This window comes from Hyperoodon ampullatus (assembly GCF_949752795.1).
Source record: "Hyperoodon ampullatus genome assembly, chromosome: 2".
NCBI lineage: Eukaryota > Metazoa > Chordata > Mammalia > Artiodactyla > Ziphiidae > Hyperoodon > Hyperoodon ampullatus.
The window spans coordinates 110,085,122-110,157,210 of record NC_136915.1 but is presented as its reverse complement, the minus strand read 5'-3'; the positions used below and the strand labels follow the sequence as shown (position 1 = coordinate 110,157,210).

Sequence of the window (72,089 nt, the reverse complement as noted above, 5' to 3'; positions counted from 1 at the left end):
TACTTTGTTTATTACCCTTTGGCAACCTGCTTCTGCAGTTTTTAGGGTTTTTTTTTTTTTTTTTGTGGTACGCGGGCCTCTCACTGTTGTAGCCTCTCCCGTTGCGGAGCTCCGGACGCACAGACTCAGCAGCCATGGCTCACGGGCCTAGCCGCTCCGTGGCATGTGGGATCTTCCCGGACTGGGACACGAACCCGTGTCCCCTGCATCGGCAGGCGGACTCTCAACCACTGCGCCACCAGGGAAGCCCTAGGGTTCTTTTTTGATGTTGGATAATTCTCCCACCTCTCCCAAGTTATTGATCCCAAGTTCAACACATGATAATTAAATTAGAAAGTGCATTTTCTTCCTTCAGTTCTCTTTTTGCCCCTTTGTATCAAAAGGCAGAGATCATAGCTGCATTGTGGAGTTTTGATAGCCTGTTCCATTTTGGGAAATGAGGACCATAAATATAGGGACACAGGGTGGAAATGAACTGTGCTCAGTGAAAATAAAGTAAATGGTTTTCAGGTCAGAATTCTTTGTTGCATGGTCAAACCTTTTCTCCTTAGAGTCATTTTAGGGACTAGGGACATCAGACTGATTTCTTTGAGTTTTTTCTGCTTTGTCATTTTGCTAGTTAAGTTTCCCTATGGTTCTTGTTTGTTCTGTCCTCACATATGTCTGCAAAGAATTTTAGTAATAATTATTTAACTCTTCTAAGCTTCATTTAAGTTAATCCTTAGTGTTAATAACAATACTTGATGATCATTTTAGTTGTATTTAGAGTTTGATTTAGAGACTGTTGGTGTCCCTTCAGGGTCTTGCAGGGGACCTGGTTCCTTTGCATTTTTCTCTAATGTCTTAACACGGTGCTGGATCAAAAGAAGAGTAAGATATAGTTTATACTCCACAATCTAAGAGTTATGTTGAAGTAATAATTCTAATGTGGTGGTGGCTTTTTTCTGCATAATTGATAATTCTTCACATTCTATTATTTTTTCACTAATTCTACTTACCAGTGGCAAGTAGAAGTGAGTGGGTAGGTGGTCCTTGAAGTCTTAGGCTATATCTTTCTTGTCTACGGAATACTAAAATTTTTGAGAAACATTTAAAAAATTGCATGTGTGATTTGTAATGTAAATGTAATGTAATGTAAATGTAAAATAGCATCGGCTAAGGCACTGTTTGGGAACAGATTAGTTATTTGATTTATAATTCAGTATTCAAACCAGAGATGTGAATGAATTTTTAGGAGTGCAGTTTTCTCCTCCCTTAATTCTGGTGTTCTGTTTCCCAGGGACCTCTTTTTGTGGTATTAGATACCATTTATTGTGGGTAGAGAATGGGTAGAAGGCAAAGGAAGGAACACTTGTTTGGGTTTGTAAGGCTGACACTTAGGAAAACTTTTTTTTTCACATAATTTTTACCTCCATAAATTATAGTTTTTAAAGCATCAATTAGCAGAATTCTTACCCATTACCTTTACTTAACCTTTTTCAGATACGGGAAAATAGGAATTTATGCAGTATAAAATTACGATGCCAAGATACTTTAAAAATTATATTCTAGGGCTTCCCTGGTGGCGCAGTGGTTGGGAGTCCGCCTGCCGATGCAGGGGACACAGGTTTGTGCCCCGGTCTGGGAAGATCCCACATGCCGCGGAGCGGCTGGGCCCATGAGCCATGGCCTCTGGGCCTGCACGTCTGGAGCCTGTGCTCTGCAACGGGAGAGGCCACAACCGTGAGAGGCCCGCGTACCGCAAAAAAAAAAAAAAAAAAAATTATATTCTATTGCAAAAACCTATTTCAAAATTGTTTAAACATAGTTTACTAATTCAGCAATTGAAATACAATTAACATTTTTGAAAAAGAACCTTAATCCATATACTTTTTATGCTGTTCGAATTGTGCCACCAAACTGAATCTTTTCTGTTTTTTTAGAAATTAAGAAGTAGATACTTCTGCATTCTTGGAACTCTAGTTTTCTTGTTGTTTTGAAATAGTGGTCTCTCACTTTAGTTTTTTGCATTCCAGCCCTACTCCTCTACTCAAACAATCCACTAACAGATGAGACTATGTTGTTTCATGGATGTTTTGTGAAAGTCTTTTGTGGTTGTCTGCTATGGATGACTTTCTTCTAAGGCGGTAACAATAGGGATTTCCACAGTACCAAGTGGTGGTTGATCTTCAAAAAACTAAATTGCAACACTCAAGGAAACTAAACACTTTTTCCTTGATTTTACTTAGGTTATGACATTTTGGGCATATTTAATTTCAAAACTAGTAAAATTTGAATCCTTAATTGTAGAAACTGTCTTTGGAACCATCTTTTTTTTTTTTTCCCTTCAGGCTATTTACAATATTTATTTTAAATGTTAATTCCCTGGCGGTATAGTCCTGTATAGAGGTGCAAGGGTGACATTTCTGTCAGTGCTATCCAGTGTCTCTGTGGTTGTATAGCTGATCTTATTTAGATGTAACAGTAAAGGAATACATTTAAAGCTCTTGTGAAATGCAAGGCCTGAGCTCAGTGGAGTCTGTTTGGGCCCATGATCCACACCCAATGATAGGCCCTGCCTGTACAGCCATCTGTTTTTAAGAATGCTGCCTAATATGCCGTGATGATTTCAATAAGTAGACATCAATGAATATTGGAGTTGGATTCAAGATAACTCCTATCATTTTACATGTAAGAAAACAAACCTAGAGAGAGGAACTGGTACATTTATTAAACATCTATTAAGTTCTTACTATGTGCCAGGCTACACTTTCCTGTTTTGTTGGCTATTCTGTATGTTAGAAACCATCTCTTAGTTTCCAAATAAATTCTCTAAATTTGCATCTCTTTTCATCATTTCTTCGTTTTGTATTCGTCCCTTCACATTTTCTCTAGTTGAGTAGACAAACTAAGTTTATGACTTTAACAACTTAATTAGAATTTAAGTTCCATGAGAGTAGGACCTTTAACTCCCTTGTTCACCACAGCACCCTACTGCTCTCAGGGGTGCCTAGTATGTAGGACTACAGTTCAGTAAATGTTTGTTGAATAAATGAATGTTGTAAAACCTGGCATTGGAGGTTCATATCTTTATGCACTGTTAATATGAAAATACCTTTGAAAGGATAACACTAATTAAGCTATTAACATCATGAATTAATTTATAATAGCTAACAATAATTATATGCCAGATATTGTTCTAAATATATTACCTCACTTAATATTCATATATTTATCTCATTTAATCTTTTCCTTTAAAAAATTATTTATTTATTTAATTTTAGCTGCATCTGGTCTTAGTTGTGGTGCACAGACTCCAGAGCACACGGGCTCAGTAGTTGTGGCATGTAGACTCTCTAGTTGTGGCATGGAGGCTCAGTAGTTGTGGTGCATGGACTTAGTTGCCCTAAGGCATGTGGGATCTTAGTTGCCTGACCAGGGGTCGAACCTGGGTCCCCTGCATTGGAAGGCGGATTCTTAATCGTTGGACCACCAGGGAAGTCTCCTCTTTTAATCTTTACAAGACTCTTATGTGGTATATATTAATATTCTTGTTTTCAGATGAGGAAACTAAGGCACAGAGTGAATAATTAGTTTGTCTGAAATCACATAGCTAGTAGGGGGTAGAGACAGTTTTTTGGGGGGGGTGTGTAGAGACATTTTGATTGCTGGCAGTCCATCTACACAGTCAAAATTTTTTTTATAGGAGTTTTTTTTTCTTTTTTTAAATTAAAATATAGTTGATGTACAATATTATATGTTTCAGGTGTACAACATAGTGACTCACAATTTTAAAGGTTATATTCCATTTATAGTTATTATTAAATATTGGCTGTATGCCCTTTGTTGTATTATAGATCCTTGTAGCTTATTTATTTTATATATAGTAGTTTGTAGCTCTTAATCCCCTACACTTATCTTGTCCCTCCCCTCTTCCTTCTCCCAACTAGTTACCACTAGTTTGTTTTCTATATCTGTGAGTCTGTTTCTTGTTTCTTACATTCAGGAGTAAGTTTTATTTTTTAGATTCCACATGTAAGTGATATACCCTGTTTGTCTTTCTCTGTTTGACTTATTTCACTTAACATAATACCCTCCAAGTCCATCCATGTTTTTGCAAATGGCAAAATTTCATTCTTTTTTATGGCTGAGTAGTATTCCTTTGTTTATATGTACTACATCTTCTTTATCCATTTGTCTGTTGATGGACACTTAGGTTGCTTCCATATCTTGGCAATTGTAAATAATGCTGCTGTGAACATTGGAGTACAAGTATCTTTTCGAATTAGTGTTTTCTTTTTTTTTTTTGGATAAATTTCCCCGAGTGGGATTGCTGGGTCATATGGTACTTTAATTTTTAGTCTTTTTTGGGAAACCTCCATACTGTTTTGCACAGTGGCTACGCCATTTTACATTTCCACTAACAGTGTCTGAGGGTTCCTATTTTTCCACATCCTCACCAGCATTTATTATTTGTGGTTTTTAGACAGTCAGTATTCTTAATTACTAAGTTATAAGACTTTCTCCATTGTGACTTAAAGTCACTTCCTACAGAGATGTGGCACAATGGATACTTTTTGAGGAGGAGGAGGGTGGGGTATTGTCTTTTTTAGTAGATGAAGAAGGTGAAATACCGCATCCGACAGCCAGGATGGCACAGTTGCTTGGATGGAGAAGTGAGTGCAAGGTGCTGAAAAAGTTGCTGGAAGAGTGTTGCAGTTCCTAAAATCTTTTCTATAACTTCTTGTATTCTTTCTTCATAGTTGTTTTTCACCTCTTTAAATAACTTTTACTGGAATCCTTAACTCTTACTGGAATCCTTCTCCTAGTTCTTCATACCCCATAATTGTCCCTTTTTGATGAACTTATTGAATTTGGCTTCAGAGTCACTGCATTGCTTGTTCTTTCTCACTGACTCTTCCTTCTTTGTTCCTTAGGCCTGCTCATTTTCTTTTTCTTGTTCATTATGCTTCTCCTTTTCTAGTCTCACTGCTGGGACTGGAACTCTTAATTGATTAATTAATTAGTAAGCCAGTCAACTTCCTTCATTTCTATTTGCCCACCTACCTGCCTCAATTAAACATTTATTTGGTAACTACTGTATCTCCTTCCCTCATTTATCTTTTATATATTGAAGACTCTCTAAAATTTTTATTCCTGTCTTCTCACATAAGCTTCTTTTCCTGTATTTTCATCTATTTAAAAAAAAAACTCTATTTGAATAACTGTAACGTTATTTATATATATATATATATATATATATATATATATGGTCACCAGTATTTCCTTCAGATCTGCTGACCTTCCTAACTTTTCTGTATCTTTTTTGACTATTGCAGTTTTTCCAGTTCCCCAGGTTAAGCAATTAGATGTGTTTGGATTCTTTTATGTATTTATCTGATTTGTTATCACGTCTTGTTTTTTTTTTGCATTAAAAAAAAGCATTTTTGGGCTTCCCTGGTGACACAGTGGTTGAGAGTCCACCTGCCAGTGCAGAGGACACGGGTTTGTGCCCCTGTTCGGGAAGATCCCACGTGCCGCGGAGCAGCTGGGCCCGTGAGCCATGGCTGCTGAGCCTGCGCGTCCGGAGCCTGTGCTCTGCAGTGGGAGAGGCCACAGCAGTGAGAGGCCCGCATACCACACACACACACAAAAAAAGCATTTTTAAACATACAAGGATATTAAAACATATGAAACATTTTAACCATATAAAATATATACCCAAAATAGATGTATTTATTAATTTTTTTAAATTGATTTTTATTGGATTATAGTTGATTTACAATGTTCTGTTTCTGCTGTACAGCAAAGTGTATCAGTTATACATATATGTATATCTACTCTTTTTTAGATTCTTTTCCCATATAAGTCATTACAGAGTATTGAGTATAGTTCCCTGTGCTATACAGTAGGTTCTTAATTAGTTATCTGTTTTATATATAGTAGTGTGTATATGTCAATCCCAATCTCCCAAATTATCCCTCTCCCCCTTTCCCCCTTGGCAACCATAAGTTTGTTTTCTACATCTGTGACTCTTAAAATAGATTTATTTAAACATACATATGTTAAAAATTATTTTAATAAAAATTACCCATGCATATATTTAATGACTTAGTGTTACATGATTTGTTATAAAAACAGCAGTCCTCTACCCCCTTCTCTCAGCTCCTTCTCCCCAACGACATCCATTTTTATTTCTTTTAACCAAACTTTTAACTTTCGATTAAATAAAATGTCCCAGAAGTAAAAGGCAAGAGTTTTCGAATTGAAGGAGCCAGAACAATGAATGAAAAACTCACCCACTCAAGGCACATTATTATGAAATTTCAGCATCAGATACAGAGTATCCTATAAGCTCCAGAGAGAAGAAAATTGGTCAGTTAAAAATAAGAAGGAATCAGATTAGTTTTGCTTCTCAGTAGTCACGCTGGAAGATAGATGACAATGGAGCAATGCCTTCAAAATTCTGAGCGAAAGTAATCTCCAACTTAGAATTCCATACCTAGGCAAACTATCAATTAGTGAAGTGGAAGAAAGATATTTTCACATACCCAAGGTCTCCCTTACACTCTTTCTCAGAAACTTACTAGGGGATGAACTTTACCAATAGGTGAGAGTAAACCAAGAAAGAGGAAACATGGAATACAGGAAAGAAGCAGTACAAAAGGACACGTCCATTTTGCATACATGGCTGTCAGTTTCCCTGTTTTCAGTATTGTAACCTCACTTTCAAATTTGCCTGGTGTTCCCCAGTCCAGAGGACCTCTGGTTTACACTCTCCAGAGAATAAATCAGTTTTTTGACTGGGTGGTGGAGGGGCATTTTCCCTGCTGGAAGGGACAGGGAGAGGATCTGGGAATCCACCTGCTGCTTAAACAGATATCAAACTAATCCTTTTTATTTTAGCTTTCATTTGCCTTGCCTTCTACACCCCCACCTCATTTTTGATTAGTCTAGTTTCCTTGCTTCTATTCAAATTTTAAATCTGTCAAATTAATCTTTTAATTTATATTTTCTTCTTGTCACTCTGACTTAACAATATATTTTGTCTTTCAGTTGCTTATTGAATCAGATTTAAGATTTCATCTTGGCATTCAAGGCCTTCTTACAGCTGGCTAGAATTTGACATCTTATATTTTCTCCTGAATACAGACTCTATGCTCTTTTTAGGCCTGTTTCCCTACACCTCCTCACAGCTATGTTCATACCTCCCTTTATGATTTGCTCATGTTCTTTTGTCTATGTGTGCCTTTTTCCTCTTCTTTAGTTTTCCTGAGGTCCAGCTTGACCTACTTTTCTGAAACTTCCTGGCTGGCTGGCTGGCTGGTAGCTTTATTTCCTTTAGTTTTTCCTTCCTGTTGAGTACCTTCTCTGTGCTAGGGAGTGTGTCAGACCTTAATTTAAACCATCTCAATTATCTTTTTTTTCTCTAAATTTCTCTAACCTTTAGATCCCATAAAAACCTATTATTGAAAGTATGGAATTTATTTTTTATGGGAAAATTTTGTTTTTTCTTAGGAAAGTTACATATATTAGCTATTTAAAATTTAACTAGAAAAAGTTAATAGTAATAACATATAAAGTAAACTCAGTTTTACTAATGATAGAGAAATCCACATCAAACCAACAATGATAATCATTTTATACCTGGAAAATTAGTAAAAATTTGAAGATTGCTAAGGTCCAGTGCTGTTGGAGGTATGGATAATTTGATACCATTGGTGAGGTTCTTAACTGGTATGACCTTCTTGGAGGGTAATGGGCAGTTTTAAATATGCTCCTTTAGATCCAGTGAGTCATTTTTAGAAATTTTTTAGTTGTAGGTAATACTGGCATCTTTGCTTAAAGATATACAAGGATATTCATTGAAACATTATTTATGATAGTGATAGTTTGAATGTCATAAATGTGTACATTTGTACTATGAAATACTGTATAACTTAAAAAGAATGAGCTAACAGTATTTATGGACATGATATACCTTCCAAGATACATTGTTAATTGGAAAAACATAAAAGTTTCAGAATAAATATAATATGGTCCCTCTCCTTTGTTATATAAAAATTGCTAAAACCCTGTAATATATGGTGTATAGAAAAAGGTCTAGAAGGATTCATATCAAAATGTTAACAGCATTTTCCCATGGGGGAAGTTGGGGTATATGTGTGGAGGATTTTACTTTTGACTGTTTGCTTCTGTATTGTTTGAGTATTTTTAGAGACGTCTATATCTGATTTTCTGTATATCCATATTTTAATATATTACTTTTGTAATGTAAAAACTAGTAATGGCAAAACCAGTTAACAAATTGGTGTTTGATATATTTTTACAAAGCTACTGTTTAAGGCGTACTTTACAATGTGTCAGGCACTATTCACATGCATTATCTAATTTAATCTTCCCCAAAGGTAGGTACTGTTATTAGCTACATTTTATAGATAAACCCTGAGAGATTAAATAATTTGCCCAAGGTCATACGTAGTAAGTGGTAACCCTAGGATTGGAATCTAGATTTATCTCACTTTAGAGTTTGAGCTGTGTTCTCTCAGATTTTCAACGCATGCCACACACATAGACACATGCACATAAATTTTCTTTTTAAAAAATTGGGATCACACATTTTCTGATTGTAAAAGTAATATATGTTTAATGTAAAAGAGAAAATGAAATGGATATGTAGAAAATCAAATATAGGAGTCTCTAAATGCCATCCCATAGATAACCACTGTTAATAGTTTATTGTGTAACATTGCTCACTCCATTCTAGCCATGATGTCATCCATACCATTTCTAGAACTTAGGCATGCTCTCACCTCTGGGTCTTTGCACTCTGCCTGGAATTCATTTCTCCCAGATACCTGCATGGTTTGTTCCTTTACCTCCTTCTGACCTTTCCTTAAATGTTAACCTTTTCAGCGAGGTCTTCCCTCAGTATCTAAAATTGCTGGAACCTTTATGTATTTCTGCGTTGACTCCCCTAGTTTATTTTTCTCCACATTTATCACTATATAACATATTGTTAGGTCAAATCAAATGAAATGACTATCCATTTTTACCTATAAAACGTCAGTTTCATATTATCAACCCATTTTATATTTTAATCATTTCTCAATTTATCTTTCTCTTCTACTAACATGTAAAAAAAAGTTAGGATTTTTGTCTCTTTTATTTATTGTTCTATCTCTAGGGCCTGCAACAATGCCTGGCATATAATAGGCATGCACTAAATAGAAATGAATTCTTCCAGGCTTTTGTTATGCATATAAACTTTATAAAGGATTATATTATATATAATTTTCTGTAGCTTATTTTTCCATAATCATATATGGTGAATAACTTTCCATTTCAATGATATAGATCCACCTCAAAAATTTTTTTATATATTGAAATTTTTTTATTGTGGCAAAATACACATAAAATTTGCCTTTTTAACTTTTTTAAAATTTATTTATTTATTAACAATTTAAAAACAATTTTTATTTTATTTCTTTCTTTTTGGCTGTGTTGGGTCTTCATTGCTGCACACGGGCTTTCTCTAGTTGCAGCAAGCGGGGGCCACTCTTTGTTGTGGTGCGCGGGCCATCTATCATGGTGACCTCTCCTGTTGTGGAGCCCGGGCTCTAGGCACACGGGCTCAGTAGTTGCGGCTCATGGGCTCTCAAGCGCAGGCTCAGTAGTTGTGGCGCACGGGCTTAGTTGCTCTGTGGCATGTGGGATCCTCCTGGACCAGGGAACAAACCCTTGTCTCCTGCATTGTCAGGCAGACTCCTATCCACTGCGCCACCAGGGAAGCCCCTAAAATTTATTTTTAATTGAAGTATAGCTGAATTACAATGTTGTGTTAATTACTGATGTACAGCAAAATGACTCAGTTATACCTATATATGTACATTCTTTTTCATATTCTTTTTAACTATTTTTAAGTGTACAGGTCAGTGGCATTAGTATAGTCACATTGTTATGCAGCCATCACCACCATCCACTTCCAGAACTTTTTCATCTTGCAAAATTAAAACTCTGTACCTATTAAACAATTACTTCCTGTTCCCCAGTCCCTCCAGCCCACGCCACCATTCTACACTCTATGAATCTGACTATTCTAGGTACCTTATATAAGTGGAATCCTGTAGTATTTGTCTTTTTGTGACTGGATTATTTCACTTAGCATAATATTTTCAAGGTTCATCCATGATGTAGCATGTTGCAGAATTTCCTTCTTTTTAAAGGCTGAATAGTATTCCATTGTATGTATATGCTACGTATTTAAAAATCCATTCATCTTGATCAACACTGGGTTGCTTCTTCCTCTTGGCTATTGTGACTAATGCTGCTTTGAACATGGGTGTTGTACAAGTGTCTCTTCAAGACCCTGCTTTCAAATTTCAATTCTTTTTTTTTTTTTTTTTTTGCGGTACGCGGGCCTCTCACTGTTGTGGCCTCTCCTGTTGCGGAGCACAGGCTCCAGACGCGCAGGCTCAGCGGCCATGGCTCACGGGCCCAGCCGCTCCGCGGCATGTGGGATCTTCCCGGCCCGGGGCACGAACCCGTGTCCCCTGCATCGGCAGACGGACTCTCAACCACTGCGCCACCAGGGAAGCCCCTCAATTCTTTTTAGTATATGCCCAGAAGTGGAATTGCTGGATTATATATTCATTCTAGTTTTAATTTTTTGAGGAATTTCCATACTATTCTCAATAGTGGCTGCAGCTTTTACATTCCTACCAAAAGTGTACAAGAGTTTCAATTTCCTCACATCCTTGTTAACACATATTATTATTATTTTTCTTTTTCATGGTGTCCATCCTAATGGGTGTGAGGTGATATCTCAGTGTAGTTTTGATTTGCATTTCTCTAATGTAGTGATGTTAGGCATCTTTCCATGTGCTTTTTGGCCATTTGTATATTTTCTTTGGAGAAACATATGTTCAAGTCCTTTGTCCATTTTTTAATTAGGTTGTCTTTTTTTGTTGTTGTTGACTCATAGGAGTTCTTTATGTATTCTGGATTTTAATCTCATCACATATATGGATCACAACTGTTTTCTCCCATTCTGTGGGTTGCCTTTTTACTCTGTTGATACAGTGTTCTTTGATGCACAAAATTTCTAATTTCGATGAAGTCCAATTTATCTATTTTTTACTTTTGTTGCTTATGCTTTTGATATATCCAAGAAATTGCCACATCCAGTGCCATGAAGCTTTTTCCCTGTTTTCTTCTATGAGTTGCATAGTTTTCGCTCTTACATTTAGGTCTTTGATCCACTTTGAGTTAATTTTTGTATATGAGGTAATGTAAGGAAGGATACAACTTCATTTTTTTTAACATGCAGGTATCCAGTTTTCCCAGCACGATTTGTTGAAAAGATTATCCTTTCCCCATTGAACGGTTGTGACACTTTTGTTGAAAATCATTTGACTGTATATGTGAGGGTTTATTTCTGGGCTCTGTATTCTATTCTGTTGGTCTATGTGTCTGTCTTTATGCCAGTGTCACACTATTTTGATTATTGTAGCTTTGTGATGCATCAACATTTTAATGGTGAGTATTTGAGTACTCTCTTTATCCAGTATTAAAGGCAGTTATAATGCTTGGGCATGTAACAAAAGACATGCATAAAAGAGGTTTTGTATTTTGAGTTTAGATGCAGTTTATTATAAATATAATTTGGAGGTAGGTTTTAGGAATAATAAGCAAAATATTAAAAAACACATCCAGGGGCTTCCCTGGTGGCGCGGTGGTTGAGAGTCTGCCTGCCGATGTAGGGGACACGGGTTCGTGCCCCGGTCCGGGAAGATCCCACATGCCGCGGAGTGGCTGGGCCCGTGAGCCATGGCCGCTGAGCCTGCGCATCCGGAGCCTGTGCTCCACAACGGGAGAGGCCACAACGGTGAGAGGCCCGCATACCGCAAAAAAAAACCCACAAAAAGACACATCCAGGACTTCCCTGGTGGCACAGTGATTGGGAGTCTGCCTGCCGGTGCAGGGTACATGGGTTCGATCCCTGGGCCGGGAGGATCCCACATGCTGCCGAGCAGCTGGGCCTGTGTGCCACGACTGCTGAGCCTGCGCTCTAAAGCCTGAGAGCCACAACTACTGAGCCCCTGCACCTAGAGCCGGTGCTCTGCAGCAGGAGAGGCCACAGCAATGAGAAGCCCGTGCACCACAACGAAGAGTGGTCTCCGCTCCCCACAACTGGAGAGGGCCCGCGTGTAGCAGCAAAGACACAACGCAGCCAGAAATAAAAATGAGTAAATAAATAGGTTTATGAAAAAAAGAAAACACATCCAAAGTGGTTTATATTTTATACAAGGTAGGAATATGATGAATTATTGTTACCAACATTTCTTTTTGAACATTTCATTATCTATTCAACTTTTAATGCTTCCTTTATCATTTCTGTTTTCCTCATTCGTGTTTTATATGACTTAGTTTTATATTATTTCTCCTATTTCAGGAAAGGAAGTCACATTTAGAAGTAGCTTTTTTAAAATTTATTTATTTATTTATTTGGCTGTGCTGTGTCTTAGTTGCAGCACGCGGGATCTTCGTTGCCGTGTGCAGGATCTTTTTTGCAGCATGCAGGATCTTTAGGTGCGGCATGCGGGATCTAGTTCCCTGACCAGGGATCGAACCTGGGTCCCCTGCCTTAGGAGTGCGGAGTCTTAACCACTGGACCATGAGGGAAGTCCCGAGAAGTAGCTTTTCTATAAATTTGGGAGACTGTGCTGACTGACTAAAATATTTACTATTTTTCTGTAATTTCTGTCAAGTTATGATTTTAATAGAAGGTGCTTGAGTTCAGTGCACTAAGAATACTCCTTAACTGTGCTACACTTAACATCACACTAAGTTCCTCTTCCATTTAAAAGGAGCTAATCTTAGTAAGTTAAATCCAGAGTATGTTAAAAGAATCATACATCATTATTATATTAGATCCTCAGGCCTGTAGTGACAAATTACTGCAAACTAGAGGGCTTAAAACAACAGAAATTTATTCTCTTGCAGCTCTGGAGACTCAGTGTCCGAAATGAAGATATTGGCTGGTTAGGTTCCCTCTTTTCTAGCTTGTAGACACATCACTCCAGTCTCTGTATCCAAATGTCTGTCTCATTACTTTTATAAAAACAGCAGTCATTGGATTTAGAGCCCATCCTAATTCAATATGATCTCCGTCTTCACTAATTATATCTTCAGAGACCCTATTTCCAAGTAAGGTCACATTCTGAGTTTCTGTGGACATGCATTTTTACAATCTTCAGCCCACTACAATTTATTGAGCAAGATTTATTCCAGGAACTCAAGGATCGGTCACCCTGAGAAAACCTATATACTTGTGTCATTAACAAACTAAAGGGGGAAAAATGACTGTATCAATAAATGCTTTATAAAAACATTTGTTTCTAATTTTAAAAAATCCATTCCTGATTTAAAAAAAAAAGACTATTAAATCAGAATATGGGAATTCCTGGGTGCTCCAGTGGTTAAGACTTGGTGCTTTGCTGTCACTGCCGTGGGCCTGGGTTCAGTCCCTGGTCAGGGAACTAAGATCCCACAAGCTGCATGGCGTGGCCAAAAAAAAAAAAGTGAATAAATAAAGAGATTCTTAACCTTTTGTATCATGTGGACCCCTATGACTGGTGACATCTGTTGAACCCTTCTTCAGCCTCATTGGGTCATTGTGGGAATAAATGAGAGGCACACAAGTTGCCCAGCACAGTGCCTGGCACACAGTGAGGGCTTAGAAAAAAATTAGTTATTATTATCACTGATTATCCATGCACTCACTGTAAAGCCAAGGAGTAACACTTTTGCTTCAAGGCTTCAAAAGTTCTTATCACACTTTTTGTGTTGCATCCACTCCTAAATAAAAACCTCCTCTTGTCTGGGCCAAGTTGGAGACCCTGGTGAGGGGCAGAAAGACTTGCACATGGGAGGAAACTCTGGTGAGCTGGTGGGGCAGGTCCCTAGGCCCCCAGATCACCCTGGCGTGCAGCTTGCTCTCCCTGTTGAACCCACAGAATGTTGTTCAGAGTGTAAATAACACTACATAGTATTTTGAAAAATCAATTCTATTAAAAATATAGTTATCAAAATATAAAAAATTACAAATTTATAATACAAAAATTAATGTTTCTTCTTTATTAACAATAAATAAGATGTAGTGACACGTCTAATAATTGCCATATTCTCAAAGTAGTATTGAATGTAACAGTAATTCTAGATATCCATAATAACTGTCATGTGATATCTGATTTTATTGATGACAAAATCACAGATACTGCTAAAACTACGGTGTTTTACTGTACTTTCATGATTGAAGGAAATGCTAAATTTCAGCTAGAGATTAATGAAAGTAAAGGAAGAAAATTGTTCTTCATCCAAGTTTACCAGTGGATTTTATCCACTGACCCACAGATTAAGAACCCTTGCAATAATGCAGTAAAGGAAGGAAACTAAATACTAGTGTAAATATTGAGTAAAGAAAGGTAAAATAATCATTCCTTGCAGATAATGTGATTGTATATTAAGAAAGTCCAATAGGGACTTCCCTGGTGGCACAGTGGTGAAGAATCCACCTGCCAGTACAGGGGACACGGGTTCGAGCCCTGGTCTGGGAAGATCCCACATGCCGCGGAGCAACTAAGCCTGTGTACCACAACTACTGAGCCTGTGCTTTAGAGCCTGCGAGCCACAACTACTGAGCCCATGTGCTACAACTACTGAAGCCCGCACGCCTAGAGCCTGTGCTCTGCAACAAGAGAAGCCACCGCAATGAGAAGCCCACACACCGCAATGAAGAGTAGCTCCTGCTCGACACAACTAGAGAAAGCCCGTGTGCAACGAAGACCCAATGCAGCCAAAAATAAATAAATAAATTAATTAATTTAAAAGTCAAATAAACTAAATGCTTTTAGATAAGGTAATTTAGTGAAGTTATTTGAGTACAATATAAACACACTGAAGTCAATAGCTTTCTCTTATTCTAGCAATAACCAGTTAGAAGTTGAAATGGAAAAGATTTCATTTACAATCATATTAAGAGCTATAAAATACCTAAAAATAATATAACAAGAAAGATGTAAGACTTATGTGAAGAAAACTGTAAAATTTTATTACAGAGCATTAGGAAATGTCTGAATAATATTCCTTGATGATGAAATGCAATATCATGCTACTGGTCCCTCAAAATTATTATATAAATTTAATGTAATTGAATTAACCTCAAGCGTTTTTTTGTTGTTAGAACTTTATATAGATTTTAAATTCAAAAGGAGGATGAAGTATATGACATTAAAAGGTTTTTAAAACTTTTAAATTAAACTTTTTCTTTTGTGATGATTTTATATTCATATTCAGTTATGAGAAATAATACAGAGATCCCCTACCCTTAGCCCAGTTTCCCCCAGTGGTTGTACCTTGCAAAACTATAGTGTAATATCATGACCAGGAGACTGACATTGGTACAGTCAAGATACAGAATATTTCTATCATCGCAAGGGTCCCTTGTGGTGCCCTTTTAAAGCAACACCCACTTTCCTCATACTTACACCCTCTCCTTAATCCCCAGCAGCTACTAACCTGTTGTCTATTTCTATAATTTTGTTATTTCAAGAATGTTCTATAAATGGAGTTGTACAGTGTGTAGCCTTTTGCAGTCGGCTTTTTTCATTCACCGTTATACTCTGGAGATTCATCCAGGTTGTTGTGTGTATCAGTAGTTCACTTCTTTTTGTTGCTGAGTAGGGGTATATATATCAGTTTAACCATTTACTTGAAGGACATCTGGATTTTTTCTCCAGTTTTTGGCTATTACAAATAAAAGCACTCTAAATATTTGTGTACCAGTTTTTGTGTAAATGTTAAGTCTTCATTTTTCTGGGATATATACCCACAAGTGCAGTGCTGGATTGTATGTTAATTGCATGTTTAGTTTTTAAAGAAACTCCCGTACTGTTTCCCGAAGTGACTGCACTATATTATATTCTCACCAACAATGTGTAAGTGATCTTTTTCTGTATCCTTCCCAGCATTTGGTATTTATTATTATTATTTTTTAGCCATTATGATAGGTATGTAGTGCATCTTATTGTGGCTTTAATTTGCATTTCCCTCTTGGCTAATGCCGTTGAACATCTTTTCATATGCTTATTTACCATTTGTGTATCTTCTTTGGAAAAATGTCTGTTCAAGACTGTTTGCTTTTTTACTGTTGAGTTTTGAGAGTTCTTTTTATATTCTAGATACAAGTCCTTTGTCCTTTGTTGCAATGTTTTTCCCCACTCTGTAACTTGTCTTTTGATCCTCTCACAGTCTTTTACAGAGCAAAAGTTTTTCATTTCAGTGATGTCCAATTTACCAGTTTTTCCTTTCATGGATCATGCTTATGGTACCAAGTCTGAGAACTCTTTGACTAGCCCCTAGATCCTGCAGATTTTCTCCTATTTTTTTTAAAATTTATTTTTATTTATTTATTTTTGGCTGTGTTGGGTCTTCATTGCTGCGCGTGGGCTTTCTCTAGTTCCGGCAAGTGGGGGCTACTCTTCGTTGCCGTGCGGGGGCTTCTTATTCGGTGGCTTCTCTTGTTGCAGAGCACAGGCTCTAGGTGCACAGGCTTCAGTAGTTGTGGCACGTGGACTCAGTAGTTGTGGCTCACGGGCTCTAGAGCGCAGGCTCAGTAGTTGTGGCACACGGGCTTAATTGCTCTGCGGCATGTGGGATCTTCCCAGACCAGGGCTCGAACCCGTGTCCCCTGCACTGGCAGGTGGATTCTTAACCACTGCGCCACCAGGGAAGTCCATCTCCTGTGTTTTTTTTCTAAAAGTTACATAGTTTTACACTTTACATATAAGTCCATGATCCATTTTGATTAATTTTTGTATAAGGGGTCAAGGTTCATTTTTTGCCTATGGATGTCTAGTTGCTCTAGCACCACTTGTTGAAAAGGCTATCTTTCTTCCATTGAATTGCTTTTGCACTTTTGTCAAAATCATTTGGGCTTATTTGTGTGGGTCTGTTTCTGGGTTCCATCGATCTAAGTGTCTGTCCCTTTGCCAGGTCCACACAGTCTTAATTGCTGTAGCTATATTAGAAGTCTTTCAGGTAGACACTTTTCTCCCACTTTTTCTTTGTTTTAGCTATTATAGTTTCCTTACCTTCCTGTATAAATTTTAGAATGGTCATGTTTAATTTTTTAAAAAAATTTTTTAGTTAAAAACATTTTTTTAATACAATTAGTTTTTATTTATTTTCATTTTTGTCTGCGTTGGGTCTTCGTTGCTGTGTGCGGGCTTTCTCTAGTTGCGGCGAACAGGGGCTACTCTTCATTGCAGTGCGCAGGCTTCTCATTGCGGTGGTTTCTCTTGTTGTGGAGCACGGGTTCTAGGCATGCGGGCTTCAGTAGTTGAGGCACGTGGGCTCAGTAGTTGTGGCTTGCAGGCTTAGTTGCTCTGCACCATGTGGGATCTTCCCAGTCCAGGGATCGAACCTGTGTCCCCTGCATTGGCAGGTGGACTCTTAACCACTGTGTCACCAGGGAAGTCTCTAGAATTGTCATGTTTATATCTTCAAAAACATCTGGGTAGAATTTTGATAGGAATTGCATTAAACCTGTTTATCAGTTTGAAGAGAATTGACATCTTTTGTTGAGTCTTCCAATCCATGAACATGGTATGTCTCTCCATTTATTTAGGTCTTTGATTCTTTCAGCATACAAATCTTGTGCCTGTTTGATAGATTTACCCTTAAATATTTTTTCTTTTTTGAAGTGGTTATGACTGGTTTTATATTTTAAATTTTGATGCCCTTATGTTAATTGCTAGTATATAGAAACACAATTGATTTTTGTATATTTATTTTGTATACTGCAACTTTGTTGAATTCACTTATTTGTTCTAGGAAGGTTTTTTTGTTTGTTTTGGTAGATTCCTTAGGATTTTCTGCAAAGACAATCATGTAATCTGCAAATGGGGACAGTTTTATTTTTTCCTTTCTGATCTGTATGCCTTCTATTTCCTTTTCCTGCACTTTTGCACAGGCTAGAACTTCCCACACTATGTTTAAATAAGTGATGAGAGTGAACATTTTTTCCTAGTTCCCAAATCTTAGGGAGAAAACATTGTCTTTCACCATTAAGTATAATATTAGCAGTAGTTTTTTTTTCTTTCTTTTTGTAGATACTTTTATCAAGGTAAGGACGTTTCACTTTATTTTATTTTTTTCTATGTTTTTATCAGAATGGGTATTGAATTTTAGCAAATACTTTTTATGCATAGGCTGATATGATCATGTTATTTTTCTTCTTAGCCAATTAATATGTTGATTGATTTTAAGTATTGAACCAGTTTACTTCCCTTGAATAAAACACATATGGTCACGTTGTATAGTTCTTTTGCTATTGCCAAATTCTGTTTGCTAAAATTGCTAAATTTTATTTACTAATATTTTGTTAAGGGTTTTGCATCTATATTCATGAGGAACATTGATCTCTAGTTTTTGTTTTGTTTTTCTACTGTCTTTGTCTGGTTTTTGTATCAGGGTAATACTAGCTTCAAAAGATGAATTGGTAAGTGTCCCCTTCCTCAAATAGTTTCTGGAGGAGATTGTGTAGCATTGCTGTTAGTTCTTTAAATGTTTGGTAGCATTCTCCAGTGAAATCAGCTAGACCTAGAATTTTTTTTGTTGTTGAGAGTGCTTAAATTATGAATTCAGTTTTCTAATAGGTATGAGGCCATTCATATCAACTATTTTGTGTTTGGACAGTTGTTTTAGTTTGTATTTTTTAAGGAATTGATCCTTTTGGTCTAAGTTGTCAAATTTATGTGTGTAAGTTTTAGTATTCCTAATTATCTCTTAGATTTCTTCAGGGTCTCTAGTGATATCCCTGTTTTTTTTTTTTTTTCCTTATTTTGGTAGTTTGTGTGTTGTTTGTCTTGCTAGAGGTTTGTCAATTTTATTGATCTATTTAAAGAATTCTTTGTTTTATTTTTAAATTGTTTTTCTGTTTTAAAATTTTATTATTTTGTGTTTTCCATTATTTCCTTCCTTTTGCTTGCTTTGGGTTTGTTTGTTTGTTTGTTTATTTATTTATTTATTTATTTATCCTAGGTTCTTGAGGTGGAAGTTTAGATGATTTATTTGACTTTTCCTCTTTTCTAATATAGCATTTTAATGACTGTAGCTTTTGGGGTGTCCCACAAATTTTACCATCTTGTAATTTCATTAAAAATTTTTTTAAAAATAAATTTATTTATTTTTGGCTGTGTTGGGTCTTCATTGCTGTGCATGGGCTTTCTCTAGTTGCAGTGAGTGGGGGCTGCTCTTCGTTGTAGTGCATGAGCTTTTCATTGCAGTGGCTTCTCGTGTTGTGGAGCACGGGCTCTAGGCACACGGGCTTCACTAGTTGTGGCACGTGGGTGGGCTCAGTAGTTGTGGCTTGCGGGCTGTAGAGCGCAGGCTCAGTAGTTGTGGTGCACAGGCTTAGTTGCTCCGCAACATGTGGGATCTTCCCGGACCAGGGCTTGAACCTGTGTCCCCTGCATTGGCAGGCGGATTCTTAACCACTGCGCCACCAGGGAAGTCCCTCATTTTAATTTTAGTTCACTGTACTTTTTATTCCCTTTGAGACTTCCTCTTTGACTGATTATTTAGAAATGTGTTATTTAATGTCCGAGTGAATGGAGATTTTCCTGTTATCTTTCTGTTACTGATTTCTAAATAGTTTGATTCCACTGTGGTTGGAGAATCCAATCTATGATTATTTTATTTATTTATTTTTTTAAATTTTTGGCTGCACTGGGTCTTCCTTGCAGTGTGCGGGCTCTTCATTGTCGGCTTCTCTCTAGTTGCGGGCTCAAGAGCATGCGGGCTCAGTAGTTGTGGCACTTCTCTCCAGTTGTGGCTCGCAGTTTTGGTTGCCCCGTGGCATGTGGGATCTTAGTTCCCCAACCAGGGATCGAACCCGCATCCCCTGCATTGGAAGGCGGATTTTTAACCACTGGACCACCAGGGAATTCCCGCAGTTCTTTTATATGTGTTGAGGTTTGTTTAAAGGCCCAGGATATGGTCTATCTTGGTATATGTTTTGGGGACACTTGAAAAGAATGTATATCTGCTGTTGTTGGGTGTAGTGTTTTTATAAATGTTAATTGGACCCTGTTGATTGAGGTATCATTGAGAACTTCTATATCTTTGCTAATTTTCTTTTTTTTCTTTTAAGTTTTTTTTAATACTTATTTATTTTATTTTTGGCTGTGTTGAGTCTTAGTTGAGGTATGCGGGATCTTTGTTGGCGGCATGCAGGATCCTCCCCTGCGGTGCGGACTCCTCGTTGTGGCGCGCAAGCTTCTCTGTAGTTGTGGCACCTGTGTTGCAGAGCATGTGGGCTCTGTAGTTGTGGCGTGCGGGCTCCAGAGCGCGTGGGCTCTGTAGTTTGCAGCACACGGGCTCTCTAGTTGTGGCCTGCATGCTTAGAAGTTGCAGGGTGCAGGCTTAGTTGCCCCGCAGCATGTGGGATCTTAGTTCCCTGACCAGGGATCGAACCCACGTCCTCTGCATTGGAAGGTGGATTCTTAACCCCTGGACCACCAGGGAAGTCCCTGTTTAGCTATTCTTTTAGGATAGTTCTGCTCATGACAAATCCTCCTTAGTTTTCCATCATCAGAGAATGTGTTGATTTCCCACTCATCTCTTAAACTTTTTTTTTTATTAAAAAATTTTTTTTAAATTTTATTTATTTATTTTTGGCTGAAGCAGAAGTAGTATATGACATTTAATAAGAATATTTTGTAAAATAAATTAATGGAGAATGGAGGACTTTCCTATTAGATAATTCAAATGTACTATAAAGCTGTCGTTATCAAACGTGTTCAGTATTGACACAGGAGCTGGAAAATATATTAATACAGAATAAAAGTATAGAAAGAGATCAATTATTTGTAGACAACTAAAAGTAAAGTAAAGTAGTAAAGTAAAAGTAAAGTAGTAAAGGAGTCATTTCCAATAAGTGAGGAAAGGATGGATTATCCCATAAATGATATTAGAATAATTATCTAACCATGTTTAAGAAAATAATCAGAGTCCTGCCTTATGCCAGGTAAGCATAAGTAGTAAATTCCAGATGGATTAAAAATCTAAATGTGAAACACGAAAGTATTATAAGAAAATATAGAAATAATCTCGAGGGTGGGGAGCTTTCCTAAGTAAGACAGAAATCCCGGAATTATTTAGGAAAACACTGATAAATTTTACAGCATAAAATTGTGAAATGTTATATATTTAAAGGCTAAGGTAAGTGATGAAAAAATATTTGTAATACATAACAGGCATATATTGTCTTTTATATATTGATATCCTTTAATATCCTTTATATACTGATCTTACAAATTCATTAGAAAAAAATATGCAGTATAAAAGTATTAAAGATATGAAGAGTCAACTCATTGATTTCAGATGACGAATGTAAAAAGATACAAGAATTAAAACAAATACTGTACCATTTTTACCTGTCAGGTTTGGTGAAATTAAAAAGTATAATATCCAGTCCTGGTGAGGGAAGTAGGTACTCTCATATCCTGTTAGTGGGAGCAAAAATTGTAGCAGGCTTTCTGGAACATAATTAGCCATGACCAAATGTGCCTGTTTTTGATCAGAGAGATAGGTGTATATAATCTGAGGGAAAAAATAAGAAATAAAATGAGCTCAACTTAAAAAAAAACATATTTATATATTTATTTGGCTGCACTGGGTCTTCATTGCAGCACGTGGGATCTAGTTCCCTGACCAGGGATTGAACCCAGGCCCCCTGCACTGGGAGCACAGAGTCTTTACCACTGGACCACCAGGGAAGTCCCTACTCTATATAATTTTTTTTGAGTATTAGAATTTAGGTGATTTTTATAATTTTGTTTTTTTTTTGTATTTTCCAAAAAAAATAAATCAGAGGAGCTAAGTTATATATATTTGTTGCATTAGTGAAGTATGTAAACCAATTTGTGTGTGTGTTTTAGATTAATATTATGTCACTATTACCAGCTTTTAAAAGAAAAGGCCATAGAATATATGCTCCCTTTTCCAAACTGTATGAAGTTAGGGGAATTGAAGTGTAGGGAAATCTTTTCCCAGGGTAAGAATTCAAGAAAAGCAGTCTGGACGTGAACATTTGGGTTTTCTAGCAAACTCCTGAGATTTTATCCATAGCTTGAGCCTTTCTTCTAGCCAGTTTGATGATGATGATAAGCAAGAACAATCTTTTTAAAATCTGTATTTCTGTTTTTCTCTGACAGAAATGACATCAGATGTACCATCACTGGGTCCAGCCATTGCCTCTGGAAACCCTGGGCCTGGGATTCAAGGTGGAGGAGCCATTGTCCAGAGGGCTATTAAGCGGCGACCAGGGTGAGTTTGAGTGTAGTATGTTACAAACGTCTCTCCTTTAAACCAGCCTGATTTTGTTAGTCGCTGAACCATCTATTCCTAACCCTCTCACTTCTTCTGGCTACTTACTACACTCCGATCAGATAACTTTCTTTAGTCCCTGGATTTTTCTTTGTATGGAATTGATGTTTTTATCTTAGTTTCTTACAAGCAGTTTTGTTTTGTTTTTTTAAAACAAAAATCTCTAAGAGGTAAAGGACTCTGGCTAAGCCGAAAGATTTCACCTTTGCTGAGAAGATTTCACTGCTTTCATTAAGCTTTGTATCTGCATTCTCAAAATTTTTTTGGTAGGCTTTCTTTTTCTTGGCTGCGTTGGGTCTTTGCTGCTGCATGTGGGCTTTCTCTACTTGTGGCAGGCAGGGGCTACTCTTCATAGCGGTGCATGGGCTTCTCATTGCGGTGGCTTCTTTTGTTGCGGAGCACGGGCTGTAGGTGCGTAGGCATCAGTAGTTGCAGCACACAGGCTTAATAGTTGCAGCGCAAGGGCTCTAGGGCACGCGGGCTTCAGTAGTTGTGGTGCTCAGGCTCCGTAGTGGTGGCTTGCGGGCCCTAGAGCGCAGGCTCAGTAGTTGTGGTGCACGGGCTTAGTTGCTCCACAGCATGTGGGATCTTCCCAGACCAGGGATCGAACCTATGTCCCCTGCATTGGCAGGTGGATTCTTAACTGCTGTGCCACCAGGGAAGTCCCTGGTAAGCTTTTTACTTTTCTGAATTTAGAGAATGCTGAACTGTAGAATATGTCTCCTTTAAGTTATTGACATGTTGCCTTGTTTGGAACCTAGAGTCCATTCAGTTCCAAAATTATTTATTAGATGCCTCATTAGCGTAAGTCATTGTGCTGATTGCTACTAGGATACAAAGGTAAATAAGGCACAGTCTTCGTCTTTTAGTTGCTTATGTTCTGAAAGGGATAATCATTACACGCATAAATATAATTCAAGATAGAATATGCCAGGTTTGCTAAGAAAGGAACAAATACACTGCTGTGTGTTTCAGTGTATGGAAATACCACCATTGGTTGGTAGAAATTGGGAAAGGCTTCAGGAAAGAAGTTGCTTTAGAAAGGCCTGGAAGAATGGGTAGTATTTTACCAATTTTTTAAAGTATTAAAGTATTGAATTTTTTTTTCTTTCTTTTGCTTTTAATAATTATGTAGCTAGTGTTATAACTAGTCTTTAAGTTTCCTCTTACCAGTAGTAATGAAAGAGTGATCCCTGGGTTAAGGTGTTAACATGAGTAGCATATTAAGACTTGCTATGTCTCCAAAGCTTTATACATTTTAACTCATTTACTGAGGTATATGGTGAATAAGTAACTTACCCAAGGTTTTAAAGCTAGTAAGTGGAAGATCTGTGATGTGAACTTTGGGAGGTTAGCTTTATTGTCTACTCTCTTAAACACAGTGTTATGGTCACATATAACAGCAAACAATTAGAAGCAGTATTATCAAAATTAGGGGATTGATAAAGTTGCATTGAAAACGTACAGCTATTAGAAGTGACAAATATGTGTTGGTACAGAAAAAAGTTTACAGTATATTGAGAAAAGAGGTTACAGGGGCTTCCCTGGTAGTGCAGTGGTTAAGAATCCGCCTGCCAATGCAGGGGACATGGGTTCAAGCCGTGGTCCGGAAGATCCCACATACCACGGAGCAACTAAGCCCGAGTGCCACAACTACTGAGCCTGCACTCTAGAGCCCACAAGCCACAACAACTGAAGCCCGTGTGCCACAACTACTGCAGCCTGCGCGCTAGAGCCTGTGCTCTGCAACAAGAGAAGCCATCACAATGAGAAGCCCTCGCACCACAACGAAGAGTAGGCTTCACTCACCGCAACTAGAGAAAGGCACACAGCAACGGAAGACCCAACGCAGCCAATCAATCAATCAATCAATCAATAAATAAAATATATTTTAAAAAAAGAATAAAATAAAAAAAAGGTTACAGTGTATGTAATATACCAACTCTATCAGAAAAAACTATATAAATAACGTGTGCATAGCAAAAAACTGAAAGGATACTCATCAGATGTATGGGTGATGGGATTATGGGTGATTTATTTTTTCTTTTGTTTTTAGCTATTTCTAGATTTTATGAAGTGAGTATGTTTTATTGATAATCAGGAAAATATATTAAAAGAAATATACATTTTTTAAAAGAAAAATTGGAAAATATAGAAAGAAGACTAAAAGCAATAATTCTACTACCCAAAGTCATCTCCCATCAGTTTTTTTAGTGTAATTACTTCATTCTTTATTCTATATGTAGATTTCTTTAAATAGTTATAATCATATAATTATGTAGGTTTATATAGCCTGATCTTTTCACCTAATTGTATCCAATAACCTTTTTTCCGTATTGTTACATATGCTATAGAAACATAATTTAAAATACTTACATAGAGGGGATGTACTTAATTGCTATTTTGGGACACTTAAACTGTTTTGAAGATTTGCTGTTATATATAATGCTTAATGAATATCTTTGTACATAAATTTTTTTCTCTGAGTTATTTCTTTAGGATAGATTCTTAGAAATGGAGTTATTGGGTAAATAGGTAGACTTTGATAGGTGATCTGGGGCTACAGAGAGGAAGAGGAATGGACACTTTCAGGGTTGATGCTGTGTACTTCATATATAACCCATTTAGAGGCCCATAACATCAGGTTATCACACTAGTAGAGATGCCAGGATCATTGGGTTAAGGTGGTAGCATGAGTAATGTTTTAGTTTAATCGAGTATAGAGATTAATAGGAGATTGGCCTATCTTGTTACTTATAATCTTGCCTAATCCCTTGAAATGAAAGTCACCTCTGCTTTTACTAAACATTTAAAGCTTATTGATTGTGCTCTCCATATGACGCTTTCTCATTCTCACTTGTGTATTTTATTTGTCTAGGCAAAGAATCCCTTGAGGGCAAGTCTTTTGTTTTCACCTCATCTAGCACAGTATCCGGAATGTAGCATATATTACATGTTCATTAGGTGAATGAAGGAGAGAAACATTATTTAACAACCTTCGGGGAATTCCCTGTTGGTTCAGTGGTTAGAACTCTGCAGTTTCACTGCTGAGGGCACGGGTTCAATCCTGGGTTCAGTCCCTTGGGAACTAAGATCCCACAAGCTGTGCAGCGCAGCCAAAAAACAACCAACCAACCAACCAACCAACCAGCCAACCTCCAGAGGTCTTAAAATCAGTCCCTATGGAACATCACTGTTTTGAGAGATGTTTCAGAGAGCTTAACATAGCCTAAAGCAGACTATAGAAATGAAAAACGGACCTGAATTATTCATATTAATTATTTCTTGTGTTTTTGAGTTGATCCTGCTCCTTTTGTAGAGGTTGTACTGTGATGTAAAACTTTGGCAAAGGTGGATTGCTACCCTAGGAAAATGAAAGGTAGCAATAGGAATTCCTTTTTTTTTTTATTTTTGCGGTACGCGGGCCTCTCACTGTTGTGGCCTCTCCCGTTGCGGAGCACAGGCTCCGGACGCACAGGCTCAGCGGCCATGGCTCACGGGCCTAGCCGCTTCGCGGCATGTGGGATCTTCCCAGACCGGGGCACGAACCTGTGTCCCCTGCATCGGCAGGCGGACTCTCAACCACTGCGCCACCAGGGAAACCCCAGTATTCCTTTTTGATTGGCCAATTTCTTTGCCCAGTTTGGTACAAAGGAAGAGGTATATACCTTTACTTATTCCACTTCCTCTTTTCCTTCTTCCATCTGAGTGGGTGTTCAGATAGCTTGTGGATTTAGAATTTTAATTTTTTTAATGTTCTGCATTTTCAATAGGCTTATAATATTTTTTGTTGGCTTTCCCCAGATTGGATTTTGATGATGATGGAGAAGGGAACAGTAAATTTTTGAGGTAAGATCTTAAAAAAACTTTCTCTAGATTTCTGATATTAAAAATTATTTCATTATCTTTAAATTTCTGACTCATAATATTTTTGTCTTTAGGCCTAAGGAGAGTGCTTCATCCTAAAACTAAACTTACCTATTACATTATACCCCATAAAATTTTCAAGCATTCTGGTAATAGCTCCAGAGGAAAGAGGTCAATGAGGGGAGAGCAGAGAATTTACAAGACCCTCTGTATCAGTTATCTGTTGTTGTGTGGCTTAGAAAGAACAATGATTTATTATTTCTCACAATTCTGTGGATTGGTTAGATGGTTATTCTGCTGATCTTGCCTAGACTCACTCATAAGACTGCATTCAGCTGCCTTGTCAGCTGGGAACTGGACTCAGCTGATAAGGCTGGGTATCTCTTTCTTTGTGGTCTTTTATCCTTAAGGAGGGCAGACTGAGTGTCTTTACATGGTGATGGCTGCAATCCAAAGGGCAGGTCCCAGTCTAAATGCTTATCAAGCTATTGCTTTGGATTGACATTTGCTGTTGTCCCATTGGCTAAAGCAAGTCGTATGTCCGAGTCCTGATTCAGTATAGGATGGCGCTATACCAGGTAGTGAATACTGCAAGGTGTAATTAGTTTGGGGGTCATTAATGTACTAATCTTTCATGCCCTCTAATACTCATTGACTTCTCCTACAGAGCAGGAATTGGAATTTGTATCTTTGAGTAGTGAATCTTCTGGAGAACTGAAAATGGACTTTTCAGTATATTGATGAAGGAGTTCTTTCAGAAAGGGGAAATTTTAATTTTTGCTTAAGACCAGTTACTTGGCTTTGTTTTTTTTTGTTTGTTTGTTTTTTGCGGTACGTGGGTCTCTCACTGTTGTGGCCTCTCCCGTTGCGGAGCACAGGCTCCGGACACGCAGGCTCAGCGGCCATGGCTCACGGGCCCAGCCGCTCCGCGGCATGTGGGATCTTCCCGGACCGGGGCACGAACCCGTGTCCCCTGCATCGGCAGGTGGACTCTCAACCACTGCGCCACCAGGGAAGCCCTTGGCTTTGTTTTTAAGTAAGGAAAGCAGTAAGAGTCAAAGAATGGAAGATAACCTTGACTGCAACCTGCCTTTTTTCTTTTCAAATTTGAAAATATTACCTAGGTAGCGTCTACATTGCAGAATAACAAATATTTGAGAAATAAATAAAGGAGCCCTTTTTTTTTTTGGCGGTACGCGGGCCTCTCACTGTTGTGGCCTCTCCCATTGCGGAGCACAGGCTCTGGACGCGCAGGCTCAGCGGCCATGGCTCACGGGCCCAGCCGCTCCGCGGCATGTGGGATCCTCCCAGACCGGGGCACGAACCGGTGTCCCCTGCATCGGCAGGCGGACTCTCAACCACTGCGCCACCAGGGAAGCCCAAGGAGCCCTATTGTTTAAACAATTTATTTTATTATGTGAGCTCCCAGGCTTCATTATTTGTTTGTTTTATTAACTAAATTCTTAAATATAAACATTATATTGCAAAATTTTTAAACGGTGCAAAGTTATATGTAATGAAAGTACATCTTCCTTCACTTCAGACCTTCAGAATCCTTCCCCTTAGACAATTATAGTTTCCAGTTTATTAAGTATCCTTCCAGAAATATTCAGTGCATATGTAAGTGTATTTAAATGCACATATGTGTGCACATACACACACTCATTGTCTCCTCAGTTTTTGTTTTTACACAGAGGATGCCCATATTGTAAATTGCTTGCCATTGTTTAGTTTTATAATGCTTAGTTTAGTCAGTTACATCTATCTGTGTATCTTTTTTTATTATTGTTGTTGTTTTTGCAATGTTTAAAGTGAAAGCTTGTGTTTCTAGCTACTGCCTAGTCGCAGAACACTGCCATATATTCTTGAAAACAACAACCATGACTTGGCGACCATAAAGGGATAGTTGCAAAATATTGGAGAAAGCAATTCTCCAAGAGAGCTCTTGAGACTTAATGAGTGTCAACAAATGCGAAGAGGGGTAGAGATTTCAATTTCTGTTCAAGAATAGACTTTTTCCATATAGTTCCATTGGGAATTCCTCCAATTAGGAATGCCTAATTATAATGATAAATACTGTTAGTGGAACTGTGTTGTGCATATGAATGAGATAGAGGTAACCACTAGTCTTATTTATATCTATCAGTTAGCTCTATCCCTGAGTCATTGCTTCCATTTCCACAAAATCTGGTAGTCACAAACTATATGCAAATTTAAAAAGGTTTATTTGTCTTTTCCCCAACCATAAAAAAAGGTTTTCATAATTCATCTTACCAAGTAGGTCATTATGCCCAAGTGAGGCATCACCAATTTTTTTTATTTGACCATCAGTACTTTTTTTTTTGGCCTCGCAGCTTGTGGGATCTTAGTTCCCCAACCAGGGATCGAACCCATGTCTCCTGCAGTGGAAGCGTGGAGTCCTAACCATTGGTTTGACCGCCAGGGAATTCCCAGTACATTTTTTTTTTTTAATTGCAATTCTCCACTTTGGTCAATGAGTGAAAGTCTTATTTGCGTTGTATCTGTAAATCAATATTAAATCTCCTTGGTGGATGAAAGCTGTAATTTATTACCTCTTTTCATCACTTTGTTCAAGTGTCATTTTTTAAAAAAATTTATTTTTTTAATTTATTTATTTTTGGCTGCATTGGGTCTTCATTGCTGTGAGTGGGCTTTCTCTAGTTGCAGCGAGCGAGGGCTACTCTTCATTGTGGTGCGCATGCTTCTCATTGCAGCAGCTTCTCTTGTTGCAGAGCACAGACAACAGAGAGATATAGGCTATATATAACGCTATAGGCATGCGGGCTTCAGTAGTTGTGGCACACGGGCTCTACTAACTAACTAACTACTGATAGTTGTGGCTCGTGGGCTCTAGGGTGCAGGCTCGGTAGTTGTGGCACACAGGCTTAGTTGCTCTGCGGCATGTGAGATATTCTGGGACCAGGGCTCAAACCTGTGTCCCCTGCGTTGGCAGGTGGATTCTTAACCACTGTGCAACCAGTGAAGTCCCAAGTGTCATTTTGTTATATTCTCCAGACAACATCTATAAAATAATTTTTAAGAATATAAAGTCTTTGAAATTCTAGGTACAATATCAGAGTTGCTAGTATCTAAAATAATGCATCTCAAATTCAAACAAATGCATGTACAAATCCACCAGGGGTTCTTGATAAGATAGAGATTATAATTCATTAGGTCTGTGGTAGTATCCAAGATTCTGCATTCTAATAGATTCCTAAGTGTTGCTGCTACTTCTGGTCCACTGACCACACTTTGAGTAGCAAATATCTGGATGGTTCATTCTTGAGATTCAAAATTAATATGAAAGGACTTCCCTGGTAGTGCAGTGGTTAAGAATCCACCTGCCAATGCAGGGGACATGGGTTCGAGCCCTGGTCCGGGAAAATCCCACATGCCGCGGAGCAACTAAGCCTGTGCACTGCAGCTACTGAGCCCATGTGCCACAACTACTGAAGCCTGTGCGCTTAGAGCCCATGCTCCGCGACAAGAGAAGCCACCACAGTGAGAAGCCCACACACTGCAACGAAAAGTAGCCCCTGCTCGCCGCAACTAGAGAAAGCCTGTGCACAGCAACGAAGACCCAATGCAGCCAAAAGTAAATTAAAACAAACAAACAAACAAAATTAATATGTAAATTATAGGTCTCTTTTTTCAGCTTAGATCACTGTTTTCATTAAAAGTTTGTAGCATCTGATCTATAGTATATTTTATGTCTTAGAAACCATTTGTCCTTGAGCCCAAATTCCATGTTTGCCCATTGTTCTACTTCTGCTTTCCAGTTATTTTCAAAAATTTTGAAAATTCTTGGGGTCAAATTAGTTGAGCATTTATAGCCTGTGAAGGAACAGTATAAATTCTGGCTGTAATTTATTTATTTATTTATTTATTTATTTATTTATTTATGGCTGCTCGCGGGCTTTTCTCTAGTTGCGGTGAGCAGGGGCTACTCTTCGTTGGGCTTCTCATTGAGGTGGCTTCTCTTGTTATGGAGCATGGGCTCTAGGCATGTGGGCTTCAGTAGTTGTGGCTCACGGGCTCTAGAGCGCAGGCTCAGTAGTTGTGGCGCACAGGCTTAGTTGCTCCGTGGCATGTAGGATCTTCCCGGACCACAGCTTGAACCCATGTCGCCTGCATTGGCAGGCGGATTCTCAACCACTGTGCCACCAGGGAAGCCCTGGCTGTAATTTAATAACTGGTTTAACTGCAAATTTTGTGAGTCTTACCTATCTCCCAAAAGCTCTTTCTGCCCAAAGTTGATAGGTCTTTGCTATACTCTGTGACAGTGAGTGAGAAGAGGAAAATTTAGATCATCCAGAGAGTAGAGTAATGTTTTCAGAGTTAGGTTTTCCTCCTTCAACACATCCTCCTTTCGGTTTCTGTAGTAGCAAACAGGATTTATCAGCTTATTAAGTAGAAGTTGTTGAGATGAATGGATTGTGTTTCCTTAGTCAAAGAGATAAAGTTCTTTGTTTAAGTCATAGTTTAAGACTCTTAGAAACTTTTGCACATCAAAGGAAACAGAGTGAAAAGGTAACCCATGGAATGGAAGAAAGTATTTGCCAGTCATATATCTGTTAAGGGGTTAATTTCCATGATACTTGAAGAACTCCTGCAACTCAATAACAAAAAAACAACCTGATTAAAAAATGGGCAAAGGACTTTTAATAGACATTTCTCCAAAGAAGATACACAAATGGCCAAAAAGCATATGGAAAGATGCTCATGATCACTAATCAGAGAAATGTAAATCAAAACCACAATGAGGGGCCTTCCCTGGTGGCGCGGTGGTTGAGAGTCCGCCTGCCGATGCAGGGGACGCGGGTTCGTGCCCCGGTCCGGGAGGATCCCACGTGCCGCGGAGCGGCTGGGCCCGTGAGCCGTGGCCGCTGAGCCTGCATGTCCAGAGCCTGTGCTCTGCGACGGGAGAGGCCACAGCGGTGGGAGGCCCGCGTACCACAAAAAAAAAAAAAAAAAAAAACCACAATGAGTAGGCCATTAGGCTGGCCACCATGAAAAAACCCAGAAAATAACAAGTGTTGGTGAGGATATGGGGGAATTGGAACTCTTGTGTACTGTGGGTGGGAATCTAAAATGGTGTGGCCACTTTGGAAAACAGTATGGAGGTTCCTTGAAACATTAAAAACAGAATTATCATATGATCCAGCAGTGCCACTTCTGGTTATATATCCAAAAGAATTGAAAGCAGGATCTTGGAGAGATATTTGCACACTCATGTTCACTGCCCGATTTTTCACAGTAGCTGAGAGGTGGAAGCACCCCAAATATCCATTGACAAATGAATAGATAAAGAAGTGTGGTATATACAGCTGGTGGAATATTATTCAGCCTTAAAAAAGAAGGAAATTCTATCACATAGTACAATGTGGGTGAACCTTGAGGACATTATACTAAATGAAATGAGCCAGTCACAAAAAGATAAATACTGTACGATTTCACTTATATGAGGATCTAAAGTAGCCGAAATCAGAGAGACAGAAAGTAGAATGGTGGTTGCCAGGAGCTGGGCGTGGGATGGGGGCTGGGAGAGTGGGAGGATGGTGTTCAGTAGCTATAGAATTTCAGTTTTTCAAGGTGAAAAAGTTCTAGAGATACTTTGTACAAGTGTGAATATATTGTAGTTAGCACCACTGAATTGTACACTTAAAAATGGTTAAGATGGTAAATTTTGTGTTATATGCTTTTTGCCATAATTAATGAAAAACAAAAACAAAACAACCCTAACCTCAGTGGTGTTGACAGGGTAGTCAGCTGTGCCCTCATGAGATCATCATCTTTTTTTGGAATGTCTGATAAGTAAGAGTAAAGGACACATTAGAAACCTGACAAATAATAATCATGGATTTTTTTTTTTTTTTTTTTTTTTTTTGCGGTACGCGGACCTCTCACTGTTGTGGCCTCTCCTGTTGCACAGCGCAGGCTCCGGACGCGCAGGCTCAGCGGCCATGGCTCACGGGCCTAGCCGCTCCGCAGCATGTGGGATCCTCCCGGACCGGGGCATGAACCCGTGTCCCCTGCATCGGCAGGCAGACTCTCAACCACTGCGCCACCAGGGAAGCCCTAATCATGGATTTTTAAGTTCTGTGGGATGCTGTTATTAGCTCTATTGTTTTGTGATGCCTTTTCATTGGCTTTTTTTTTTGTTGAATATTTTTTACCCCTTTCTAGTTTTCCTTTCAGAGTGAAATAGATATAACAAGTGTAATGCCTTGGACTAAGCCCCTTTTTTTCTCCTTCAGGTGTGATGATGATCAGATGTCTAATGATAAGGAGCGGTTTGCCAGGTAATGTAGTAGAGCATCTTGGTCCTTGTCGTGGGACCAGGCGATTCAAAAATACTGAGTTTTAATTTTATCTCAGTGAGAGTTAATTTCTCTATCCAGTCTGTTTCTTCTTCTGAAAGCTGGTGAAACTTAGTATTATACTTGTTGTTTACGTTCGGGTAACAGGTCTTCAGACTTACGGCTTCAAACTAATGGTATATTTTAGCCAGTGTTTTTATGTATGTGATAGATAGCTATACAGTGTCCACAGAAACACAAACAATATGAATTTCTTTGTTGCATTTATTATTAAGTGGATCTTCAAAATCTGTATAGATAATGGTTTTATTCTTTTAAAGATAACAGCAAAGAAATGATTTATGTGAAGACTGGAGCTTTTATTGAAAAAAATATGTTTATCTGTCAAGAGGATGAAAAATACTTTGCTTTATTAAACAGATCCTTCTCAAGTCAAATATTGGTTTATTTTTAGAAAGTTGATTCTATATATTATTAAGTGGTAAATTATTTGTTTTTTAAAAATCGAGTTTGCAGCCACCTCAGAAAAGTGAATAATCCCAAATCCAGTGCTTAACTAATAAGCATTTACTATTTATTCATTGCTGATACTGCTGGTCTGGGGCCCATACATTGAGAACAGTTGATCTAGAGGGCTAAGAAATATCAGTCAGAGTAGTTTAAAACTACTCTGAAGCAGTGAGATGCCATCATAAGCTTTGAATGATATGCTGATATATAAAATGCATATGGGATTTTTCTCTAGTAGCAGTATATAGGACTGATTAAACAGAAGCACTGTAGTCAGGGAGGTAGATAGGAGGCTATTGAAATAATAAGACAGTGATAAAATTGTGAGGGCCTGGGCTAGAATGGTGGCAATGACAGTAGGAAAGGAGTGAATTTAAGAGGTTTTTGAAGAATTTGTTTATCGAAGTAGATAGTAGATACTTGTAAACATTTTAGGATGTGAACCATCTCTAAAATGAGAAGTTAATAATAGGGATTTGGGGAGTAGTTTTTCAAAAGCTGCATTGGAAAGTGAAGCCATCAAATAGTAGTGGTGGTACAGATTCACAGTCTCTTGACTGAAATTCCTAAAAGCTATGAAAACATGACCTGAACTGTTTTAGCCTTCATTTGTCTTGCTTAATGTGAATATACATACATTCATGTATTTCACTCGGAAATATTAGAGTGGGTAAGGGATTATGGATCTGTAGGGGTAGGAGTAGTAATAGGAATTTTAGATATTTAACTTTCAAACAAAAGAACTCATTTCTTTTTCTTTTTTTTTTTCTTTTTGGCCACACTGTGTGGCTTGTGGGATCTTAGTTCGCTGACCAGGGGTTGAACCTGTGCTCTCAGCAGTGAAAGTGCAGAGTCCTAACCACTGGACTTCAGGGAATTCCCAGAACTCATTTCTTTAAGATATGATTTGTTAAGCTAGTTCACCTCACATATCCTCCTTCGGAATTCAGTTAGAGGGGCCTTCAGAAGCTTAAATGAATTTTCCCAACTTTTTGAAAAAATGACTTGTAGTTTGTTAAGGAATTATAACAACCCAATGAACATGAAACTTCACTTAATATCACTGTTTTCTTTCTCTTCTGGTCAGTATGCATAAGTTTTCACATGGTTCTTATCATTACTATGTTATTTTTTGTCTCTTTTTTTTTTCCTGCTGGCCATTTTTTAGAAACTTTCCCATATATCGATAAAGTCATTATACTTGTCATTTTTAGTAGCTAGTCTTTCAGCCTGTTATGTCATACTTAGACTTTTTTTCTTACTCCATTTGTTGTTAATCTCTTTATATTTATATATATATTTAAGATGGAATTGATTACTGATAAACTGGCCTACCAACACCTTGTTTCTTCAGTTGTCACCAACCCTTATAGTATTTTAGTTATCCAGAGAAATTTAGTGATAATCTTTGTAGCCCCCTCCAGGGAAGGGGGAGTTGGTATTAGGATCTAGCAATGTTACGGCTTTATAGCAGAGAAATGGGAAAGTGACTGAATAGAAATTTACTACTTTAGGATCAAATCATTGATAGGGGATATATCAGAAACTTAGCTCTTAGTTTTATTTATGTAATTTCTCCAGTGAAGCTGTTTGGTTCTTTTGTCTGTGAGTGCATGTGTGCTGCATGTGTGTTATAGAAAGATTGTGATCACTTGTTTGACATTCTTATCATGATATACTGTTTGATTTTTTTTCATTATAGAATAGCATATGTGGATATCATTTTTTTTTCAGATTGGGAGCAGTGTGTAAGAATGGTATTCCCTGTTTGTTTCTTGTTCAAACTGTATATCCTTGGTTTCTACAGAGAATGATTGGCTTACTGTGCTCAGATTATGTTAATTATAATAAATATTGGCCTTGCTTTTATGTTGACCTTTGTCCTGTAAGTTACTTTTTCTTAATCCTAACAGATGGCTTTGTAGAGTTACAGGCAAGGTTCTTGTCCATATTTCCATTTTCCCCTCTCTTCTCTGCATCTGTTTTGTTCTATTTCTTTTCTTTCCTTCCCTTCCCTTCCCTTTTTTCTCTGTCCCTTCCCTCTCTCCTTCCCTTCCTCCCTCCCTTCCTTTCTTCCTCTTTCTTCCCTTCTTCCCTTCCTCCCTCCCTCCCTTCCTTCCTTCCTTCTTTCTTTTTATTTTACTTTTAGCTTAGTTCGTTAATTCTGTTTTTAGGTCGGATGATGAGCAGAGCTCTGCGGATAAGGAGAGACTCGCCAGGTAGGAGAACAGTGTCTTTTGGCATGATGAAGCAGATCATGCTGCTTTTTCTATCCTTTTTCTTATTCTGCTCTTTTCTTCCCCTTTCTCTTCGTGTGTTTCCTTGTCTGTGGCAAGAGAGGACGGGATTTTTAGAAGTTTGTGTGTAACAGGAACTTTGGCTTCCCCCCATCAGAAAGTGGGTGGTTGAAGGAACTTTACTTAGGAATTTAAGAAATTGCTATTAGTTTTTATAGATTTCTCTTTTTATCTTTATCTTAGCACTAAGTTTCACAGAATAAAAAGCTTTCAGAAACAGTGCAGCTGTGCCATTTGGTGCTTTGGCAGGGAAATATTCCTTTATCAGAAAACCAATAAATATATCTGTGTTTGCAATTAGTTCCCAGTCTTTAGGCCTCAGTATTTACTCCACACCACTCTAGAAGACTCACCCTTATTTTCCTATGTAGGCTCACAGCCTAGATTACTTTGTCACGGCAGTACTGGTGTTGCTTTGGTGATTGAATCTTTTGTGTTTCCCAGAAAAGCTTAGCAGCCTAGATGTGGCTATTTAAAAGATCAGCCTTATGGATTTCAGTGTCAGAAATCTGTCAGATACTAGGAAAATGGGTGCTTTATGTTTGAGCTTAGAATTTTATGTTTCTCAGGCAAAGTAACTAAATGTGAATCTATGTTGTGAGACCTTTTCAGTAAAGGAGACTCTATGGAGTTCTCTTTGGAGACTGTTGTTGATAATGTAGAAATACTGTGGAAGAAATGTTGTGCCCAAATTTTCCTGTTTTTTGGTCTCTGTGGTTTGGGATGACTCAGTAGGAGGTAGATCACTAATACCAGTACCAGTTTTTATTACTTCCCCCCTCTTACCTACCATTTCCTCTTTCAGCTGAGCCGCAAGCTCATTTTGCTGCCATTTCAACTTATGCCTCCTACGAACTCTTTCACTCTTCATAAACCTGATTGGTGTGGTATGGTGGGAAGAACATTGCATTCATTGGGAATGAGGGCAGCCCTTAGAAGAGTCGATTAACTGCTTGACCTTAGTTTGCTCTTATCATAAAGAAGATTTATGTTAGATTTGTTGTGTTCTTTTTGTTTTGGCAGAGAACTTTTGTTCCAATAGAATCCTTAAGTGGTAATAGAAGTCAATAAAAAAGACAAAAGCAAAGCTGCTCAAGTAAAAACAGAAATGTAGCATGTTGTTTGGGTCTCTCCTTGAAGCAGTCCCATAGAAGACACTGAGGAACTATTAGGCTTTTCAGAAATCCAGTTTGAAAACTACTGGATTATTATTTTTAACAATGATACTCTGATTCTGAGGAAGTCAGTATTGGAGATATGTTCCACTTACCCTGGTGAGATCCAGATTGTATGTTTTCAGGCCTTTAAACATCTTCCTGTCCACTTCACTCCTGTTCTCCAGTTCACTTTGTCCCAAATTGGGCACCCATAAGGGACCTCTAGTAGATGATATCTTACAAATCTCATGAGCTCAGTGTACTGGCACCAAACCCAGATAGAGAAGGTAGGGCTTTGTGCATTAGTGGGACAAGTAAAACTTCCAATTCTGCTGTCTAGTGTTGAGAATAAGAGAGATGCTTAGAACAAACAGCATTTTATAGACCAAGGGAATCTATACTATCAATTCTTGTATCAGCTGTTGAGCAACATACTTGTGTTGGAAAAAATTGGTCATTTTATGTTTTCAGCCTTTAAAAAGTTGAATTGGTATACATGAAATCAGCCAAGCTGCTTTCAACATTTTTTAAGACTGTCATTTCTTCTTTTTCTAACATCTTTATTGGAGTATAATTGCTTTACAATGGTGTGTTAGTTTCTGCTTTATAACAAAGTGATTCAGCTATACATATACATATATCCCCGTATCTCTTCCCTCTTGTGTCTCCATCCCTCCCACCCTCCCTATCCCACCCCTCTAGGTGGTCACAAAGCACTGAGGTGATCTCCCTGTGCTATGTGGCTGCTTCCCAAGACTGTCATTTCTTAAAACACATTTTGTTCTGAGGGGGTGGTAATTTACATAGGAAGTGAAGTTTCCAGGAGTTAGAATTACTGGTATCTGCTTGTACCCTGTCTGCCATATTAGTTTCTATTCCATACTTGCTCTGCATGAGAAGTTTGGCAAACCTTACTTTAACTTCTGAGACTTAAGCATCACTAAATCTAAATACCGTATTTCTTCAGCAGCTCACTTGGTATTCATATCTCTCTCCCGGCTCCCAAATGGCCAGATGTGACCACCTGGATGGGGCTTCTCCTCTCTCTCTCTCCATGCAGGGAAAACCATAGTGAAATTGAACGGCGCCGACGGAACAAGATGACAGCCTACATAACAGAACTGTCAGACATGGTACCCACCTGTAGTGCCCTGGCTCGAAAACCAGACAAGCTAACCATCTTACGCATGGCGGTTTCTCACATGAAGTCCTTGCGAGGAACTGGCAACACATCCACTGATGGCACCTACAAGCCGTCTTTCCTCACTGATCAGGTCTCTGGGAAGCACAGCTGAGAGAGTCTAGAATCTTTTGAAGGTTTTGATCCTTTTGGGGTAGATGACCATAATCCTGAATAGCGCATTATATTGGGAGTCAGAGCAGAGCTGAGTCTGTAGTTTCTTATTTATTTATTTATTTAATTTATTTTTCGACTGCTTTGGGTCTTTGTTGCTGCGTGCAGGCTTTTTCTAGTTGCGGTGAGCGGGGACTACTCTTAGTTGTGGTGCGCAGGCTTCTTCTCATTGCGGTGGCTTCTCTTGTTGTGGAGCACGGGCTCTAGGCGCGCGAGCTTCGGTAGTTGTGGCTTGCGGGCTCAGTAGTTGTGGTTTGTGGGCTCTAGAGAACAGGCTCAGTAGTTGTGGCACATGGGCTTAGTTGCTCCGCAGCATATGGGATCTTCCCGGACCAGGGCTCAAACCCGTGTCCCCTGCATTGGCAGGCAGATTCTTAACCACTGTGCCACTAGGGAAGTCCCTGTAGATTCTTTTTTTTTTTTTTTGTGGTACGCGGGCCTCTCACTGTTGTGGCCTCTCCCGATGCGGAGCACAGGCTCCAGACGCGCAGGCTCAGCGGCCATGGCTCACGGGCCTAGTCGCTCTGCGGCATGTGGGATTCTCCCGGACCGGGGCACGAACCTGTGTCCCCTGCATCGGCAGGTGGACTCTCAACCACTGCGCCACCAGGGAAGCCCCCTGTAGATTCTTTAAAGCACAAGAATTCCGCTCTGAAGGAAATATTCAGACCATGGGAAAGTGAGTTTTGATCCCTGACTATACCGTTTATTAGCTTTGGAGCAGTGAGAAGTAGAGAAGAATTGTGAAAGCTATTTAGCAAAACTTATAGGTACTTTAGAACTGTACTCATAAAGAACAGTGGAATCACAGGGAGAAGAAATGACTGTGTCCATGAACCAGTCCTTTTCCTTGGCTTTAGGGTTATAGAGGATGGAAGGAAACTATTTTTTATTCTTGAAGCAGCTTCCAGTTTTAGTGATACAAGGAGTCTAATAGGAAGTTGTTGTTGCTTAGAGATGTGCTCTGTTACATTTGATGCACTATGAGAAAAATAGAGAAGGCAAAAACATTTCCAGCCTTTCAGGAACTCAGTCTGAATATGAATATGTGAGTGGTAGGATACACACATAAGTGAAAAATGATAGGAAAATGGGTACGGAGAAGAAATGCCTTAAAAAAACTTATTAATAATTTATATAGGATTAATGTGTGTGTGTGTGTATATATATGTGTGTGTGTATATATATATATATATATATATATATATACACACACATACTAGAGGGATAGCTAAAGTGAATAGAATGGCCAGGCCTGAGTGAGAACAGTCAGCAAAAACTTCAAAGAGTAAGGAAGCCATGTTGTGTTTTATTAAAAATAACACCTGGTTATTGCAGAAAAATTTGTAAAATATAGCAAATATAGGGAAGAAAAAATTGACCTGTGATGCCATGCTTTTATTCAGAGTATTAGAAGGAAAGAAAGAATATAATTTGGAAGAAAGCAATAAGAATTTTCCAAATAGGATGGTCTATATGAAAGTACATATAGCACAGATTTTATATATATGTACAGTGAAATAGCTAATTTGTTCTAACAGGACACATACAGATATTGATTCAACAAACTCCAGTAATGCACATTTTGTAAGCTAACCAGGTGCTTTGTGCTATTAGAAATGTAAAGAATGGTAAGAGATAGTCACTGGTAGAAACAGACATGTAAGTAAATCAATCATAATATAAACACAGAATCAGTTCTGTATCAGAAGGAGGTGCAGTAATAAGTCCTGTAGAAGTGCAAATATGGAAAGCAAAGAATAGGGGAATAGTGTTGTAAATATTGGAAATAACTTGATCAAAAGCATAGTGAGAATAATCAGGTTATTTAAGGAAAATCAGGTAGTTTAGCATGCCTTGGGAGATGGTAATAGGAAAGTAGGCTGGGACCTGATGATGGAATATTTAGGTGTTATGTTAAATAATTTAGATTTTAATTTTTAGGCAATGGGGAGCTATAAAAAATGTGGTAGCATTTTAAGGATGGATTGGAGACAGTGAAAGCAGGAAGACCATTTGTCTTGGCATGAGATGACTAGGACAGTGACGTTGTATTTGAAAATAAAATTGATAAAACTGAGTTATCCCTGGAGTGTGAGAAAAAGGAGTTAGAGTTTTGAGGCCTGTATCCTGAGAGGAAGGGGTTACTGTTAATCAAGAAAGGGAATGCTAGAAGAGCACAGAGGATTATTTTTGAAGGGGGAAATGACAGGTTTTGAAATGTTGAAATTGAATTGCTGGTAAAATGTCTATTTGGAGATGCTTAATAGATTTTAGGCAAGTCTAGGCATATAGATTTGGGTATCATTTCTTAGTGGAGGAGTGGATATGATTTCTCAGGAAGAGAGTATGGAATAGAGAAGAGAACTTAAGATAGAACCTTGGAAATGCCTACACTTGAGACTTGAACAAAGGAAAGGGAACGTGAAGCAGAGAAGGCACATTTGGAAAGGAAGTATAAGTTGGAGTGCAGTGTCATAGAAGCTAGGGAGAAATAAAATTTAAAGGATAAAATGAACAACACTATCAGATATGCAGTGAGATTGAGTAAAATGATATGGACTCAGGAAAGGGGACTTGAGTTGGCAGTTAGAAATACATTAGTAACCTGAAAAAACATGAATGTAGTGGTTTAGAGTGAAGATTGCAGTGGGTTTGAGAAATAAGTGAAAAGTAAGAGAGTAGAGCTAGTGAGTGTAACACTACTCTTAATTTAAGCTTGGCACTGAAAGATGAATTGGGCAAAGTTGAGGGAAGTTTTGTATAGAATTGAGAAAACTTGATCATGTTTAAGATCTGAGGGGAGGGACTTCCCTCATGGTGCAGTGGTTAAGAATCCACCTGCCAGTGCAGGGGACACAGGTTTGAGCCCTCGTCCAGGAAGATCCCACATACGGCGGAGCAACTAAGCCCATGCGCCACAACTACTGAGCCTGCACTCTAGAGCCCGTGACCCACAACGACTGAAGCCTGTGCGCCAAGAGCCTGTGCTCCGCAACAAGAGAAGCCAGCGCAATGAGAAGCCCGCGCACTGCAACAAAGGGTGGCCCCCGCTCGCCACAACTAGAGAAAGCCTGCGCACAGCAACGAGGACGCAACGCAGCCAAAAATAAATACATAAATAAATTAATTAATTAAAAAAAAAAAAGATCTGAGGGGAAAGAGAGAGAAAAACGCCAGTATTTGTAGAGCAAGATCCTAAAAAGAGACCAGAGAGAGTGAGATCAAGAACTCAATTATTTATTTAAAAAATAATTTTTTAAGATTTATTTATTTATTTAATTTATTTATTTTTGGCTGTGTTGGGTCTTCATTGCTGTGCACGGGCTTTCTCTAGTTGTGGCGAGTGGGGGCCACTCTTAGTTGCGGTGCGCAGGCTTCTCATTGTGGTGGCTTTTCTTGTGGCGGAGCATGGGCTCTAGGCATGGGGGCTTCAGTAGTTGTGGCGAGCGGGCTCTAGAGCACAGGGTCAGTAGTTGTGGCGCATGGGCTTCGTGGCTCCACGGCATGTGGGAACTTCCCAGGCCAGGGCTTGAACCCGTGTCCCCTGCATTGGCAGGCGGATTCTTAACCACTGTGCCACCAGGGAAGCCCAAGAACTCAATTATTGTTAATGGTAAGCCTTTTTATTCCCTGTCTTGAGTTCTGAGGTAAAGAGGAGGAGGTGGATAGTGACATAGACACATTGAGGAAATACCTATTGGAAAAAACTCTTCTGTCCGTGAGGGTAGTTACATTTAGGTTGCAAAGCTGTGCCTGTGGATTAGACAGAAGCCAGCAATTACTTATGGAGAGATACATATGGCCTGAAGTGTCTTACTTCTTTCCATGAATAATATTTGGTTTTTTAGAAGAGTTCAGTATTAACTTGTATTTCTCTTCCTTGGGCAGGAACTGAAACATTTGATCTTGGAGGCAGCAGATGGCTTTCTGTTTATTGTCTCATGTGAGACAGGCCGGGTGGTATATGTCTCTGACTCAGTGACCCCTGTTTTGAACCAGCCGCAGTCTGAATGGTTTGGTAGCACACTCTATGATCAGGTGCACCCAGATGATGTGGACAAACTTCGTGAGCAGCTTTCCACTTCGGAAAATGCCCTGACAGGTATGAGTTAATGTGGATGGAAAATGAATGGCAAATTCTTTCTTCTTTTTTTTTCTGAGATAGAAGAGGTGTTTTAACTCTTAAATTTTTTGATTGAATCTGGCAAAACTTTTAGAATTTTCTCCTTTAATGAATATAATCTGTTCTTTTTATCCACATGCAGGTAATATATTTTGTAGCTCATCTTTAGAAAATGTTTCATTAGTGACAGTGCTCATAAAAAGTTTACTTTGATCTTAATATTAGTGTAAATACACAGTAAAGGCCAAGCCTACAATAACCCCCACCCCCACCCCTCCAGCCATTCCAGAAGAATGAAATTATCCATTTTCTGTCTCATTTGTGTGGGTAAATACCTGGTATTTTTTCTATCCAGTTGTGCTTGGCTTTGGCTTGGTATTAGGTTCTATGATAGTAGATTTTTATTTTAGAGGGGGATGATTATCAGTGTATAAGGTGTTTTTTTTTTTGTATTTATACTATCTTTCTGTCTTGTTTTTGCCCCCACCTCCACCCCCCCCCCATTTAATGTTATTCAGTCCTTTTGCCCTAGTTTGGCTGAAGGAAACAAGTCACATCTGCTCCTAAGCGATCTAGAAAAAATTTTAATGTGGAAGCAGATTAAAACTGGTAATTAAAATAAAATCCATTATGGTCATATTAATGTTGGTATTTAGCTTTCATTTATGTTTTTATGGGTTTCATTTTCCTAGTTCTTCTTTTTCCCAAAAGTTCCCACTGGCTTCTGTATAATAAAGGGAGGAACAATTTTAGCATGAGACAGATTTCTGTAGCATATAAAATTATTTGTTATTAAACCAGTGACATTCACTCCGTGTGTGTGTGTGCGTGCATACGCACATGCATGCGTGTTTATAAAAATAATCAGACTTAAGGATATAGCCTTGCTCTTGCTTGCCAACTTTACCTACTTCTACTCCTGTCTTGTCTTGCACAAAGTTATTTCCAGTGCTTTGAACGGAAGAATAAGATTCACTGATGGGAACTGAGGTGTTTTAGGCTTGAAAAAAATCCGTCTCCTACTTGGCTTATTCTCTTATAAGCAAGGAGATTGGAGAGCATGAATAGGCTACTTACTTGTCTTTGCCTCCAGTATCTCTCTCTCCCTCTTCCCCATACACAAGAATGTACTCCAGACTGTTCTTCACATCCTTCTTCAGGGCGTATCCTTGATCTGAAGACTGGAACAGTGAAAAAGGAAGGTCAGCAGTCTTCCATGAGGATGTGTATGGGCTCAAGGAGATCTTTTATTTGCCGTATGAGGTGAGTGTCAGGATGAGGATTGTGATTTGCCATAGGAAGAATTAAGAGCTGAGGGTTTGATTTCTGGTCAGAGGAGTTAAACTTCTAAATCCAAGCTCCAATTAGATTAAATTTAGCTCTCAAGACCCACGTGAGTTGTAACACAGAATAAAGTGTTAAGGAAACTAACATTTACTGAACTCCTCCTATGCCAAACATTATGATAGGTGCTTTATGTCTGTCATCTCATTTCCCACAACTGCCCAATAGGGTAGAATTCATGGTTACTATTTTGCTGATTTAAAAAAAAAAAAGACTCAAAGAAATTGACTTCCCAGGATTACATAGATAATGTTTGTTACAGGGTTTTATTTTAATCCATACTAGTCGGACGCCAATACCTATGTTTTTTCCCAGTATATCACGAGGCAACATCCATGTACTCAGACCATTTCTGCACCCCTCCTTTTTTTGTAGAAATTTAAGACTTTATTATGTCTTTCACTTAATATTTAGCATTAATAAATTATATACTATACATTTTAGGATTCTGAAGAAAGGATGGTGATACTTTTCTTCACAGCTAGAGGAAACACCTCTTAAAGTCACAAAATAAATTCAGATTGTATAATGGAAATTGACTACATTGTACGAGAGGATACTTCTTAGAAATGATGAATAGGATATTAAGAAAGGTTTCCTGGGGGAGTTTAAAAATTGAGGCTTCCCTGGTGGCGCAGTGGTTCAGAGTCCGCCCCCCGATGCAGGGGACACGGGTTCATGCCCCGAGGCCACAACAGTGAGAGACCCGCGCACCGCAAAAAAAAAAAAAAAATAGCCCATCATTAGGGGCTTCCTTGGTGGCGCAGTGGTTGAGAGTCCGCCTGCCGATGCAGGGGACACGGGTTCGTGCCCCGGTCCGGTAAGATCCCACGTGCCGCGGAGCGGCTGGGCCCGTGAGCCACGGCCGCTGAGCCTGCGCGTCCGGAGCCTGTGCTCCGCAACGGGAGAGGCCACAACAGTGAGAGGCCCACATACCGCAAAATAAATAAATAAATAAATAAATTTTTTTAAAAATTGAATATTATGTGGCTTAGTGGTTTCGAGTAGTTTCTGGACCCAGACTACTGGATTTATCACTTATCTTCTGAGACCTTGAGCAGATTAAATGACTGCTTTGTGTTTGCTTTTTTAAAAAATTTATTTATTTATTTATTTATTTTTGGCTGCGTCGGGTCTTAGTTGCAGCGCATGGGCTCTTCGTTGCAGCGCGTGGGCTTCTCTCTAGTTGCAGTGTGCAGGCTCCAGAGCACATGGGCTCAGTAGTTGTGATGTGTGGGCTCTCTGGTTGTGGTGCGTGGGCTCCAGAGCGGGTGGTCTCAGTAGTTGTGGCTCACAGGCTTAGTTGCTCCACAGCGTCTGGGATATTAGTTCCCTGACAAGGGATCGAACCTGCGTCTCCTGCATTGGAAGGCAGATTCTTAACCACTGGACCACCAGGGAGGATCCCCCTGCTTTGTGTTTTTATTTCTTCATCTAATATTGGGAGTTATATCAACCTCATAAAGTTGTTATAAGGATTAGATGAATAAATATATGTAAAGATGCTTAAAATAGTGCATGACACATGTAAAATTCTGTGTAAATTTTATTTATTATTATTAAAGAAGTGAAAGAAAGAGAGGATGGGAGAGTGTTGCAACATGTGGACATGGCTAATGCAAAGACATAGGCAGGAGCAAGATAAATAATAACGAAATATAGCAAATAGATTGTGTTGCAGCATAGTGCTGGAGTCAACAAACCACAACTCTTTGTTTGTAAATAAATCTTTATTAGAACATAGCCATGCCCATTTGTTCGCATACTGTCTGTAGCTGCTTTTGTGCTATAATAGCAGAACTGACTAGTTGCAACAGGTTGTATGGCCCACAAAGCTGAAAATATTTACTGTCTGGTCATTTACAGAAAAAGTATACTAACCCCTGATGTAGAGAATCTCTGCATTTGCAGAGCATGTAGAACAGTTTGACTTAAAACTCTGAGACAGTTACAAGTTTTAGAAATACCAAACCTGACTTCTTTATCCTTCCTTGTTAGGAGCATTGTTACCAATTTTCTGTGTCAAGTTGTATTCAGAGCCTGTCATCTGGCTGTTAACTGATGGAAGCTTCTTTGATAGTGTAGTGCAACTTTTTTTTTTAATTAATTTTTTTATTGAAGTATAGTTGAATTACAGTGTTGTGTTAATTACTGCTGTGCAGCAAAGTGACTCAGTTATACATATATATATATTTTTTCATATTCTTTTCCATTATAGTTTATCACAGGATATTGAAAATAGTTCCCTGTGCTATACAGTAGGACCTTGTTGTTTATCCATTCTACATATACCAGTTTGCATCTGCTAATCCCAGACTCCCAATCCAGTCCTCTCCTACCTCCCTCCCCCTTGGCAACCTCCAGTCTGTTCTCTATGTCCCTGATTCTGTTTCTGTTTCATAGATAGGTTCATTTGTGTCATATTTTAGATTCCACATATAGGTGATATCATATGGTATTTGTCTTTCTCTTTCTGTTTTACTTCACTTAATATAATGATCTCTAGTTGCATCCATGTTGCTGCAAATGGCATTTTGTTCTTTTTTGTGGCTGGGTAGTATTCCATTGTATATATGTACCACATCTTCTTTATCCATTCTTTCAGTGGACATTTAGGTTGTTTCCATGTCTTGGCTATTGTGAAAAGTGCTGCTGTGAACATAGGGGTGCATGTATAATACCTTTTTTTTTTTTTTTTTGGCGGTATGCGGGCCTCTCACTGCTGTGGCCTCTCCCGTTGCGGAGCACAGGCTCCGGACACGCAGGCTCAGCGGCCATGGCTCACGGGCCCAGCCGCTCCGCGGCACGTGGGATCTTACCGGACCGGGGCACGAACCTGTGTCCCCTGCATCGGCAGGTGGACTCTCAACCACTGCGCCACCAGGGAAGCCCTATAATACCTTTTTGAATTATAGTTTTGTCTGGGTATATTCCCAGGAGTGGGATTGCTAGATCATATGGTAATTCTATTCTTAGTTTTCTGAGGAACCTCCATACTGTTTCCCACAGTGGCTGCACCAACATACGTTCCCACCAACAGTGTAGGAGGGTTCCCTTTTCTCCATACCTTCTCCGCCATTTGTTATTTGTAGACATTTTAATGATGGCCACTCTGACCGGCATGAAGTGGTACTTCATTGTAGTTTTGATTTGCATTTCTCTAATAATTAGCGATGTTGAGCATCTTTTCATGTGCCTATTGGCCATCTGTATTTCTTCTTTGGAGAAATGTCTCTTTAAGTCTTCTGCCCATTTTTCCATTGGGTTGTTTGTTTTTTTGTTGAGTTGTATGAATGATAGTGCAACTTAATTGCTTTTAATCTCTCTGTTCATTGAAACAGGTGTGGCAATAGCTCTGTGGACCCAGTCTCCATGAATAGACTGAGCTTTGTAAGAAACAGATGCAGGTGAGATCCTAAGCTGTAAAAAAAAAACCCAAAGGGATGGCCAAGTACCTTTAGAGATCGTCACATTTTCAACTATTTTACTATGTACTTCCTTCAGCAGCCCTCACCCTCATCCCTCACTTCCCAGTTACTTTTTTTCTGGCAATATTTTCCTGAACTTCTAAAGCTTTTGCTCATCCTGTTTAAGAAAGTTAGGCTACCACTTTACCTATTGATACTTTCTTCCTGCTGCAGTACCTTTCAGTTGCTTTACTTTGGCAAAGGTAAAAAATATGCTGGTCACTTTTGGGTGGGAAAGGTCCAAGTACAGTCGTCCTGTTTTATAAACACCCAAGAGCCTATAAAGTTAAAGGTACTAAGCCAGCATTGCCTTTTAAATGTTACTGGGTAGGGTTTTCTCCTCACACCTGTAATTTTTCTAGGAATGGACTTGGCTCTGTGAAGGATGGGGAACCTCATTTCGTGGTGGTCCACTGCACAGGCTATATCAAGGCCTGGCCCCCAGCAGGTAGGAAAGTTGAACAGTGACTTCTTCCTGGGTGCAGCAAGTTCCTCACAGAGTCCAAGAAAGTTAGCTAATATTTATCATGTACCTGTAGTATATGAAATGTACTTTGGTTTAAACTGTAATAGGAAAGAAAAAGTGGACTCCTTCCCTTCCGTTATGGATCTTATATTCCAGTTAGGGAGATGGATTACTCAGACTTGAAAATGACTTGGTGATGGCTGTGTCACAGAATGTAGTTTTTAAATGTCCAAATAGTAATGTATACTGAATACCTGTATCTAAGTATTTGTGTGCAAAGAAGCAGTTGACATTGAATGCAGTTGATTTGGGAAAGTTTTCTAAAGTAGGAGCAAGACTTGGATGGAGAAGGGGGAAATGGCTTGATTGTAGTAACTTGTAAAGGGGATATTCTCTGCAAAGACTTTAAATCAGGATGTGAGCAGATTAATTTTACTAGAACTTGAAGTCAAAAAGGGAATGTGAGAAAAGTGGTTGGGGTACAAGGATCAACCTTTTAACCTGGCTTGTCAGAATTTCCAAATCGTAGCAATTTTATTACCTCCCTGCTGGCTAGGTGTGCCTGGGAAGTGGGGGTTGTAGGGAGCTAGAAACTAAGAGAGGCAAGGTGGTGTATTTTGGTAAAGGTTAAACTTTGGATTTGGAAAAACCTGGGTTTGATTCTGGCATTGTTATTTATTAGTGGTATAACTTAGGGTAAGTTGCTTGACTTGTATGGGAAAAACTCCCCCTCAATTTTCTCATCTATAATTTAAAGATAATGTAACCCATATAGAGTTATTGTGAGGATTAGATTTAATGTAAGGAAAGCGCCCAGCCTAGTGCCTGGCATATGGTAGGCACCCAATAAATGGTAGTTAAATGTAATTAAGAAAAATTAATTTTAAGTCATAATGAAGTTTGAACTTTTTAGTTTATATACTGTATAAACCATGCATTTGAGATATACATGATCTTTTATACTCCTGTGTAGCTCTCAAAGAAATACTATTTTTCTTGGTAAAAAGAAGAAAAATATGCAAAGAGTAGAGGGAAAATGCATCCTTCTTCCTTTTCCACATAAACATTGAAACACTAGCTTGTCTCTTTTCCAAAGGACATAAATAACTATTGGTGTTTGGTTTAATTTCATTTTTGGTTGTTTGCTTACTTTGAAAGTCACAGGTTAGGCAAGACATCCGTTCTCTGCCTGTGATATGGTCACAGAGTAAATGGCTGACTTCATATGTATTTGGTTTGGCCAGCATAGTCTTTTAGAATACTTTGAGTGGGACCTGTAGTCTGCAGTTTATTATAATTAATGTGAGTATAATATATGAATTAATATATATAAAAGTACTTAAAATAGTACCTGATATATATGGTAAGTTCTTTGGGTTGTTTACCTTTATTCTTATCTTTCAGCAGTCTATATTGTTTCATACCTAGTCTCTTCATATCTACATGTGTTTTAAATCTTTACATATCTGACTTTTGAAGGCAATTGAGTTTGAGATACCTGTTAAACCTTTTAACTTCACCTTCCTGAAGGTGTCTCCCTCCCAGATGATGACCCAGAGGCTGGCCAGGGGAGCAAGTTTTGCCTAGTGGCTATTGGCAGACTACAGGCAAGTATGAATTTTCCACATCTATATCACCCATTTTCAGTGGGAGAAAATCTCCTTCAGGATGTGTTCATGTTATTTTTTCTTTTACTCTCTGAATACGAATGAAGAATTCTGAAAAACTCCGAATATTTTGAGGAATATGGTACTCATAGTTAACATTGCTTCTCTTGGATTTAGCAGAAGCTGAAGAGAGTGAGAGAGAGAGATCTTTTCCTCTTTCATACTTTTAGCTTTGCAATGCTGAATTTTCTATTTCCAACTAATTTCTTTTGCTCCTATACAATAGAGGAGAGATCTTTTCATTTTTCATTACATGACTAACAGTAGAGAATTGGAATTATTTTGATTCTCCTTATAAAAACAGATGTTTCTTGGTTACTTGGGAGTATAATTTTCCAATCTGAATAGTGAATACCACCTAGCTAAATGAAAGTAAGTGGGTTTTAGGTTGATTGAATTATTACCTTTCTTTACAAAGTTCGTGAAGAGTACTTGTGTAGGAGTGGAGCTAGGCCTCATGCCCTATCTGTAATGATCACTTTTTCCTTTTTGGATGGGTTGTGAAAGTTTAGAAATTCCTAAAATTGGAAACCTGATGGGAAATACATCTGTAAAGAATGGTGTCATTTTATCTCATTTTTTTTTTATCTCTTTCCTTCAGGTAACTAGTTCTCCCAACTGTACAGACATGAGTAATGTTTGTCAGCCAACAGAGTTCATCTCTCGACACAATATTGAGGGAATCTTCACTTTTGTGGATCATCGCTGTGTGGCTACTGTTGGCTACCAACCACAGGTGAGGAGCTGGAGCTATTATACCACTGATATTTAGGCTTCTGTTTTCCCTTTGCTATGCTGAGATTATTCAATCATATAATTCCAGAGATAGCCAAAACATGTCAGCCCCAACTCAGAAAAAGAGGTGTTCCTAGTCTGTTGATAGCTAAATATAATTCAGCTTCCTACCAAGGTTATCATCTGATCTAGAAAAATATGGCTTGTGAAACCAGGCTGGAGCAGCAGGTACAGATATGTATTTCTTTTTTGTTAGTGATATTAATACAGATAATGATGCAAGAGTGCTCATTTTAACTAGTTATAGTGATTTGGCCACCTTTAGATAATTCATATAATCATCTAGTTGCATAGTAACCCATAAAGTATGCAAATTTAGCACCAGTTATTATGATTTATTTAGATATCTCATTCAGCAGACCAGGTAACTATGTCTGAATTGAGAAACAAGTCATTACATAAACTTTCAAAATTATAGCTGCCAGGAGGGACTTCTGTAAAGAGGTTGGTGAAAAAGAGATCTTGAAAAAGGAGAACAAAGTCAGCATTTACACTACCTGATGCAACACCTGTTGTAAAGCTGTTGTTACCAACACAGTGTGGTGTTGGTGTAGGAATAGTTACATAGATCAGTAGTTGAGAATCGAGTCTGTTCTCACATTTATGGTCAACTGATTTTCAACAAAGATGCCAAGACAATTCAAGGGGAAAAGAAGCTTTTCCGATAGATGGTGACAGAACAGTTGTATACTCATAGGCAAAACAAAACAAAAAGAACTTAGACTCTTACCTCACACTGTACACAGAAATCAACTCTAAGATATAAAGGTGTAAGTGCCAAAGTTATAAAACTTCTAGAAGAAAATAGGATAAAATCTTTGTGATCTTGAGTTAGGCAAAGATTTTTTTTTTTGGCCATGTTGTGCAGCTTGCAGGATCTTAATTCCCCCACCAGGGATTGAACCCAGGCCACAGCAGTGAAAGTGCCGAGTCCTAATGACTGGACTGCCAGGGAATTCCCTAGGCAAAGATTTTTTATATGACACTAAAAGCATGATTCACAAAAGAAAAAATTTGGTAAGTTGGGTTTCATAAAAGTTAAAATTTGCCCTCTTAAAAGGGCATCATTAAGAAAGTGAAAAGACCAGCCACAAATTGGGAGAAAATATTTGTAAATCATATAACTGAAAAAGGATTTGTATCCAGACTAAAGAACTCTGAGAACTCATTAAGACAACCAGCCAGTAAAAAAGGGGCACAAGATTTGAATAGACATTTCACCAAAGAAGCAATATGAATGGCATATAAATAGTTGCTTGTCATTAGGAAAGTACAGATTAAAGCCACAATGAGATACCACTATATGCCCATTAGAATGGCTATCATCAAAAAGTATTGGTAAGAACATGGAGAAATAGAACCTTCATACATTGTTAGTAGATAAGTAAAATGGTATAACTACTTCGGAAAACCATTTTGGCAGTTTCTTAAAAAGTTAAACATACACTTACCTAATTGCTACAAATTAGCAATTCCACTCCTAAGTATTTACCCAAGAGAAATGAAAACATATGTTCACACAAAGATTTATACACAGATGTTCATATCTGTATTATTCATAATAGCCAAAAAGTGGAATGTCCATTAACTAGTGAATGGATACGCACCGTGGTATATCCATGTTAGAATATTTATGAGCAATAAAAGGGATATACTGTTGATACATGGAACAACATAGATGAACTTCATAGATGAACACAAAAATGTTGTGTTAAATGAAAGAAGCCAGACACAAAAGAGTACCTACTGTATGATTCCATTTGTATAGAAAAGGCAAAACTGAAGAAGCAGAAGCAGATCAGTGGTTGGCCAAGGGATTAGGAGCAGGGATTGACTACAAACGGGCCTTAGGGAACTTTTGGGTGCAGTGGACATGTTCTAAAACTGAATTGTGGTAATGGTTGTATAACTGTAAATTTATTATAGGTCATCAAATTAGAATTATAAAGTTCATTTAGAATGAGTGAGTTTATCTAAATTATACCTCAAATCTGTAAAAAATTCAGTTAAAATAAATGTACAATATCCTGAAAAAGAAGAATGCTCTAGAGGTCAGTTGTTTAGCAGATTCCATCTTTTTTTTTTTTTTTTTTTTTTTTTGCGGTACGCGGGCCTCTCACTGTTGTGGCCTCTCCCGTTGCGGAGCACAGTCTCCGGACGCACAGGCTCAGCGGCCATGGCTCACGGGCCCAGCCGCTCCGCGGCATATGGGATCCTCCCAGACTGGGGCACGAACCCGTATCCCCTGCATCAGCAGGCAGACTCTCAACCACTGCGCCACCAGGGAGGCCCCATCTTTTTTTGATTGTCTTTTTTTTCCCCCCCTCCACTCTTATCCATAATCCTAGGGTAAAAGCAAGAGAAATGAAATCCAAGTCCCCTGCTAATGGCTCAGGAAAGTTAGATGATCATAAAAGTGTCAATTTTACTCTTCTTTTTCTCTTTTAGGAACTCTTAGGAAAGAATATTGTAGAATTCTGTCATCCTGAAGACCAGCAGCTTCTAAGAGACAGCTTCCAACAGGTAACTTTTTTTCCTGGTTTGGATTGGAATAGTATTTTAATCTAATATCTATTACTACATTCATTCCACAAATATTTATTGACTGCTGATTAATCGAGTACTGTGGCAGACCCTGCAGTTTTATGTTCTTTAGTACTTAACCTGTATTTTTAAGAAACAGAAAAGGACCAGTACTTTGAAACTATGGATAATGTTCAAGGTATTTTTGTTTGACTTTGGCTACTCAGTGTCTTATATCCAAGGGGCTGTCTTTAAAGTATTTAAAATATTCTACACTTCACTGAACAGTGGATAGTAGTTGAAAAATTCATTTCACGGTTCTTTTATAGATAAGTGAAAGTTGGCTCTTAATTGTAAGCAAACTCTTAATTTCAGGCCCTAGATCCTGAAAACATCTTGCGAATTTAATTTCAGGACAGACTTGGCTTTAGATAGTAGCTCTTACTTTGTATTAGACTGGTTAGTTTTCCTCTTTAAGCCTCAATAGTGTTTTTACTGATACAATGGGTATATAAGATAAAGCATTTAAAGCACAAAGGCCAACTTCTAGAGGAAATCAGACAATGGCAGTAAAAAGTCTCTCTGTCTCTCTAATTCCTCAGCATCACCTGTTCCATCCATGCACATTCCATGTATGGGTAGTCTTTTTTTTTTTTTTTTCTTGTAGTGTAGTCTTAGGAAAGCTATTCTGACTTCTGTTGAAACCATTCAAAGCTGAGGACGTGGACTTCTGGCAGTGCGAGAAGATGTTGTACAGTATACTTTAAATCCATGAAATTCATAATTCTGACGCTTTGGGCCACAGAGTATCACTTTATCACTTCTAGAAAAATGTTTATTCCAAAGCAATGGGTCATATATACACTCTGTAATCTCATGGTTTTTATTCTGACATCAGTTGCTGCTATGATACTAGAGTACAGAAGCAAAGGTACTTTTTAATGTGCAGACTAGTTGCTGCTTACTAGTTGCTGATTTCTAGATTTTGATGTTTCTTATGTCTACATGGATTTGTATTTCTTTTTGCTTTTCAGTACATAAATTTAGTTGCTATTTCTAATGAAGGTTGTTTTTCTCTTTTTTTTTCCCATTTTGGTTCGTGTCATGCTTTGTTTCACATTTGATTTTTTAAAGTTTTATTTATGTATTTTAACTGTGCCATTTTATTATTGCTAAGTGAAGTATGTCCCATTTTCTGTTATAATTATTTCTCAGTCAGATTGTAATGTCAGCAGTTACTGCCACTTAACTTAAACACAACTTAAACACAAATGTTATCACTTAACTTTTTCTTAAAAAGCAATTTGAAGTGTAGGTATTTTGAATTACTGGGCTTATACTTCATTGGCATGGATATGTACAGTAATAATCAGGTTTCAAATCCAGTACTTAGTTTGTATACAAATGTAATGATGTTCATTGTGCATATACTATACAGTGAGCACATGTATTAAAGACTACTTATTATTGTTTAAATGTAGATGTTCATATGTCATTTCTTGTTTATAATGTTAAATAAATGTTGTTCTTAAAAAAAAGAAAAAAACACATAGCCTAGTGCTTGACATATAGTAAGTACCAAATAAATGTTAGCTGCTAATATTATTATTTTTTACTGTTAAGGAGGGGGTTCAAAAGATTATTTTCTGTTCTTTGAGATTAGAAACTAAAATGATCTAAAATTGCTTTCTTTTAAAAAATAAAAGCAAAACAAAACTAAAGCCAACTTAGTTTTATTTATAGAAACCTTCATGGGTGCTATGAAAACAAATTCTCAGGCTTGGCAGAAAAAGCTAGGATTGAGGGGCAGCATATAAGCTATGTTCAGTGTCATTAAACTTATAAACTCCTAGTTAATTTGCTAGATCAGTGTATCTTTAAGGGACTTGGTTTTTTTTGTTTTTTGGTGTTTTTTTTTTACAACTTTATTGGAGTATAATTGCTTCACAATGGTGTATTAGTTTCTGCTTTATAACAAAGTGAATCAGCTATACATATAAATCTGTTCCCATATCCTTTAAGGGACTTTCCAAAGGAAGTGGGGAAAGTTAGTCTTTTCTCTCCTGGAATAATTGTTACTCCTGTTTGATATTGACAAGAGTGGTTAGATAGCTTGGGACTCTGAGAAGAAACATGATAAATATATCTCCTTATTGTTTAGTCACTTATTTTTACTCCCCAAAACAATAAAATGTTGTTTTGTTAGTAACATTGCTAGAGACTGTTACTTCAAGGACAGTGACACAAGGATCTTAAGGTTGTAAATGTCTAAAGGAAATTTTTTGTGGGTTTCAACTGATAGCATGAAAACTTTTTCAGGTGGTGAAGTTAAAAGGCCAGGTGCTATCTGTCATGTTCCGGTTTCGGTCTAAGAACCGAGAATGGCTCTGGATGAGAACCAGCTCTTTTACTTTCCAGAACCCTTACTCAGATGAAATTGAGTACATCATCTGTACCAACACCAATGTGAAGTATGTACCATAAAGACCTTTTCCAATGTTGGGATTTCTCACGGGCCAAGTCTGCTTAGCCTTATCAGGTTACCTCCTCTTCTACTTTTCTAGTAGTAAACACCATTATTTCTTCATCTTCCAACTTCTTAGAATTTGGGGTAGTTCATCCAGGTAGAGTAAAATTTTTTTTTAATTTAATTTTTTTTTTTTTTTTTTTGCATTACGGGGGCCTCTCACTGTTGTGGCCTCTCCCGTTGCGGAGCACAGGCTCCAGACGCGCAGGCTCAGCGGCCATGGCTCACGGGCCCAGCCGCTTCGCGGCATGTGGGATCTTCCCAGACCGGGGCACGAACCCGCGTTCCCTGCATCGGCAGGCGGACTCGCAACCACTGCGCCACCAGGGAAGCCCCTTAATTTAATTTTTTACTAGAGTATAGTTGATTTATACAGGTAGAGTAAAATTTTAACAGTAGCTTAGAGACTAGATTCTGAAATTTGAAGGGTTTGGTCAGTTGACCTTTGAACAACATGAGTTTGAACTGTGTGGGTCCACTTATATGCAGATTTTTTTCAGTAGTAAATGCTACAGTACTACGTGAGCTGCATATACGGAGGGTCGACTATAAGTTATACTCAGATTTTCGACTGCTCAGAGCATTGGTGCCCCTAACCCCTGTGTTGTTCAAGGGTCAACTGTATTTCAACTTTATGTTTCAACCCTTTTTAGAAAGGATTTTGTTTTATACACCAGTTTATCACTCTAGTCTGACAGGAAATTTTTCTAGAGCAAGTATCTGCAAACTTTCTGTAAAAGACCAGATACTAAATATTTTAACATTGTGGGGCATACAGTCTCTATTGCAGCTTCTCAATTCTGCTGTTATAGCATGAAAACAGTTCTAGACAAATGAAATGAATAAAGATGGCTGTGTTCCAGTAAACTTTTATTTACAAAAACAGGCAGTGGACTGGATTTGGCCCACAGACCATAGTTTGCTTTAGAGCATAGCTATATTCACTCTTGTTAGCTTCTGTTTCTCTGTTCCTTGATTCTTTTCCCTTTGAACTTTCTCAGCTTTGTAAGAAACAGTTTTATTAAAATAGATTTCATATACCATACAGTTTACTCATTTAAAGTGTACAGTTTCTTAAGTATGTCACAGGGTTGTGCATGTATTACCACACACACAAAAAAACTATTACCTCCAGAGAAATCCTGTACTAATTAACGGTCATCCTCCCCAAGCCCTATGTAACAACTATTCTATTCTGTGTCTCGCCTGTTCTTATAAATGGAAACATATAATATATGGTTCTTTTGTGACTGGCCTCTTTCACTTAGTATAATATTTTAAGGATCATCCATGTTGTAGCATGTGTCTATACTTCTTTTTATTGCCAAATAATATTGCTTTGTATTGGTATACCACATTTTGTTTATCCATTCAACAGTCGATGGATATTGAGTTGTTTACACTTTCTGGCTACTAAGACTGCTGCTATGAACATTTGTGTACTAGTTTTTGTGTGGATATGTTGGGGTTTTTTTTGCGGTACGTGGGCCTCTCACTGTTGTGGCCTCTCCCACTGCGGAGCACAGGCTCCAGACGCGTAGGCTCAGCAGCCATGGCTCACGGGCATAGCCGCTCTGCGGCATGTGGGATCTTCCCGGACCGGGGCACGAACCTGTGTCCCCTGCATCGGCAGGCGGACTCTCAACCACTGCGCCACCAGGGACGCCCTGTGTGGATATGTTTTTATTCTCTTTGGTATATACCTAGGAGTAGAATTGCTGGGTCACATGGTGACTCTATGTTTAATCTTTTGAGGAACTCCCAAACTGTTTTCCAAAGCTGCTGTACCATTTTACATTCTCATCAGCAATGTATGAGAGTTCCAGCTTCTCCATATTCTTGCTGTCTTTTTTTATTGTACTCATCCTAGTGGGTGTCGGTTGTCAAGGTACTTCTTTTCCATTTAATCTATCTGTGTAGAATTGGCCTTAAACCCACGTGTGAAGATCTGATTATAAATAATTAGCAAGTGTGAATAATATCGGTGACAACATTGAGTCTCTGTCCTCCAATTCAACTTTTAGGGCTTGTAAAGTTTAGTTCTTTGCTAATTAATTTTAGTATAACAGAGTGGATTCAGTTAGAAATTTTCATTAACTTAAGACTCAGGTCATTGTAGTTTTTTGGGTTTTTGATTTTGTATCTTTATATTACAGAACAACAACTGTTTTGTGTTTCTGTTTTGCTTAAATTTTGAAATGTTTAAGTCTTTTTAAGAAGTTGTTCCTGGAAATAATGGCTTTCCCCATTTTTGCATACTACAAGTTTTTCCCACTACAGTAAGTTATAGTTGATTCTTAATATTTTATTTTGTAATAAATACTCTTTGTAGAAAGTTCGGAAAGTATTGAAAATAGTAAAGAGAAGGAAAAAAATTCTCACTATCCAGAAATAGTCTTTGTTAATGTTTCATTGTGTACTTTCAGTTTTTTACTTATGCTTTTTTTAAAACACAATATATGGATATACAACATATACATACACACATCCACAACGACTAGGTATTGAATACCTGGAAGGAGTTAGAGCCCAAACAGGATGAACTCTTGTTCCATAGGACATAGTTTCTATTTGTACCATGTTTTCTGTAGTGTGAATTATTTGCTGAATCTGAAGTTACAGGTTATCGTAGGATTGGACTTGAAAGGGGAATTTATCAGTGATTACCCCATGTACAGGTGAATCTATAATGTCTTATGTACAAACAGAGTCAGATACTTTTTTTTTCTTTGTTCTCTCTACTCTTCATTTTCCTAGGAACTCTAGCCAGGAACCACGGCCTACACTGCCCAACACAATCCAGAGGCCACAGCTAGGTCCCACAGCTAATTTATCCCTGGAGATGGGCTCAGGGCAGCTGGCACCCAGGTGAGAAATGATCAAAGAATCATTTATTGAGCAGTGACTAGCCTGGGGTGGTGGCTGTATACAGTCCCACTTTTTTGTTTATTTGTTTGTTTTAAGCCCTTTCCCCAGATTCTTTTTAAAAATCTCTTTTCCCATTTCTCTCTTTACTTGCCTTTAACATATAGGCAGCAGCAACAGCAAACAGAATTGGATGTGGTACCAGGAAGAGATGGACTAGCCAGCTACAATCATTCCCAGGTTAGTGTGTCTTCTTTGAAGGATGGTGAGCATTTCCTTAAGAAGTATCCCTAAGAGCCAGTTAGAGTATATATGTATCTTTACATGAATTTTAGGGTTATTGAGTTGTCATGTTAAACCTTCTTATTTTTTCTTATTTATTTTTTCTTATCTTCTTCTTATTTTTATCATTGTATTTCCACAGGTTTCTGTTCAGCCTGTGACAACCACAGGGCCAGAACACAACAAGCCCCTCGAGAAGTCAGAGGGTCTATTTGCCCAAGATAGAGATCCAAGATTTTCAGAAATCTACTCCAACATCAATACGGGTATGTTTCTTCCTTATTCTCATTTTAAGTTCTCATTATCATCACTTACTGATGGGCCTACAATTGCCCAATCAGTAGTGTCCCAGTATATTTCCATTTAATCCTAATACCTCATGAGTAAATAGGAACTTGCTGAACTAATATACTACAGCCCCTTGACTGGCCCTCCCCCAACTCCTTTTGGTCCACAGATCAGAGTAAAGGCATCTCCTCCAGCACTGTCCCTGCCACCCAACAGTTATTCTCCCAGGGCAACACATTCCCTCCTACCTCCCGGCCGGCAGAGAATTTCAGGTGAGCCCCATATGTGTGTGCTACTTTACATGGCAACTGAGGGATTCAGTTACTGAATCCAAGTTTTATTCTTCCCTAACTTTCTCTGGTTATTTCAGACAAAGCAGTGGAACTTGTAGGCCTGGGATGAGACAAGCTTGCTTTTCTTCCTCCTTTTTCTTTGCACCTGTCCTGTTGCCATGTTCTAGGTTCCATCTCTGTGTGTCCTGATCAGTGTGTGACTGTCAGTCTTTCTCGTCTTTTTCAAATTCTGTTATCAAGTTTTCCTTAACCCCAGGGAGTCAAGGGAATCTAGGTATAGCACTAGATTGTCCTGTGATTCCTAGATTCTGTGATAAATGCACCTTTTTAATCCTCACCTCACTATTTGTTCACTCGTAGAAATAGTGGTCTGGCCCCTCCTGTAACCATTGTCCAGCCATCAGCTTCTGCAGGGCAGATGTTGGCCCAGATTTCTCGCCACTCCAATCCTACCCAGGGAGCAGCCCCAGCTTGGACCCCTAGCACCCGCCCAGGCTTCTCTGCCCAGGTAAACCTTCTCATCTGTCTGTCCCTTGTGTATTTTTTGTTTGTTTGGTTAGGCTTTTCTACATATGTAAAATTATTGCTGTCTGTCTTAGACATCTTCTTTCCACCCCCCCATCCCCTTCCTTCCAATTTTTATCTTTATTGGGAGCAGCTAGATAATTAAAAACCATAGATAATACAAACATCTCAGAGTCCATGGTCTTCACATTCACCTTAAATCAAAATTGCTCATAAACATCTTGAACAGGTTTCAGTTTCAGATTTGTTTTGGAGTAAATTCTGAGAAGTTTCCACTTTGGTTAGGGCTACAAAATATAGGAACAAAGGAGAAAATTAATCACTAATTTATACACAGTGATATCTATTTACCAAAAAATATATATATTGTGTTGAAAAATCCTCATATAGTATATATGTGTATATATTAAAATATATGTTAAGGCTAAAGCTAATGTCCTGTCATATGTTGATATATACTTATATTGCATAAGTAATATCTTGAATAAAAAAGCCAAAACCAGAAGTAAGCTCCAGAATTGTTATATGCAGTATGATGTCATTGTATAATAAATGCATAGGAAAATAAAAACTGGAAGAAGTTATCCAAAAATGTTAACCATGGGTCTTTGGTGGTAGAATTATGGATGATTATTTCCTTTTTATTTTCCTTCCTTTTGAAAATATCCCACAGTGCATATGCATTACTATTGTAGTGAGAAAAATGTTTAGTTACCAAAAAAAAAACCATCATTAGGAACAAACAAATGTGGTCCAGACTAAATAAAATGATACAAAGTGTTTTTTCTCTATATATAATGCTATACTATTATTAATACCTCTAGTTTTTATATAACTTTACAGTTTATAAAATGCTTTCATTTAAGTCATTTTCGTTTAATTTTCACAACTCTAAACGTGTACTGTTACTAATCCCATGGTTCTTTGTTTTTTGCAATTTATCACAAGTGTCTAAAAATAGTGCCAAGGGAGATTGGGATTTAATTGGAAGAAATGTACAATGGCATATAAGTAATGAGCTTGGCTCAAAAGAATCCAGTGAGGGCTTCCCTGGTGGCGCAGTGGTTGAGAGTCCACCTGCCGATGCAGGGTACACGGGTTCGTGCCCCGGTCCGGGAGGATCCCACATGCCGCGGAGCGGTTGGGCCCGTGAGCCATGACCGCTGGGCCTGCACATCTGGAGCCTGTGTTCCACAATGGGAGAGGCCACAACAGTGAGAGGCCTGCATACCGCAAAAAAAAGAACAAAACAAAAAACCACAAAAAGAATCCAGTGATTGGCAGAGGTAACGTTAACTCTCACAGGAATGGCCTGTGCAATAATGTTAATGTTCCATTTGCTCTCTACCCCTTTCTTTCTTTTAGCAGGTGGCTACCCAGGCTACAGCCAAGACTCGTTCTTCCCAATTTGGTGTAGGCAACTTTCAGACTCCATCCTCCTTCAGCCCCATGTCCCTCCCTGGAGCTTCCACTGCATCACCTGGTGCCGCTGCCTACCCAAGTCTCACCAATCGTGGATCCAACTTTGGTGAGTTCAGACTAGAAGGAGAAAAATCACACCACTAAAGAGGAAGGATTTTGGGCTTCCCTGGTGGCACAGTGGTTAAGAGTCCCCCTGCCAACACAGGGGACACGGGTTTGAGCCCTGGTCCAGGAAGATCCCACATGCCGCGGAGCAACTAATCCCGTGCGCCACAACTACTGAGCCTGCGCTCTAGAGCCCGCAAGCCACAACTACTTAGCCCGCGTGCTCAGAGCCCGTGCTCCACAGCAAAGAGAAGCCACTGCAATGAGAAGCCCGTGCACCACAAAGAAGAGTAGCCCCCGCTCGTCACAACTGGAGAAAGCCCGCACGCAGCAATGAAGACCCAACGCAGCCAAAAATAAATAAATAAAATAAATAAATTCATTTTAAAAAAAAGAGAAAGAATTTCGTAGTTAAAATGGCTTGCTTTTGTCACAGCTGTACTGACCTAATTATAGGAAAATGCAAGGTGACAGTCCATTTGGAATATAAAACATACCCACATGAAAAAGACTTTAGCACATATAACAAAAAGCATGTAAAGTATTATAAATTTAATAATATGCAGGTGTAGTCTGAATGAGCAAAGGACTCTTTGGAAAGGGTACCTAGAGAAGAAAAGTGAATCTGAGACCAGGGTTTGAAATAGAAGAGGCATTGACTTGCAGAAAGAAGGGCAGAAAGTATCTAGGTAAAATCAATGATTTGCATGTGATAATATGCTAGTTTCTCCTCTCTAGTGGAGTTAGCAGATTGAAGTTGTTTATTCTTCCTTGCTGTATTTTTAGCTCCTGAGACTGGACAGACTGCAGGACAATTCCAGACACGGACAGCAGAGGGTGTGGGTGTCTGGCCACAGTGGCAGGGCCAGCAGCCTCATCATCATTCAAGTTCTAATGAGCAACATGTTCAACAGCCATCAGCACAGCAACCTGGCCAGCCAGAGGTCTTCCAGGTGAGAGGGTGAACAGACTTCAGAAAACCAGAAACTGGGAGAGAGGGAGGAGAGACAGAAGAAAGCATGCATGGATTCAGGTGTTTGATTGAGGTTAGTAAGAAGAGAAGAAAAGACATATAGGAATAGATGTCATTAATTGAAAAGATTGTGAACTTAGTGTGCTGCACAGCCTTTAACCAGACCATCGTTAGTGATGTGAAGCGCCATGTGAAGACATCAAAAAAAGTAATTTTGGCCCATTCACGGAGAACCATGTGCCCACTTGATAGTACTTTAGGTATAAAAATACTGAATACAGCTCTAAAGGTCTATTTACATACATCCTGAGGGGACTGCAAGAGTCAGTGGAGTAATCTCAGGTGGGACAAAGGAGGAGCTTAGTTTAAAACACAGGTCGAAAGAAGGCAAAACAAGGTTTTGGTGGAAAACATATAAATAGGATAAGAGATATTCCATATGTATCCAGAGGGGGGTTTTATGAAATGTGACAAGCAGATTTTTCTCCCTTTGAAAATACTGAGGTCTAGAAAAGAGGGAAAATGTGGAACTGTAGGAGAAAGACAGAGAAGGAACTAGGAAAAAAGGTTGTCATCTAAAGGAGTCAGTGTTGCTGGGAGTAAGGAAGGCTAAGAGAACTCAGCACAGCAGAAACTCTCTGGGGCCAGAGATGACAGTTCAGGGGAATGTTGGGAGGCAGCTTGATAAATGTAAAGGATCAAGGTGTGTGACCCAAACTTATTCTTTTTCACTTATTAGGAGATGCTGTCCATGCTGGGAGACCAGAGCAACAGTTACAACAATGAAGAATTTCCTGATCTGACTATGTTTCCCTCCTTTTCAGAATAGAACTATTGGGGTGAGGATAAGGGGTGGGGGAGAAAAAAAAGATCACCATTTGTTTTTAAAAAGCAAATCTTACTATAAACAGAATAAAAGTTCCTCTCCCTTCCCTTCCCTCACCCCTGATGTATACCCCCTTTTCCTTCTGACCTTTCCCTTGTCTTCCTTGTTTCTCTCTGAGATAACATTTATAGAAGAAATGGAGTGAATCCTCAAGGCTTTGGGGACCCTTTGAAAAATTGAGACTGGATAAGGTTAAGAATGCCTTTCCTTATGCCTCCTGACCAGAAATTTTGTGCAGAGATGATTTATGCTGGGTCAAGGGGCAGGTTAGAGAACCTGGCATCCACTCTTTGCCTTGGATACTATGGCTTATTTCTGGAAAGAAATTCTCAATAAGGTGGAGGAGGGGAGAAATGTCCTCATGTTTGAGGACCATGAAGCATGGTAGGTATACATGGGGCTTTAGGAAGTGAACATAGGCTCTTTCTGCTGCCTGTGAGCAATTCCTCTGGAAAGAAACATGTGTAAGGAAGTGTGAGAGAGAGAGAGAAGGAAAGAGAGAGAGTGTGTGTGTGTGTGCATGCGTGCATGCATGTGCACATGTGTGTGCATGAGCACGTGCACATTTGTTTCTGTGTTTCTTTCTCCCTGTTGGGGAGTTATGCAAAATTTGTCCCAGATTTTGTCTTTCTTTGTGTTTTTTAAAGAGTCCTAAGGATTTAACTCTTCCAGGTATTTTCCACTTAGTATTGCAGCCAAAGAATATTTAAATAAATGTCTTTGCTGCACTTATATCTATGCCCAGCCAATAGGCAACTATAAGCAAATATATAAAGTCTTCTATTGAAATCGTTGGTCTCTCATCGAACACATATAGTGATAAAGCTGGGTCATTCCTGCTTTTGGTGCTCTCACCTTATATGGAAGATCTGCAGACATTACAGAAGTAGGCTGGCAAGATAAACACTTTTAGAAACCCCCTACTTGGCCATAAGGATAATGCTGCATTTTTCTGTCAGAATCACATATGATGTGTGTTCTGTAGAGGTTATATATGCATGGAAACTCAGCTTCTTGGATTAGCAGTCCCAGTGAAAATCCTCACTGGTGGAGTTTAAACCAAATACCAAGCCTTCTTGCAAAGTAACCTCTTTCATACCATTCTCAAAGTATCCAGTCTGCAAGAAACGGAGATTTAGGTCTCTTCTGGGCCTATAGTTCTTTCCTCTTTGCTCCCTTTCCAATCTTGAGATTGGATTTTGCTCTATAGTACAAGTGTAATAAATCCATGTAATAGATGGGACCTGGACTCCCATCCCGACAGGGTCACTTAGCAATTAACTATAGCCATATAAACGTGGATACAGGTTACTACTCTCACTCTTTCCCTTCCTCAGGTAACAGCCATGTGTATCGGCCTTTTTTTTGTTTGTTTGGCTCAGGCCAGTATCTTAAGTGCAAGATTGAATAAGGAGAAGACATACTAAATGTAGCCATAGGGGACTGAGGAACATAGGTGGCCTTGGAGAGGCTGAAGAATGTCATTAGGTTTCCCTCCCTTTTGTCTCCAATCTGGTGCCAGGTAGTGGAGTGGAAAAGGAGACAGTTTATTTTTTTATTCTATGTGCACACATACAATATACATATATATTTATATCACAGTTTAAGAAACCAAAAAGTTGAGTTTCCAATGAAATCCTTGTTTTTTAATAATCAGCTGTTTTTAAATGTGACCAGGACTATAATATTGTACAGTTATTATAGGGCTTCTGGGGAAGGGGAGGGGCGGGAGAAGATGCTCTGGGGGTTTTGTTTCTGCTTTTCCTTCAGGGTTTTATTTTTGATTGTTGTCTTTTTTTTCCCTTGTTGGCCATTTCTGTACTGCTGGCATCTGTGCTGAGCCTTACAGTGGCAAAAATAATGACATGTAGCAAAGATTTTAAAACAAAATATTTTTTCCTTTTGTAAACTTTCCTGTGTTGTGTGATCTTGATTGCGGCTTTATTATTCCTTCCCAGCTCATAAACAACAAACACCCACAACTAGTTGAATCCATAGCTTGTGCTTCAGATATACAAACATAAAAGCACAGTATGTCTATAATTTCAGGAATCAGAAATCATAGGGCTCTGATCACTCAGCATTCCTTGGTTGTCCTCCTGATCTTGACTCATTCTGAGTAAAATCATCAGAGACATCTGACCGTGGGATGGGGGGTGGGGGATTGCCCAAGTCCTTGGGAGAGGGGGAAAGTTGGGACTTGAGACCAATAGGGCACTTCTGGATTTAAAGGAATCAGGGATGTGGAAATTTAAACTATTCAGGTCTAGACCTAGTTTCCCTCTAGGACAATGTGTTTCATTAGGAAATTTAAAAAACCCATAAGCATAAGCCTGTGTTCTTGAGGGTCTGTGTGTGTAATCCAACTAGAAACTGACTCTAGGTCCCATGTGTTATCCTTTTTGTTCCCAGGACCCCTTTTCCTCTTCGCACACATCTGTTTATGGAAGAAAATGTTTGGGGTTGTGGTTTAGGGACTGAACTAGATTCTTATGATCTGTCACATGCCTGGATGTTGAGGGAAGCATTTGGTGAAGCTCATATGACTGGACCTGGATCGGGGATTTTAATAATTGAGACAGATAATGTTCATCAGGCATCCCACCATCTGAGAGTTTTAGCAACAAAGAAGTCACATGTGAATTTGTCAGTGCTTATGGCATTGATTCAAGTGCTGTCATAAATAACCAGGGATACTGTTTATGGTTACTTTTAGAACTGGTTTCATCTGGACTTTTCTGGACGTATCCTTCCTCAGCAAAACCATGTTAGTCTGGGAAAGATATTCCCCTGCCTGGAAGCAATGACAACTTTTAGTCAATAAGTTTATAAAATACAAATGATTTTGGAGCCTGTGACTTCCCTTACATACTTTTTTCTAGCCTTTTGTGTTCATTTCCTCATCCCTCATGTGAGGGTCAGACATACTGGAAAACAGGTTTCAAAGTTGGAGAGATGAATAATAACAGGAAAGGGGCTGGGAAAGTTGTAATCCCCCAGTGTAATAAATAGTATTTTGTCTGTCCACGAGAGAGAAGGTAAGCTGCAACTTGGATAATATGTATTGAGGTCTTTTTTTTTGTCTGCTCTCAAAGGCAGGCAGCCACGTGAAACTAAATACCTAACAACTCTCTGCCCTGGCACACATGCTCCACATGCGCACGCAGAAACGATACAAATCTGCTGCCTCCTTCCCTCCTCCCTAATCCCCCTCTCTTAGCATTTCTATCTCCACTGCCCTCCCCATCCAAATTTTCCAGCCAACAGCTAGAGTTGACTTCCGCAATCCTGGTGGAATAAATCCAGCACCCCTAGTCGTCCGCCCACATTATCCACACTGCTCTGCCGAGACAGCCCAGAGAACAGATCCCCATCAGCAGGTAACATTTTCAACTTCCTAGATCTTGTAGCTTCTCATTCCTTTCAGTTCTCCATTTTTAGGAATATTAGGAATGTAGTGACTTGGGGATCAAAATGAACTTCATAGGCTTTGCAGATGAAAACAGTGATGCCCTTCTTAGGTTATTTCCTGGCTAAGTAAAATCTGCCTGGAAATCTTTAGGACCCCTTTTATGGTTTGTGTATATATATACATGGTTATTAGTGAAAGCAAAGAATATAGGGCATCCTTTACCCATCCCTCAAGGAGTGACCTCTCAGGGTTGGTTTTTTTTTGGGGGGGTGCGGGGGGGGTGGGCAGGTACCAAAAGGGTTAACTTACTAGCAGGGAGGAGTGGTGCAGGGAGGTGGTAGCTCAGTAAGGTCTTCCTACTGTTTGAGACATCCCAAAGCCCTTAACACTCCAGATATTAAACGTCCTCCTGGACATTTTGCCAGTTTGCAAAGATTACACAAAAATGGACTATAAATTCAAAATTTATGCAAGCTGTGTGACTTGATGCAGACTAACTTGCTCTTAAAATGGAGGACATGAAATTAGCAAGACACTGCGAGAAGTGAATGAAGCTAGAGTAAACTTCTGAAAAGCTGTGTATCTAATAACACAGAACATTGCTTTTCTGTCTTACTTTCTTCTAACAAACTTTGGTTCTGAGGCTTTTTGTCCTGTGAGGCCGTCACAGAGGTTTTGTGGGGTTTTGGGTCAGAAAAAGAAAGAAAAACTTTCCTGCCCACAGCAGCTGGTTGAGATTAGGACAGTTTCCTGCCTGAGGAAGGAGCAGGAAGAGAAAGGAGGAAGAAATGCATAAGAAGACTGAGGAGACAGTAAACAACTCATAGTTCGAGAATAGGAAATGCTGTCAGCTTTTCCCTTGTCCTCTCCTGGCAAGATCAGGAGAAGTATCAGAATTTAGGCAAGAAACAAAAGAACGCCTTGAAGAAATGATCAGGAAGCAAAACTTAGCTGAAAATCACTCCTTTGTGTATTTTCCGGCCCCACTCATCCCACCCTGCACTTACCTTGTCTATCTCCTCCAAGTCTGCTGGGGACACTGGAGCAGACAGGTGTTGTCCCATCCTGATTGTCCATTTTCTACCCCATTGCTGGTTATCTGTGCAAGTGTATCTGTGTGTATGTATATATGTGTGTGTGTGTGTGTGTGTGGAATCTCCCTAGGTCAAAATACTTGTAACCAGATGTATCAGCATCCCACCCAAACCCAGAACCCTCCTGACTATCACTGTTTTTATCATATGGAAGTCATCCTCAATCCCTGTCTACCTTCCTTGTAAAGCCTAGTTTTCCTCTGCCTCGTGGTCCAGAGGGAGGCGTTCTTAACTTCGGGTTCATGAACTCCCCAGAATTATTGTGTGTGCATTCATTTTTCTGGTAAGAGGGCCTAAAGTGGGTTGAAAATTTTTATTAGCTTGTCATGGGAGTCTATGAGTACCAAAGGTTAAGAACCCCCTGTCTGAGAATATGGTTCCAGCTATTTCCTCATCCCAAGCCGGGTTAGGAACCTCTGGGCAAATAGAAGAGTGTCCCCTAATTATCCCCTTCTCCAGGATGTGGGGGCTCAAGGTTCTACTACTGCTGCCTGTGGTGAGCCTTGCTCTGTACCCCGAGGAGATGCTGAACACCCAGTGGGAGCTATGGAAGAAGACCTACAGAAAGCAGTATAACAGCAAGGTGCCTGGGAACCTGGAGGGGAACATGGTGGGAGGGTTGGAACCTGAGACATCTAATCCTAGCTTCCAGACTCCCTTCTTCAACCCCAATACTTTAACCACTACAACCAAGCAAACCTGCCCCTGGTCCCTAACTGTTAACATATACTTTCCATTACTACTCCTCAATTCACCCTCCATCAAGTCCTATCCTTCCTTTTCTTCATAACTGTCTTATATTTCTCTTTTGGGAAGCCTTCTCAGATTAATGCTGTTAATCCATAAGCAATTTTTTCCCTATATGTCTCTCCAGAGCTTTGCATTCTATTATTTGTTTTATATATTTCTTTTGCATGCTCTTAATAATCCCATGGTCAGTTCCCCAACTGGATTGTAAACCCTCTATGATTGTAAATTTAATCTCTTCTAGAAACCTCCACAGTATTATGTAGATAACTTTGTACACAGGACACAGTCTATGCCAATACTGACTATTCTCTGTTTAGGTGGATGAAATCTCTCGGCGTTTAATTTGGGAAAAAAACCTGAAGCATATTTCCATCCATAATCTTGAGGCCTCTCTTGGTGTCCATACATATGAACTGGCCATGAACCATTTGGGGGATATGGTGAGTTGATCCTTTGCTCCTGGTCTGCCTGCCCTGTTTGTCTTGGTTCCCTGCTTATGCCTGGCCTCTTTCTTCTTCGTCCCAGACCAGTGAAGAAGTGGTTCAGAAGATGACTGGACTCAAAATACCCCCCTCTCATTCCCGCAGTAATGACACCCTCTATATCCCAGACTGGGAAGGCAGCCCAGACTCTGTTGATTATCGGAAGAAGGGATATGTTACTCCTGTCAAAAACCAGGTACCCTCCTTCCTCTTGGGTGTGGGTATGGAAACTGGCATGACCTCTCCCTTCTTCTGCTTCTTTGTTCTTAAGGTAGGAGGGCATCAGGAAAAGAGGGCAAAGAATTAAGTTACCTCTCCCCCTGCTAAGAGAGTAAAGTCTATTCTGTTATTTAACTCATCATCTGTTTTTGTACATTTAGGTTATTTCTGTTTTTTCTTTTCTACAAAGTGTTGCTGTAAGCCCCTGTGTGCATATATTTTTGTGAATATATACAAATATTTATGCAAAACAAATCCCAAAATTGGAATCAGTAGGTCACAGAATCCTTTCCAAAAAAGTTTGTACAATCTTACATTCTTACCAGCATGAGAATGTAAGTTTTCCCACAACCTTAACAAGGCTGATTTTATCCACCAGATGAACACTTGATTTAACATTCATTCAACAAACACATTTTTTTCAGAACCTACCAGATATAGTGCTAGGCAGTAGAGATTCAAGATGACTAACATATAACCTGTGTCCTCAAGAAATCCCCAGTCTTAAAAAATAGAACAGGAAGGAAAGAAAAATGTATAATCTAGCTGAACAAACACTAATAATAATAGCTAGCACTTTTGGAGAGATTATTATTATTACACATAATAATTCATCCTTTACATGAATTAACTTTTTAAATTCTCATAATTCCATTAAGTATATTGTTATTATCCACAATTTTCACATAAAGAAAGTGAGGTACAGCGAGGTTTAGTAATTTACCCAAGGTTACAAATCTAGTGCGTTGCAAAACCAGTACAGATGGTCCCCAACTTCTGATGGTTCACCTTATGATTTTTTGACTTCATGATGATGTGAAAGTGATAGGCATTCCATAGAAACTGTACTTCAAATTTTGAATTTTGATCTTTTCCCAGGCTAGGATATGTGGTATGAAACCTTTTCTTGATGTTGGCCTGTGGTAGAGAGCCACTGCTCCCAGTCAGCCACATGATCACGAGGGTAAACAACCAATACACTTACAACCAGTCTGTTTTTCACTTTCAGTACAGTATTCAATAAATTACATGAGATATGCAACACTTTATTATAAAATAGGCTTTGTGTTAGATGGTTTTACCCAACTGAAGGCTAACGTAAGTGTACTGAGCACATTTAAGGTAGGCTAGGCTAAGTTTTGATGTTCAGTAGGTTAGGGGTATTAAGTGCATTTTTGACTTACTATATTTTCAATTTATGATGGATTCATTGGAGGAAGAGCTGTACTCTGCTTTACTACAGCTAATGGTAACAATAGTAACCACAGTTATCAATAGCAACAATAGCAATAGAACACTGCAACAAAGGTTAAATGAAGGGAAATAGGAAGACTTCACAGCCAAGGGGACAGGTGCTGGAATTTATAAAACATATGGAATTTCACCAGGCAGGTAGAAGGAAGAAACAAGAAGTGTGAACAGCAATGACTGATAGTTTCTCTGTTATGCCTCTCAGGGTCAGTGTGGTTCCTGTTGGGCTTTTAGCTCTGTGGGTGCCCTGGAGGGCCAACTCAAGAAGAAAACTGGCAAACTCTTAAATCTGAGTCCACAGAACCTGGTGGACTGTGTGTCTGAGAATGATGGCTGTGGAGGGGGCTACATGACCAATGCCTTCCAGTATGTGCAGAAGAACCGGGGCATTGACTCTGAAGATGCCTACCCATACGTTGGACAGGTGAGACTGTCCCATGCAGTCATACAGCTCTGTAATGGCTCCTCCTTCCCCAGCATGACATTTTGTACCGGAAACAAGTCTAGAAATCTTGTTTTCTGTTACCCTATCCAGCCTTCTTGATGGGATAATTTCCCACAGAAGGCCAAGAAGATTCCCACAGTCTGGGAGAATTTGGGGAGCTTAGGCTACCATGGTTCCTATCTGCCTCTCTGCCCTGAAGAAAAAACAGAGGACAGGTTACCCCATAGATCTCTGAGTCAGTCTCTGTAACTCTCTGCTCAACTCCTCCACTCCTATCACAAATCTCCAGGCCCACCATGCTAATTTCATGAATCACTTGGCCTTATTTTGTATGATCTCAGTGTGGGTTTGGGGAACATTTAAGCAAATTATGTAAGTTAACATGCTAACATGTATAAAATGAGAGAAAAAGCAAGTTGCTTCATATTTATTGCAGTTTTAGAGCTCAACTCACTTCCTCCTATAAGGTCCTTTAGTAATAGGAAGATCTTTCTTATCTAAAAGGAAGAAGATCTGAGGGCTTTTTATATACATGGGGTTGATAGATAATATAATATGGGGCCTTTGCAATAAGAGCCTTTGAAGCAGGGATAACAAGTCTGAGTAATACAAATGATGGCTACCATGTGCTAAGCCATGTACTTAGTGCATGTTCTCATTTAATCCTCATAAAAGCCCTGTAAAGTACCCTTATCCTCACTTTATAGGTGAGGACATTGACACTTAAAGAGATAAAATAGCATATTCAAACTCACACCTTTAGTTATGTAGCAGAGCCAAGATCTATCTATTGGATCTGTTTATCTGCTGCAAACATTCCCAGGCATGTCTTCTATGCACATGTACAAGAATTTCTTTACTAGAATATAATATCTAGGAACAGAATTGTCTGAGTCTTGGGGTATGTGCATCTTCCTCTTTACTAGATAATGTCAAATTGTTTACCAAAGTGTTTGGAAAAATTTGTATTTCCCACCTGCACAGTATAAGAAATCCTATTGATTCATCTCTTCATTGGTATGCTTATCTGGCCATTTGCATTTCTTCTTCAGTGAATTGACTGTTTATATCTTTTCCCATCTTTAGGTTGTGTTCTCTTTTTTACTGATTTTTAGGAATTTAAAAAAGATATTTGGATACTAATACTATGTGTGTTGTGAGTCTGTTTTTCTTTTCATTCTCTTTATGACGTCTTTCAATCCAGAAATGTTCTTAATTTTAGTGTAGAAAAATTATTAGTTTTTTTCTTTTGCAATTTGTGCCTTTAAAAAATCCAGTAACAACGAGTTTTATTTATTCGTGTTTAGTCATCTGAAATGGTATCTCCTGCAACAAAATGCTCATTAATGTAAATGACTGAACAGATCCATTTTACTGGATATTCAGCAACCTACATAGTAATGTCACTTCAGCACATCATTGTGACATTGGCCACATCAAAACTACTGCATTTCATAAATGTCATGCCATTAGTATTCCATGTTATGGTTTTTTAGCTGTCAGGTAAATAAGTCAGAGAAGTTGGAGGTTGTGTGTGGAAAGCTTTTTCTTTACTCTGTGTACAGTTCTCAGAACTGCTGGGTCCCCAGTCCATATCTGACCCTGGGGCTGCTGCCGTAATGCGCAGCACACTGAAGCTGTCCTAAAAGGTTAGCTTTTGAATTCTGAGTACATCAGGCCAGTCAGTGAGATAACCTGGGCGTGGTAAAATATTCTTTTGTAAACTGTCAAATATTCTTCTGACAACTTTTTGTTGTCACTTGACATAAAAAAAATTAAATAAATCCTGGGCTTCCCTGGTGGCGCAGTGGTTGAGAGTCCGCCTGCCGCTGCAGGGGACAAGGGTTCGTGCCCCGGTCCAGGAAGATCCCACATGCCGCTTATAACTTTTTTCATATTGATTAATCCAGGCAACCAATTTAAAG

General features: G+C 38.9%; 2 protein-coding genes across 9 annotated transcripts in view; both read left to right on the top strand.

Moving 5' to 3' along the window:
* Positions 1-22,259: 22,259 nt before the first annotated feature.
* Positions 22,260-62,454, top strand: ARNT (aryl hydrocarbon receptor nuclear translocator; the record flags this gene model as incomplete). Of its 8 annotated transcripts, none has more annotated exons than XM_079697184.1 (21): positions 22,260-22,371; positions 26,236-26,280; positions 32,577-32,621; positions 35,324-35,368; positions 37,664-37,877; positions 41,849-42,062; positions 43,244-43,346; positions 46,769-46,834; positions 47,257-47,342; positions 48,891-48,967; positions 49,629-49,763; positions 52,271-52,345; positions 54,665-54,816; positions 57,630-57,740; positions 57,905-57,977; positions 58,162-58,285; positions 58,477-58,579; positions 58,967-59,108; positions 60,491-60,653; positions 61,439-61,605; positions 62,365-62,454. In XM_079697184.1, the coding sequence occupies 21 exons, from the start codon at positions 22,262-22,264 to the stop codon at positions 62,452-62,454; spliced, it is 2,340 nt and encodes a 779-aa protein (XP_079553310.1). The 8 variants fall into 8 exon arrangements, with proteins under 8 accessions (XP_079553310.1, XP_079553309.1, XP_079553308.1 ...); XM_079697183.1 differs by having other exon boundaries at positions 58,961-59,108; positions 60,494-60,653; XM_079697182.1 differs by having other exon boundaries at positions 58,961-59,108.
* Positions 62,455-67,462: 5,008 nt separating this feature from the next.
* Positions 67,463-72,089, top strand: part of CTSK (cathepsin K) — a 9,233-nt gene continuing 4,606 nt past the window's right edge. Inside the window, exons 1-4 of the mRNA XM_079698658.1 lie at positions 67,463-67,600; positions 68,085-68,207; positions 68,293-68,445; positions 69,925-70,143. Coding sequence (XP_079554784.1) covers positions 67,478-67,600; positions 68,085-68,207; positions 68,293-68,445; positions 69,925-70,143 — 618 coding nt within the window. The 5' untranslated portion in view covers positions 67,463-67,477. The remainder of the gene's footprint in view (positions 67,601-68,084; positions 68,208-68,292; positions 68,446-69,924; positions 70,144-72,089) is intronic.